Here is a 72,089-nt window from a genome sequence, read left to right as displayed (position 1 = left end):
TTCAATAACTACTTGATGCGCTATATTAATCCTTACGTTTTTAGTTGCTTTTATATTAGGCACTCCATCTGCATGTGTAAGGGGGAAATTCTCAATTTTTCCCTTGTCTCTAAATCTTGCTTTGGAAATCATTTTAGTCTATATTCTGTGATCTTGACATTTTTCGGCCAGAGTCATATTATTTCATTGGTAACAAGTAGAACAACATAATCTTTCCTGATACTCTCTTTAAGAGCAGTTGTTACATTCAGATCTACCTCATTTTCCCTTTTGTATCTCTCTATCCTGGACTTGCAGATCATTTTCCAGCTTATATCTGTCTAATTTCTTTCTAAGATTCAACTTTTCCCCTGAGGAAATTTCTCTTTCCCATGTTGACTGAAAGAAAAATTCACAATGTAAAAGTTGTGAGTTAAGTTTTATTCTGGGGACTTACTGAGGACTATAGCCCGGGAGACAGCCTCAGGGAGAGCTGTGATGAACTGCTCTGAAGAAGTAAGGGAGGAGCCAGGATATGTATGAACTTTTTCACTGGGAAAAACATGTAGCTAAGCATAAAATAATTACTGACAGTCACAAAAAACAGACATCTCAAGTAATGATTTTAGTGTTTTTTCTTTATGGGAAAATGCAAGCACCTGGGGTCATAAAAATTATCCTCAGATATGTATCTTGACTATCTGGGGGCCATTATATCCAAAGCACAGAATGCTTCCTGTTTTTCTCCATCCTCAATACTGCTCAGGATGCACTGTTTGTGGACAACTGAAGTGGCTAATGGCTTAATCTTGTACAACTGGAATGGCAGGCAGCATTTTTTTCTTTACACCCAGAATAATCAGCATTTCTTTTAATTATTTTGCTATCTTTTATCTGATGAGAGAATTGAACCATGTTTTTCCAATCACCCCAGTTTCTCCTTGATTCTCTGAGCAAGTATTATTCTTAGAGGCATACGTTCCAAGCATAGGTTTTGTAAGAAACTCTTCAGCCTTTGGAATTCCAATCATTTCACTGAGTTGTTTATCTGGTTAAATACAAGTAGATAGGATATTTTCATAGGTCTCCTTCTTTATTGCTATATTTGTTTATTAGGAAAATCTACCACTTGTGAAGGAAGCTACATTTTACTACTAGAAAATTAAAGCCATGGTAAGTGTTACATTGAATTAAATTTAATGATCAACTTGAGACCAAGAAGAGGGTAGGACTTCTGCTGCCTGGCATATCCCCCATACGGAGAAGCTAGGTATCATAGATCTATCTCATTCTGCTAAGCCCCATAATCAGATACATCAAGTATTTGCTGGGGAAACGTGTGTGAATAGGTGGTGAGAGAGTACAAGAGCTTTTCTAATGGAAAATTCTGTTATGTAGAAAGAAACTTTAGGAGAGAAACACATACGTTCTTCTCTAGTGTTTAGTGCTAGGTCTAATGGTGTCTCTGAATGAATGGGATGTGGAGTACAGAAGTGGGGGGCAGAGCACCGTAATATTAAGTGCCTCAGAGTCATTCTGAAAATGATCTAGAAAGATTGTTTTGCCAGAGATTAATGACAAGAGAGATCATAGCATATAACTGTTGGTTAATTAGATTTTTCTTCAGTCCTACAGTTGAGAATTTTCTCAGTTGTAGTGATAAGGAAGAATGCTAACAGAATTCAACTATATGTAGAATATGATAACATTTACAAATATAACACATTCTTTCATATTTTATGTTATTTCAAATTATAAAACAATATATTTACTATAGAAAATGTGAATAATCTAAAAAATAATTTCATCAAACTATTAGAAATAACAATTCATTGTTGCTATATACAAGATATATGTACAAAAATTGATTGCATGTACATACTATAGCAAAAACTGACAAGAGATTATAATAAATAAAAAGACACCACTAACATAAACACTCATAAAAATAATACTGGACTTTACAAATAAAATCTAACTTTTATGGAAAAATATTAAAAATAAACCAAAAGACCTAAAGATTTAAATAATAAGAAGTAACATTATCATAAATTAATCTAAATTAATTACAAAAATTAATTTGTAAATATGTCACTCCAAAATTCTGGTTGTATTTATTTTAGATATTGAAAGAACTTATTTTAAATTTTTATGGGACAATAAAGGGCTAAAACAGAGTGAATTAACTCCAAAACGTGTTGGTAGAATATGGGGATATGGGAATCCATGTGCACCTGATAGAGCAAAGAGTTTACACAAAGCAACATGTCTAGATTTTCAAAGCATGTTGCTGAGTGAAAAATGCAAAACTTATTTCTATAGCACAGCATTAGGCATACAAATGAATATAAATATACGTGAAATAATTATACATAAAATAAGAGAATACACTTTAGAAGATGTATTATATGCCAGAATAAAATGATGTAAATAAATAAGTAAATAGACCAAAAGACAATTCTTGAACTCACAATAGAGGATAGTGGACAAAGGTGTATACTTAATGCAATTTCCTTGACAAAGTCCCAAATATATAAAACATAGTTTAACTATGCATTTCCATTTATATCTATCTTAGTTTTCTCCTGGTTATAAAAGTACTAAGTTCTTTTAGTTGAAAATCAATAGAAGTATTGAGAATCAGTACACAAAACTATAACCACCCCACTCTTCCCACATCCTTGCAAAGGGAAAGGCTATTAAATTTTAGCTATATTTTTAATTCAGGCTTTCCTATAGATGTTATTCTATGTTTTCCTCATAATATTATTGCTTAAATATTCTCCAATATTAAAAAAAAATTCCCTGGAAACATTTCAATGGCTGTATAATATCTTAGTCTCAATTACTAGGCTCAGACTAAATGCTACATAGGCTAAGTAGAAGTTACTCATTAATTATGAATCACAATAATTAATGTGATTAATCACATTAATTAATCACATTAATCAAAATTAATTATTTTCTTAGAATAATTTGGAGTTTTTTGTTCCACATGATAGTATATCTGTGGCAGAGGAGAATAGAATTTTATAACGTAAGGTATATTTATATAGAGATAAATACAGATAGCTCTGTATCTATCTTATATACAGATACTGTAGAAATAGAATTTTCCTGTTCTTTTCAAGATGGTTAGCATGTGAGAACCACTGGAACCTCAAGGTTGCAAGTCCTACTCCATAGCTCCATCTCCACCAGAAATGCCCACTTCTTTTGAATCAAAAGTAAAAAAAAAAATATAGGAGCTCAAGCACAGATTATCGGTATTAATTTTTACTTTGTACTTTTAAGTTTGCAACTGGGTTATACCAAATACCTAAATTTATGGAAAAATTGCTGTCTACTGACAGGAATGTGATTACCTGGAAAGGAATTCAATTTGTGTGGGTAGGAAATAGCAGGGGGAAGTGGAAAGAGATTTTTTAAAAGATGATTTGTGAATCACCTACTTAGTAGTAACCACCGAGAGGACAGAGTCAGTGACTCACAGAGAGAGTCCTGAGAAAGAAAAGATACTAGAGACTGGGTAACAGCTTTGGAGAGAAGTAGGTGCTCTTCTAGTTAAATTTCAGAATGAGATAAAGGAAAGGAAGCATTTAAAAACAAGACCTACTAACCTGGAGGAGATACAGTAATGTGCAGTAGCACATTACATGCTGTCAAGGCTGTCACATATCAAGGAGAAATCAAAGAGAAGGAGAACTTAAGAAATGTCACCTGTATTTTAAGATCAATTTTGGAAATGCATAGAATGTGATGCTAAACCTTATAGGAAAGAAGAAAATACATTATGCAGGGAATTGATACCTTAATTCCACATTTGAAACTCCCAGATTTTTGAGACTTGGGAAAAAAAGTTCCATATTTTGCTACATATCTTAGCTTTTCCATTTAAAAAAATGAAGGATTTAATTTATTGATTCCCAAGACTCATGTTAGTTGTAAAATGTTAGACTTCTGTGACAAAATGCAAGAGATTAAATTATATATAGTAATGTAAATGAAATAATTTTGACTCATCACGCACATTAGATTGACAAGCATACATAATGGTTTTAATCAGATTATTTATCCATTTTCTTATATAAATTATGAGCTATACATATTCTATAAAATTATTTTTTATACCTTTGTATCTTCTACCTGTAATAAAAGAATATTTTAGAACTTAGATCAAACATAAAGGGAGAGAAAAACAAGACTTTGAGTCACATTAGCTGCATACTTTACCTATTTGGAAGTAGCCAAGGGACAGACTGGGGACATAGTCCTGGGGTGAAGCCACAGGACATGACAACGAAAGTCGCTGAGACTTTCCTCTGGCCAGACATGTACAGAAGGCACATTCTTCCTTTGTATATTTGTACCCAACCCTAGGGAGGATCCAGGGAAAGAGGTACATGCCTGAGATACTTGAGTGACTGAGCAATTTTTCTAGTAAGACTGATCATTATCTAAATGGAGTCTTTAAATCATGGACTTGGATTTAAATTATTCAGTAGACTCTTTAAAGTATTTAATTGTATTAAGTTTTAAACTAAAAGTATCCAAAGTGAAAGTGTTTTCTCTAACCCATGAGTGGAAACGTGGGGAGTAATGGTCATTGTTTATAGGCAAACTAAATTAGGCATATTTCTCTTAGTATATATGAAGTATTGTGAGTTAAATTTTGACACCCACATATGCCATTTTATACATCAGAAATCTCAGGCTCTATTCTGTCCCTGCTGTGTTCAGGTATATTGCTGCCTTCTAGAATACAGCTTATATAAATAGAAATAGATTCTCATATTTGTCCAAGCTGTGAAGTCCAAGGCAAGGGACCTCAGTGAGATGAATCAAAGATGCATTATTTGACAGTCACAAACAGGCAGTTTGAACAACATGGCAGTATACTCTAATAGCTTATGTAGCTGCTTCATTTTATGCTGAGGAAATTCCTTCTTAAACTCTTTCTTTAATTTATTCTTGATGAGATGCCTACCTTTCCTAAGAACAGTCTTGTTAATAGAGGATAAGAATCTAAGGAAGTTAAGATGGAGCAGACAGCAAGATATAAGGAGGTCATGTATGGCCCTTTATTTATTAAATAAACAACTATTTATCACCTAGCACATGTCAGACACTGTTTTGTGTGGTGGGGATAAAAGGATGATTAAGACTGACATGAAGTTTACATTACAATGAGGGGGGATAGAGACAATAAAATAATAAATAGGATGATTTCAGATTGCAATCAGTACTATAAAGAAAATAAACTTTTATAGCCAAGAGTCTGAGGGGCGTGGAAATTTCTATGGAAGGACTCTGTTAAAAGAAACAATTTCAACTTAAGTTAGAATCAGACACACGACAAGGGGGTCAGTGAGTTCAGGCAAAGGGAATAAAGCCACATGGATCAAACTTGGTTGGCTAAAGCAAGAGAATGTACATTGGTTAGTTTGGGTATGGTGAGGGATGGGGTGGGAGAGTGATACAAGATGAGGCTGCAGAAGAGTCAGGGCTAAATCTCATACAGCCATAGTAAGTAGTTTAGACTCTTTCTCAGTGAGATTATATAATGAATAATATTGGTGCCCAAATTCTCTCGGAGCTCTATGACCATTTTTGTGCATATTTCAGCTTCAGTGTGTTTTTCCAAGAACTAGCGCCTGTGACTCTTTTTTTAGATGATTGCTTTTCAGTGGCAGTGGCCTGCCTTATCCACATTTCAGAAAAGCATCTGAAAATTTATGTCTGTGACCTCCTTACCAGTAATTAGATGATTCATGGGTGCAGCCTCTGGTTGAGAAAATACTGAGGGTTAATTTTCTCTTCAGAGTTCTTCTCTGGGATTAGGCTGAAAGGACCCTCTCTGGGACTTTGCCTGTGATAGAACCTTGCTTGGATTTCTCCCTTTCTCTGTTCTGTTCTCCCAGTTTCCCCTGGGAACAGTTCCTTACCAGTTTCCCTGGGAACATTTCCTTATAAAACCACTTGCATACCAAACCTCATCTCACAGTCTACATCTGGGAAACTCAAACTCTGACAGTTGGAAGATTTGGAGGAATCTAAAGAGAAGGACAAAAACTGACTAATGTTTTAAAAATATCACTGTGGCTGCTGTATGAAGAATGTTAGTAGGGGCTGGGGGAGGCCAGAAAAGAAGAGACAAAGGCAGAAGGCTGTTTCAATAATCTGGACTAGATAGCAAGTTATATGTTACCTGAATTTCTCCAAGAGGTATGTGCATTGGAGAGATTGTCATAAATAATGCACTGAGGTATAACAAGAAAATAATAAATACTATTTCTTTGTATAATAAATTCTATTTCTAGAAATTGAGAAATAGATTGTGCTTCACTACTCTAATTTGTCAGTACACACACTTATACTTTGAAATAAATTTTTATATTGGGGAATGCACTCAAGATTTTGTACTGAGGAGATAGGCCATCAAAAATTTTTGAAGGACACTGGTTTTAGACATCAGCCAACTTTATGTTTTCTTTTTTTTCATGCAGTCTATTCTCGGTAGTCTTTTTTTTTTCCTTTTCTTTTTTTTTTTTGCAGTACGCGGGCCTCTCACTGTTGTGGCCCCTCTTGTTGTGGAGCACAGGCTCCGGATGCGCAGGCTCAGCGGTCATGGCTCACGGGCCCAGCCGCTCCGCGGCATGTGGGATGCTCCCGGACCGGGGCACAAACCTGTGTCCCCTGCATTGGCAGGCGGACTCCCAACCACTGCGCCACCAGGGAAGCCCTCTTGGTAGTCTTATGGAATGTTTTTCTTGCATATGTGTCTCTAGTAAGATGTCTTTGCTTTTAATCCTTCATTTTGAGGAAAGGGATTTAATTATTTGGGTGCTCCTCTAGGTTAGCTATTTTGAAGAATGAGTCTATTCAATTTCTTATGAAGAAATGCATAACTAGTTACAGGGGCAAGTCTGATAATTCTCTATTATTTTCTGAGGATAAGAAAATTAAAAGTGCTCCAGATGCTTTACGTGTAATATTCCATCTACTATAAATTGACTTTAGAATGCTTTCCTTACACAAGGTTAGGGCATGAGTGCTCATTAAGGACTATATACATTCATGGCTTGAGAATTCATCAGAAAACCAATTAAACTCAAAGAAAGTCTCCAAAAAAAAATTTGTAAGCTGACATTTTTCTCTTACTCAGCAGTCCTTTGCCACCTTTCACATCAGATATTAATATTTTAAAATGTGGATTTTATTATTCGGGTACAGTCAGGCCAACAGATCTGGTGGCAATTGCCATTGAAGAGATAGCTTGCTTCTCACAGTTCCCAAGAAAAGGGACTCGCCATGCCATGCAGGGCCACATGGAGAAACATTGGAGTCAAGCAGGAGGCAGAAGGAGCAGGAAGAAGCAGTGGTAGGAGCCTTTATTGTGGTTTCCACAGGAAAGACAAGGCAGGGTGAGCAGGTTTGGGATTGGCAAGTTTGAATAATTTCAGTAGGCTCTGGGGTATAAGGGCTATCTCTAGATGTTTGTTTCCTGGCTCTGGGGTGATTAGGATAGAAAGTGACGAGAGATCTGGACAAAAGAGAGCGTTTATAGTATAGGCTTTGGATTGGCTGATTTGCATGTGAAAGGCACACCTGCATGCTAGTCCATTCCTATCTCTATAAATTGGCTAGCCCTGGGAATGTCAGTCTCTTCCATGTCAAAGCATCAGAAAATTAAAAGCATCATCACTGCATTCACAATGAAAGAAAGAAAATGGTTCTAGAATAGAATGAAAGAGGAAAGTGAGAAAGAAATGGAAAGTAACAAAGAGAGTGAATGAAGAAAGGAAAAGAAAAGGGGTAACTGAAGATAAAGACACAAAAAAAATCAAGGAAAAAGAATGGAGAAAACAAAGAAAAACTGTTTCCTTTGGACCAATTCTTAAGTTGGGATGATTTTAATAAGATATTGTAATAATAGTTTTAAAAGTTGTTTTAACTACTTTTATTCCTGTGTGGACTGACTCAATTCTGTGAAGAAAAATGTAGCTAAGTAGATGTGAGACAACTAAATGACTACATAATTCATAAAAATAACTCTACATTGAAATATACTGAATGGATTTCAACGTAGGATTTTGCATAATTTCTTTTTGTAAATTGGGTATGCTTGAATGATTTCTTCCTTAAATGAATAATGGAGATTTCTGGTAGTCAATAATTGAGAACTTGACAGGTATTTGAGAGAAGCTAGAACTCTTGTTTCTGATAAAATATGGAGAAATTATAATATATATATATATATATATATACACACACACATATATATATATCTATATATATTGTTAGTTTTTCCTTTTTCTTCTCTCTTGTTGCACCAGGATTATGTACATTAGCTTGAATAAACACCATTTAATGACTGTAAATTTTCTAGGTTTTACATGTGTCACAATTTGCTTTTGAGGTCACCTTGGGTTTTGACTCCTATTGAAACGTTTGCCACTACATGAAAAACTTCCAGTGTACTTGCTTTTTCTCATTTATTACTAATCTGATATTTCTAAACATTTCTCATGTGCCTGAGAGAATGAATATACAATAGACAATACACGACAATTGAACTTGGACCTGTAAAGCAAACAGCCCAAGAAGACAAACCACAATCTCTGAAGCATTCAGCACAGAACAGTCAGGACTTGGTCAATGACTGCTAGCTTCCCTAATTTTTGTTCCTCAGGACCAACCAGAGAAAGCCAAGTACAGTCCCCAAGCCAATCACATAGGAAGATAGGATGTTCTATTTCTAGGTAGCCCGCCGCTAGCCTTCTATGCCATCAATCCCCAATCAGAGCACACCATAAGCCTTCTCTATTTCCTTTTACTATAAAGCTTTCCCACTCCCCTCCCTGACTTAGAGTCTTTGCCAAGGCAGATGATGGTAGTTGACTCCCTTGGCCAGCAAGCTCTGAGTAAATAGTCTTTGAATGGTCTTCACTATTTCCACATGTTTTTTCTTTTCCTGAGACTAATTTGTTTTTCTCTCACTATTCTTCATAATTCTTACTTATACTAAGGTGAGTGATGTTATCTTTCTTTAGTACTAGGTATTTCTTGAAAAATGGAATGATATTATACCAGGCAGGGAGGAACACAGGTAAAAGTGTGACTGGAGGTAGGTGGATTTTTTCCCCCTTTAAATATCTTACAATTTTATTTGGAAATTATTCTTAATAAAGCTGAAAAAAAAGCAAAAAATACCATATAAAAATAAAATACATGTTCTTTGAATATTACAATTGTGTACAACACCTTTACTCAAAGAAAGAACATAAAAAGCATAAGAATTTACTGTTAGGGCTTTGAGACTTTTTACAATTATTTGTTCTTATGGACTTTTGACATACACTTTCTAACATTTACTCAATGGTAAAATCTTTTCCTTCTTGTAGTACCAAAATATGTTTTCAAAACATTTTTGGAGTAGTATAAAAAATATGGGATTACATATCAAAGGTTCTGAATTCATAAGTTTTCCCATTTACAAATCTATTTAACCTGTGGCAATTCATTTAACTGCTCTGAGTTTCCAGTATTTTAATCTGCTAATAAAACTAACATTGCTTTCTTGGTATAGATCACATTTAAAGAACAATGCAAAGTGTTTCATAAACAGTTAAATGACTCACAAATATGCCCCCCCCTTTTTTTTACTTAAAAATTTTTTAATTGTGGTAAAGTACACATAAGATTTATCATCTTAACTATTTTTAAGTGTACAGTTCAACAGTGTTAAGTATATTCACATTGTTTTGCAACCAATCTCCAGAATTCTTTTCATCTTGCAAAACTAAAACTCTATACCCATTAAGCAACAATTCATACCATATCATTTCTAAGGATATTTGTAAATTAATATGTGATAAAGGCTGTAAGGTCAAAGGATGTTGTCCTGACTGTAGATTCAGGATTCATTCTGAAGGACGATTTGATGGGCATGGAACAACTTTACCCTGCTCCCTAAAATGGCCCAATTCTCGTTTCATTTACCATTTATTCATTTTGACAACTGTTGTCTCACATTTTTCTTATCCTATTCCATTTCAGCCAAAATGACATTTCCAAAATTGAAGTGAGATCATATTTCTCTCAGTTTGAAATCCTTGGGTGGCTTCCTGGTATTCTGAGAATAAGACCAAAATCTTTAATACACCCTATTAGACCTTGAAAGCTCTGGGTTTAGCTTATATCTTTGGTTTCATTTTCTAATAATTTCTGTCATATACTGGTTCTGCCTTACTGAATTTTGGTTCCTGGGGAGGGTTCATCTGTTTTCACAGGTCCTTCTTTTGTATATATACATACTATGAAAGCTTTTTGTCAGCCCCCTTCACTTAGGGTCATTTCCAGAAAGCTTGAGAGAAGGTTTAGAGCATTTCATAAGATCAACTTGAGATCATCTTGTAATAACAAGTTTCCACTATTCTATGTTATATTACCAGTTGGGTCCAGAAAAGCAAATACAACTTCCATGGAGTGAGGTGTTAATGGAGTACAGAGAGACATTGCATTACAATGTTTACATCTATCAATGGCAACAAGAATGAAAATCACACCTAAATAACTTTACATTAGAACATAGACCAAGAACTCAAACTCTACTAGAATTACTGTGGCTACATGTCAGTGGTACTGTTCTAAAATGCTAGGGATATAGAGGTCAGCTGAGGAAAACATTTTTAGGTACAACAGAAAAATGACCAATTGTTTAACTCACTCTCTGGTTTAGAGATTTGATCTTTTAATGTTAATAAGTATTCCTGGAGCCAAGAGTTTTTAATGGTGAATAATGCCATTTATTTTGTAATTCCCTTTTCTAAGTATGGATGATCAACCAAACCAAAGCAAACGATACTAAAGTATTTTCATAAAGTGTAATACACAGGTTGAAATCGAGGTTACTGTTTACCAACCTGTGACATGGAAGGCAAGTTTTTTTTTTTTTCCACATAAAAGAGAAAGTGGTATGAAGTGTTAATACCATGAGAAAGGTAAAGTATTTCTTTATACTCTGGAAAACCAGCTGTGCTGAGGCTTAGCAACAATCTTAAAATAGAATGGAATGTGTGGAAATCTGGTTATTGTCAACTATTTTTTTACGTTCTTTACTGTGATTTTCTTATTGAAGAGGTATCCACTGCAAAGTAATCATGTGGTGCTTGTCAGAACAATTTAAAGTCATGGAGATACAGAGGCAGACAGAAGACAGTCAGGAATATTTTCTTCAGGCAACTAGCTATATCTTTTTGATTTATATTAACAGACTTGGTGGCCAGTTACCATGGTGGTTAAACCACATCCAGAATTTTGACAGATTCCTGGAAAGTGAAACCGTATTGTTCTAATTAAACATAAAAAGATGAAACTGGTAGGCTTTTAAGTACTTTATCATTTATGTATTAGTGCACAGTAATTAATTATTGACCTTTAAAATAAAGAAACTAGAGGTGATTTTTCTTCAGTAAGTTATTATTTCAATTCAAGGAATAAAAATTACTAAATTGTGTAGGAAATGACAATTTACAATAGTTATGATTCATTTTTGTCAATTCTAGTGATTTTTTGGCTGAAAGTATATACTTACCTTTAAAGAGTTAGCTCTTTTGCTGTGATTTCCCATAGTCTGTCAAGAGATTAGTAATTTCAAGGCTTTAGACATAAAAATCCACCATTAAATATTTTGGTTTTGAGAGAATAACTGGTTCAAAAGTCAAGTCCACGTTACTCAATATGGTGGACAAATTTCTCCCAGAAACCCCAGCCCATATGTCCCTCACCCTTTATACCCCAGAAACAACAAAGTGCTATCATTTTCTGCCCATATTTTATGCTTCTTGAGTCTAAATTTCTCTTGATAATCTCACCTGTGTTTGAGTTTCTTACTGCCTTCTCATTACATCACTGAGAATAAATTGGGATTGAAAATAGTATCAGCAAAGTAAATGAAAAAAAATGTAAAATATATTAACAATTGTATAATTCCTCACAATATCAAAAATTTAGAGTAAAATTAAAACATAATGAAATAAAATTTATACTTTGTGTGATGCACAGAAACTAAAATTCTCTGAAATCTCCTAATTTGTAAAATAGCATAATGTCACTGAACTTGAATTTTAAGATTAAAAGAGAAAGTATGTGAATAAAATCCACTGTTTGTTATATTATAAAACTTGGTGTTATCCTGGATTTGTCACATTTTTTTCAACCCTACCTCTTATCTATCAACAAAGCAAATTGATTATGGTTTCAAAACATATCTTTGAAATTACCATTTCTCAACACCTGTACCAATATTCCTTTTGTCAAATGAACAGCCAATGCAAATGACTCCTACCTACATGCTTTGTATTCAGTCTTGCCCCCTACACCACTCTCCAAGATCCTTTAAGATAAAGCTGGTTTACATCATTATACTTTTTAAATATCTAAAATGTTTCTTTTTCAACCTTAAAATAAAAAGTAGTCTATGTTGTACTTTGTAAGACTACATTGTTAGGCCCCTGGTTCACTAGCTAATCTCTCAAAAAAAAAAAAAAAAAAAAAAAAAACCTAAAACCAAAGCCAAAACCAGCCAAACAAAAAAATAACAGAAATAACACTAACCTCAGGTCTTTTTTCTTTGTTACCTCTGAATGGAACATTCTGTTCAGATATTCCAGTGGTATATTTCATCATTTCATTGGATCTTTATATAAATATTACCTCATCAAGAGTTCTTTGATTATCCAAATTAAAAAAGTATGCCCTCTTAATTTTTATTTCCATTATTTGTTTTTCATAATGTCACTTAATGCAACCTGACATTAGGTTATCTATCAATCTATTTATTTACTTACAGGTTTTTCCACCCCCAGTATCTAGGCTCTAGGAAGGCATTTAAACTTATTTTTGTTTTCTAATTAATCACCAGCATCTGGCATATACTAAAGGCTCAATAAGTACCTATTTAATTAATAGAAAAAGAGATGAATTAATGAATAGAATATAGCTAGGATGTACTATTATAACAAAAACCCCCACCTTATATGCATTACCACATATATTCTTTCAAATAATAATGTGAGGTGGGCATTCATTATATTTCAGGTTTTATACATAAAAAGTGAGAACAAGAAATCTTAAATTACTTGCTCACTACCTTGTATCAAATAGCTTTTCTACATTTAACTTTTTTTTTTGGTCTCTAGAAAAACATCTTTTCTTAACAGGGATACCAGTTTCCTCCAGAGAAATAAAGGTAAAGCAGGAGCTAGTCAATGATTCTCAGATCAGGCTGTACATTAGAATTATCTGAGGAAATTAAAACAAAAACTACTGAGTGTTAAACAGGATTATAAGACAACTAAATCAGAAAATCTAAGAGTAGGGAGTGGGCATTTACCTGGTTTATATGCAGTGAACATAGGCGTGCATATCTCTTTTTTGCATTAGTATTTTTGTTTCCTTTGGATAAATACCAAGAAGTGGAATTGCTGGATCATATGATAGTTCTTTTTTTAAATGTTTGAGGAAACTCCAAAATGCTTTTTATAGTGTTAAACAAATTTACATTCCCATCAATAGTGCACAAAAGTTCTCTTCTCTCAACATCCTCACCAACTCTTTTTATATCTTGTCTTCTTGATAGCTATTCTAACAAATGTGAGGTTTTAGTTTTGGTTATAATAGACCTTTCATTTACTTGGCTGTATTTATTCCTAGGTATTTTTATGCTGTTGTAAATGGGACAGTTCTGTTTCTTTTTCAGATGTTTTATTATTAATATGTAGAAATGCAACTAATTGTTACATGTTGATCTTATATCCTGCAACTTTACTGAATTTGGTGATCAGATCCAAAAGTTTTTTGGTGGAGTGTTTAGGATTTTCTATAAAAAAAAATATCATCTGTAAAAGAGTAAACAGTTTTACTTTTTCTTTTCCAGTTTGGATGCCTTTTATTTCTTTGTCTTGCCTAAGTATTCCAGCTAGGACTTCCAGTACTATAGTGTATTGTATAAGAGTGATAATAATGGGCATCCTTATATTTTTCCTGATCTTCAAGGAAAAGATTTCAATTTTTCAATATTGAATATAAGGTTAGCTGTGGGATTGTTGTCCATGGCCTTTATTATTTTGAAGTATGTTCTTTCTATACCCAAATTGTTGAGGGTTTTATCATGAAAGAATGTTGTGTTTTGTCAAATGCTTTCTCTACAACTATTGAGATGATCATATGATTTTTAGCTTTCATTCTATTAATGTAAGGTATTACATTTATTGATTTGTGTATGTTGAACCTTCCTTTCATCTCAGGGAAAAATCCACTTGGTTACTGTACATAATCATTTTAATGTGGTCCTAAATTTGGTTTGCAAATATTTTGTTGAAAAATTTTACATCTATATTCATTAGGGGTATTGATTTATAGTTTTCTTTCTGTGTTTCTTTTGATCTTATGTATTTCTTTAATACCAGCTGGAATGTCTCCCCTTTCATTTCTTATTTTAGATTTTCACTCCTTTCTTCTTAGTCTAGCTAAAGGTTTGTCAATTTCTTTTCAGAAAACTAGTTTTTAGTTTCACTGATTTTTTTTTTCTGGTCTCTATTTCTTTGTTTCCACCCTGATCTTTATTATTTCCTTCTTCTGCCAAATTTGTGCTTAATTTGTTCTTCTTTTTCTAGTTGCTTGTGGGGTGTAAAGTGAAGTTGTTTATTTGAGATCTTTCCACTTTCTTAATATATGGATTTGTCACTATAGACTTTCCTCTCAGAACTATGTTTACGGCATCCTATAGGTTTTGATATGTTATGTGTCCATTTTCATTTGTTTTGCAACATATAAGAATTTCTCTTTTGATTTCTTCTTTGACCCATATGTTGTTCAGAAGTGTTGTTTAGTTTCCACACATTTCAGATTTTCTAGCTTTTCTCTTGTTCATTTCTAGTTTCATACCTTTGTGGTCAGAAAGGATAGTTGGTATAATTTCAGTCTTAAATTTGCTAAGACTTGTTTTGTGTCCTATCACATGATCTACCCTGGAGAATGTTCTGAGTGCATTGAAAAGAGTGTATATTCTGCTGCTGTCACGTGGAATGTTCTGTAGTTGTCTATTAAGTCCATTTAGTTTAATGTATGGTTCAATTCCAATGTTTCCTTGTTGATTTTCTGTCTGGATGATCTATCTATTGGTGAAAGTAGAGGTACTGAACACCCCTACTATTATTGTAATGTCTATTTCTCCCTTCAGATTTGTTAATATTTGCTTGATATATTTAGGTGCTTCAATTTTGGATGCATACATATTTACAATGATTTTTATATCTTCTTGATAGCATTTTCCAATATATAATGACTTCTTGGTCTCTTATTACCATTTTTGGCTTAAAGTCTATTTTGTCTGGTAGATGTTTGGCTATCCCAGCTTTCTTTTGGTTTCCACTTGTGTGGAATATCATCTTCCACTCCTTTACTTTGAGCCTATTTTGTCTTTAAAGCTGCAATGAGTCTGTTGTACACAGCATATAGTTGGGTCTTATTTTTTTAATCCATCCAGGCACTCTGTGCCTTTTGATTGGTGAATTCAATTCATTTACATTGAGTGATTATTGATATGTAGGGACTTACTAAAATGATCTTATTAATCATTTTCTGGTTGTTTTGTATTTCCACTGTTTCTTTTTCCCTCTGTCTCTGCCTACTTTTGTAAATTGGTTATTTTCCATGGTGATATGCTCTGTTTCCACTTTCTTTGTCTTTTGTAGATTTACTCTCATTTTTTGCTATGTGGTTAACTTGATTATATAAATCATCTTTCAGATAAAACAGTCCATTTTAGGCTGATTGCAACTTCTCTTCAAAACCTCTAAAGGCTCCCCCCTTTACTATTCCTTTTTTTAATTATTATTATTTTTTTTTTTGCGGTACGCGGGCCTCTCACTGTTGTGGCCTCTCCCATTGTGGAGCACAGTCTCCGGACGTCCAGGCTTAGCGGCCATGGCTCACAGGCCCAGCCGCTCCACGGCATGTGGGATCTTCCCAGAACGGGGCACGAACCCATGTCCCCTGCATCGGCAAGTGGACTCTCAACCACTGAGCCATCAGGGAAGCCCTACTATTCCCTTTTATATCACTGATGTTACATTTTACCTATTTTTAATGTCATGTATTCGTTAACAATTTATAGTATCTATAGTTATTTTTACTACTCTTTTCCTTTAAGTTTTTACTGTAGTTGAGTGGTTAACTCTCATTCTAAAAGAGAGTTACTGTTTTCTAAATCTGACAGTCTGTTTTTTACCTTTACAACTGTATTGAACACTTTCATATGTTTTCATGTCACTGATTAGCATCATTTCATTTCCTCCTGAAGAGCTCCTTTCAGCATTTCTCTCAAGACAGGTGTAGCGTTGGTAAACTCCTTCAGCTTTTGTTTTTCTGGGAAAGCCTTTATTTCTTTTTTATATCTAAAAGATAACTTTTATGGATAAAGCATTCTTGGCTGGTAAATTTTTCTTTCAACACTTTGAATACATTATTATACCTTTTTCCTAGCCTGTAGAATTTCTGCTGAGAAATTGCTGATACCCTAGTGGTGGTTGCTTTGTAGATTACTTTCTATTTTTTATGCCTTTAAGATTCTTTCTTTATTATTGATTTTTGACAGTTTCATTATAATATGTCTTGGAGAAGGTCTTTATGTATTTAGATAATAGTGTGTTCTATTAGCTTCATGAATGTGTATGTCCAAGTCCAGCCCCAAGTATGGGTAGTTCTCAGCTGTTATTTCTTTATATATACTCTCCTTATCCCTCTCTTCTCTTTCTGGAACCCCAGTTATTTGATTATTTGCCTTTCTGATCATAATCTGACAGCTCTCTAGGTTTTCTTCACTCTTTTAAAATCTTGGTTCCCTCTCTTCTATTATTTATATATTCTTATCCTCCAAGTCATTTGTTCTTTCTTCCATGTGACTTGCCCTGACACAGATGTTCTCTATAGCATTCTTCATCTCATTTGTTGAATTCTTCAACTACAGAATTCCTATTTGGTACTTTTGTTTTGTTTTTTATATATAATTTCAGTCTCTTAGGTAAAAAAAACTCCTTCTGTTCATTGCTTTTATTCCTGATATCATTGAATTGTTTTTTTGAGTTTTCTTGTAGTGTGTTGAATTTCTTCATAACAGCTATTTTAAATTCTTCACTAGTTAGTTCACAATATTCTGTGCACTTGAGTTTGGTTGCTGTAGAATTATTATTTTCTTTTTGTGATACCATTTTCCCTTGGTTTTTCATATTGTTTTTTCCTATGTGCTTCTGCTTTTACATTTGAAGTAGCACATATCTTCTTAACTAAACTTTTCTCTTTTGTATTCAAGAATGCATGCTATAGTTTAATTTTGCTGTTCTCCCTTGTCCACCAAGCTTGGCCTATTTCCTGAGCAAGGTCCCTGTCTACCAGAGCTTACTCTCATGGGTACACTTGGCATCATGCACAAGAAGCCAGCAGTAGAGTGGAGGGAGGTGTGGGTTTAGCACTCACAGCTCAGGGGGTCCTCAGGAATCCAGTGGGAGATGCTCTAATGGGGCATTCCTAGAGGTTTGTGAGTGGACTTCCTGTTGAAGTCCTGAAGTAGACAGTAGGAACCATGTTTCTTTAATGCGCTTTGATATTCTTATCTGCCTCCTTCCTTTTCTCCTCCTTTCCCCCAGTCATGGAGGTTGTTCCTCAGAAATCAGGGTGGTTCTGGGGAGAAACAGCTTTCTCCAGCCACAGCCTGTGCAACTGGGGTAGCCAGAGTGACTCATCACTTTCACTTTTCACCTACTATGTGGGAAAGGTCTCTGCTTTCCACCTCCCTTGTGGGAAAGGTCGCTACTGCCACTGCCAAATATCTAAGCCCTTTGAAGTGTCACCCTAGGGATGGGGGCAACTCTGGTAATTTCTTTTTCTTCCTCTGCATCCAAATTCTCTCTATCCAGTTCCAGTGGTATGCTGGAATCTCCCCTCAGGCAGGTTGCACTTCTACAATTTGTCTCTCATCTGTGAGTATCTGCTCAAGTTTGCTCTCTCCAGGTATTTTTCTGATCATGGTGAGTGGGGATGGGGTAGGTTCACTGAGTTTTTTGCATCCAAAGCCCCTTCTGAAGTCTTGTTTGTTTATTTTTGGATGCATACATAGGCAAGACTATTACTTGGTCCCTTGCTGTAAGGTATGAGGCACTTTTGTTCAGTTATGAATATCTGTAATTGTTTTAAAAAAATGGGGGAAGAGAAAATAAGAATGACTTAAAGCTCCATAATGCTGACATCACTCTTCCTGAGGTGTCATGATTAACAGTCTCACTTTGGTGATGTTGTCATCACACTTCTAGCCTGGAAACAGTATTGATGAAGCAAGGCTGAAAGCAGTATTTTGAAAAATTATGGATTCCAAACCAGAGGCTGAAAGCCTATATTTATATAAATATAAATTTACTTATAAATTTATTTTTAAATTTAAACTATAAATTTAAAATTTAGGCTTCTCTTTAGACTGACCCTAAAGAGAAGATCTAATGTTTTTAGAAAAATTAAAAAAAAAAAAAAAAGGTTCATGCAAATGGTCATGAACCTGCTACTGGAAATTTTCAGCTGCTATAGCCAGAAACTAGAAATATAAAGAACAGCACTTTCAGAATTCTGTGAAAATTATTACATAACCAAAATATCAATCAATATTTCCATAGTCAAAAAATGTAAATATTAACAAGTTAAAATAATTTTATCCTATACATATATAAATATTTATATATTTATATTGTTCAGTTACAGGTGTCTATCCTGAATAGTTTGGGTTAGAAAGAAGAGAATTCTAAGTACAAAGAAAAAAAGAGAAAAAAATAGATATTGTGATCTCTACTTAAGAGACAATGTCTAAACATCTTTCTGAGGTCTGACTTAAAAGCAGTGTTGTGTTTGTTTCTGTGTTTGTGGGTAGGCTAGTAAATGGATGTTTAAATCAACAGTGAATTGAGTATTTAAAATAAAGGTAAAGGAGTTGAAAGAAAAGACTATTCAGGGTAAAATGAGAAACACATAAGATAAGTGAAAATGGAAAGCTGAAAGGAACATAGTCAATAAGAAGGCAAATATTCATGCCCAAAGCAGCAGGGTCAACATTAGTATCTGATAAATAAAGTATTTGAGAAGGAAAGAAATATGCAATAAGAAAAGGGTTATTTTACAGTAATAAGTAGAATTGTTCATACTGAAGATATTACAGTATCCAGTGTACTGGATAACATAACAAAATATATAAAGTGAAAACACTTAAAATTACAGAAGAGAAATGACAGATATATAATAAGAGTAAGACCTTGACCACCACCATCCCTGCAACATAAAATGCATAGACAAAAAATAAAAGATTATAGTTTAAAAATGTATCTAGTAAGCTTTAGTTAAGTGTGACTTGACTGTCTGAAATGGGAGTTATTCTACCGCAACTTTGCGTTGTTTCACATTCTTGTCAACTCTTGTTATTGTCAACCTTTAATTTTAGTCACTTGGAAGTATGTATAGGAGTAGCACATTGAAGTTTTACTTTGCATTTCCCTCTTGACTGATGACACTGAACACTATATGATTATTACCTATTTAGATATACTTTTTTAAAGTTCTTGTTAAATAATTTCATCCATTTTTAATTTGGTGTTTCTCTTATCTTACTGATTTGTAAGAGTTCTTTATGTATTCTCAGACATGAGTTATTTGAAAAAAAACATACAAATTAAAGGAACTGGCTTCCCTGGTGGCACAGTGGTTAGGAGTCCGCCTACCAATGCAGGGGACATGGGTTTGAGCCCTGGTCCAGGAAGATCCCACATGCCATGGAACAACTAAACTCGCGAGCCACAACTGCTGAGCCTGTGCTCTGGAGCCCGTGAGCCACAACTACTGGCACCCGCATGCCTAGAGCCTGTGCTCCACAAAAAGAGAAGCCACCACAGTGAGAAGCCCATGCACTGCAACAAAAAGTAGCCCCCACTTGTCGCAACTAGAGAAAGCCTGCGCACAGCAACAAAGACCCAACACAGCCAAAAATAAATAAAATAAATTAATTTAAAAAATAAAATAAAAAATAAATTGTAAGTTTAAATTAAATAAATAAATAAAAAATTAAGGAACCAAGAGGAAAAACAGACAATAGAGAAGAAGAGAACTTCAAAATCTGAATAATCCATGTGAAGAGATGAAGACTTAGACATTCACTAATAAAATAATTGCAAGCTGATATAAAATAGAATTACAACAGGTAAGAACAATTTGAAAAAAAAGTAAGTGAAAATTAAGCATTTATTAGTAGCTTTGAATAAAGATTCAAGGAAGTTCTAGAAAACAGAATTAAAATGCAATAGGAAAAATAGAAATAAATGCAGGAAAAGATACAAAAATTCAATGAAAATTTCAAGATGTTAAAGATTCAAATTTAGAAAAACTGATTCAAATTTTAAGAGTTCTAGGAAGTGAAGTTATAGAAAATTGGTGATACATTACACATTGCAGGAGACTGGGCCTAAAGAGAAGATCTAATGTTTTTAGGAAATTTTTAAAAAAATGGTTCATGCAAATGATCATGAACCTGTTATTGGAAACTGTCAGCTGCTATAGCTGGAAACTAGAAATATAGAGAGCATTTTCAGAATTATGTGAAAAATATTACATAACCAAAATATCAATCAATATTTCCATAGTCAAAAATGTAAATATTAACTAAAAATTTAAAACAATTTTGTCCTATATTTATATGAATATTTATATATACGCATTTGAGGAATGTTGGGAGGAGGAGTGAGAGGAAGATGTTTTTAAGCGAGCTAAATCATCATCTGTCATAAAGGAAGAAAATGAAGTTTTAAAATTAAGCAACATCATCATATTGTTTAAATTTTGGAGTTAAATATGAGGCACTAGGAACAGCTAAGAGTTGAAAATGGTTGTTGAACTAAGTAGGACTAGGTTCCAGGGAAATTATTTTTTATTATAATCTCTTTAGGTCAAAATGATGTATATATATATATATATATATATATATATATATATATATATATATATATATATATATATCAGCCACCAAAATATCAATAGGGAAATATTTACTAGACCCTTGATATAGCAGGTTCTCATTAACTTGAAGGTATTTGCACATTTTTGTAGCTAAATCTAATTATAATTTATACAAAGAGTGACTGGTACCAGTGACCAAGACTGAGAAAATAGAAATGACTGATGGGAGTATTAATATTTGGAACATCATTCTGGTTAATATACTTTTGCAATACTTAAGGGAATTGGAAAGAGTGAAGAACGTGAGTAATTGAAGTCATTTCTTATATGAATCTGGAAGTTTGCAGAACTCATGTAACTAGAGAGATTCCTTTGAGTTTGCTGTTATAAGGCGAGAAGTAGCACTAATTATTAGAAATAAGGGAGACTGTGAGGAGATAATATAATTATTTATGAGCTTTCTTTATAATTTGGTAGAAACATGACCCAAATGCAGAAACATTGATAGGCATTAGACAAATGAGATTTGGTCATTTTTTGTTACTGAAGAGTTAATTGGATAAACTTCAAGAAACTTCTCAGAAAATATCTGATGTTTGTAACATATCCCTGATCTATTCTGTACTTTTTAAAAAGTTTGTTATTTTAATGGAGGATTACTATTTTTTTCATTTCAGTAAATTCAGTTCAGTAAATTAGATCCTTAAATATGTGCTTATATGCTGGGAACCAAATAGTTCTTTAATCAGTGCAAACATTAACTCACTTCATTTCTTTTTTCCTTCCTTCCTATTAGTCACTATATTGAGCACCTATTAGATGGCAAGCATTGTGCTCTTGTTTTAAAATACACCAATACATATCACAGCAACACAGCGAGTTTCAGGAATATTCTACAGATGAGGAAATTTATGTTCAGAGATGTTAATTAAATTGCCCAATATAACAGTGCTAGCAAATGGAAAAGCATATCTTTCTAAATGCAAATGCAAATCTTCTCCATTACATCATGGTGTATTATTTTGAACACAATTATTTTTTAATCTGCAAGTGTTCATTGAGTGCCTAGTATCTGTCATGCTCTATTCTTGACACTGAGAGAAATAAAAGTCAGTCCCTTTTCTTATGATTCTTATAGTCTGGTGGAGAGAGTACTCACATAATATTTTGGGGAGCATGTAAATTTGGCTTTGACCTTAGTATTCCTTTTTGGGAACACTGTACAAGTTGAGAAAGTGATTTAAGAGCAGAATGCCGTTACAAAATTTCATGAGAAAGAAAGTCCCACAATACCTATGATAAATAATATTTAATTATGACATTAAAACAGTGGGTAAGAAGAGAATTTCTAAAATTAGAGAAAAACGGTGTCCTAAAAATCATATTTTGTTTTCATTTATCAAACTTCAAAACAGATTCATCATGAATGATTTAGTGATAGATCTTCTGATGATTTTAAGCCTATAGAGGCAAAAATTTTGAGCAAAGCCTTATTGAAATGACTGCAATAGAATAGCAAGCATTTTCTGTGGATGAATATCAAAGAATTTTTAGTTTAACCCAAGCTGTAAATTCTAAGTAATAGAATTCTATCTATAAGACATATCGCTGAAACACTAGTTCTTGACTTATATCCTGCTGTGCATACCAACAAAAATGTTAGCAATGTTACTGAATCAATGTTTTTCTTTTTTTTATAATCACACATTTAGACATAGATACAACCATATTTATTTTTAAAATTTTTACTGTGTTGAGTTAATGAAGAATTTAATCATTCTTCTGCTTTACTTTTTAAGAAATTTCTTGGTCTCACATAGCTAATGACTGAGTGGATCTGACTGATGTACTATTTATGGAATGGAAAATCAGTAAAGCAAATGTCTTATAACTGTGACTGACAATGAAACACAAATGTGGTGAAAGCTAAGAATGACATGTAAATAAGCAGATGATGGATTTTTTTTCACATCTTTCAGTTATATGTTAGAAAAGTAATTATAACACAGAAAAATGTAATAGAATTACTGCCCTTAGACAGGAAAATAGTGAGCTAATGTTCTCACTGTACTTAATTCAGAAACATCTACATGACATAAAAGAGACGATGGAACTGCTTTGTCAGATATCAGATATTCAAACAAGATGGAATAGAAGCTATTACATTTTTAAAAAACATTGAATTAAAGATTTAACACTGCACTCTGCCAATAACAATGCCAGCTTTCAAGACAGCTTGCTTGTAAAGAACATGGTTTATTTGTTAGAATTGGGTAAAAAAATAATCGAACTGGTGTGACTTGAGAGCAGAAGTATTTCTTATATAGTGCCTGCTATAAGGAGTCTCCTAACATTTTGCTTCACAGAAAGTGCTGCAATTAATGTGCATGAAATAAAAGTTGAGATGCAGGTGGAAATTTGGAGATTTGTCATATTGAAACCAAATTTCTCCATGGCTATATTTCAAGATCCAAGGTTAAGGGAGATTTTATCTCAGGCAAGTAAGTGTAAAACAGCAACTAAGCAAAAATATTCCTGATAAAATATTATGTGAAGACATTTTTAAATCTTCTGAAAATATGCAGAATCTTCTTCAAGCAGTGCAACAGTGCAAACAACTCTAATTTGAGCGATTGATTAGATGAAGTTACAGGAATTGAAGAGCTGATAAATCTTTACTTAGATGATGGAAAACTTTCAAACTTAGTGGCAATGTTACCATCAACAGTAGCCTATATTGCCAGTATAGGCACACCCACTGACCCCATTTGGAAGTGAGTGGACAAATCATTTTTTTCTAACTAAATGTTCAAACTATTAGAATTGGCTTTTAACAATTTTAGTAGTGAAAATATAATCATAATTACCTTTTTGGAAATATATTCAGATTTTTCTTCAAGTCCTGAAAGTTTATTCTGTGATGGTGTTAGTTGGCTTCCCCTAATATTGATTTTAACATTCGATTATTTGGCTTTCATCCAAAGAGTGTATTGAGGGCAAATCTCTGATTAAACCGTGGTGTAATAATTTAAGCAATAGAGACTTTAGTGCAAGGTTTTCAGGTAGTAGATATAATAGGTAGTGGATTCTGTGGTAGAGCATCAAAATAAGCTCTACACAGTGTTTTATGATAGTATTTAGAAAGAAACAAAGAACCCATGATGATAACCAACTTGACAGAAAAAGTTAATATAATTGTAAATTATATTTACAGTTTCTAGTGAAACCGTATTCCTTTTGGATAGTTATCACTATGTCTTCTATGTTGTCTGTACAAACAATCAAATATATATTATAAAAATAAAATTCACATATGTAGTACATGTAATATATTACATCCAAATATTTACATGAATATTTGGTCTTACCATTAAAGGAAGCAGGACAGTTCCATTTGTGTCTGTTGTGAATAACCAAAGATTGTACATTTACTTGCATATTCCAGAAAATACTATTTTTTATTTTTTTTAGGCTCAAAGAAATAAGCTTGTTTCTCCTGTGATCCTTGGAATTTATGGGAATTGTCAGGGTCTACAAATAAAATCTAGATAAAATGGTAGTACTATATTTTCTCTTCATTAAGTTAAAGGAGAAGTTTCTATCTGCTGTCCTCTACAAGGAGCAGGACAGATTAAGGGAGGAAAAAAAGAAAGACAAATATGTTTTTGAGCAGTTAATTTTCAGCTCTAATCCCACAGCCATCTCTAGTGTGAAAACAGACAGGGAGAAGACTGGAAGTAGCAGGATCCCCCATCACGCCATCCCAAGAATAAGTGAGCTTCTGCTCTTGGCTAGCCCAAGGTCCTCTTCAGACACTAGTGACACTGGTGAAACCATGTAAAGATCAATTATGTCCTTTGCTACCTAAAGTCACTTCACAATGCTCAGGAGGAGAAATAACTTGCATGGATCTAACCCAGTTCTTTCAGTGTGAGGATTTACATTAATATTTTGTATATAGCCCAATTTGTTTTCCTCTTGACCTGAGATTTTGAATACAATAAAATTCTTTCCAAACCCTTCCAGACTTCATACAAAGTAGAGCCAATTGGAACACTAAAGTAAGCTCCATTTCTAACTCTTCTTTACTAATTTGTATGTGATTATTCTTTAGCAGTGAGAGAGAGACAGGACCCCATAATTAGGGCTTCTGGAAGTGAGCGATCCAGTATTTGGTTAAACTCCGTGTTCTTGGTTTGCTTCACTTTTGTGGTCACAAGAATGTAATTGTTTTACAGTTCCCCTCCCCTTTTATTTTGGCTATTTTTCTCAAGGTCTTGTGAACTCTATGTGTTTCCAGAATGCACTGAATCCTCACATTATATTTCTAATAAGCAAACTCTGATAGCTTGCCCTCCAGCAAAACAACAGATTTCTAGGTTGTCACCACTACCTATTCTACACTAATTATAATGAGATTTGCAGAATCTCTCTGTATATCAATAAGATCAGTAACCCCCTGTAACATGACAAGCTTCATTAGAAATCATTCTCCTTATCCATTATGCATATTTTATTAAGAAACAACAAAGTTTTTGTGGTAAATTAAAACAGATAATAAATAGTAGTAATAAATAAGTTACTCTAGACTTCCCAAATGGTTTATCATATTATTTTGTTTCTTCATTTCTAAAGCTCTCCCTCCCCCCATATATTCTCCTATATTTTGTCTCTTTTCAAGCATGTTAAGATGACTTAACATGAAACAGACTAATGTACTGATATTTAGCCAACAAAGGCCTCCATTGTTTAGAACAGATTTTTGAAAAAGGAAGCAACGGTGCATTAGTTCAAATGCAAAAGTTTTATCATCAAAAAAGTGTGATATTTAATTTAAAAATATACACTATTCCAAAAGTCCTCTACAGCATGAATGCTTTTCTCTAAATCACTGTGCCATTGTTTTTCAGACAGCCTGGCCTGAGGTAATTAGTTTTGCTTCTCTTTGTGAAATCCATTGAGAACAGGTCAGTGGATAATGAATGTGAATCAGAAAACCTTCAGCACATTAATTTTTAAACAATTCTCCACAGTGACTAGTTGTTTTGGTGTGGTGGTCCCCACTGAACAAGAGCAGCCCAGTGGGCCAGGATGCCTGACGGGGCTCCCCAGAGCTGTATGATGTGAAATCAGTTTTCAGCAGGTTGTTTTAATATTTCAGCTTTTTCTCTAGTTAGCCACACATAGACATTTTCTCTTCATTAATTTAATTTAAATCTTATGGAAACAAGATGAGATTGAAATCAAGTAATTTAAGAAGTTTGTTGGAAACATAACTCCTTGCAATCATTTGGGGACCAGGAGACTTGAATATTGCATTTAAATTGAATAGTATGGAAAATGGTCTTAAAGGGAAAATGAGGGAGTAAAGTGGGTTATGTAGCACGATTCATGCCTTAAAATAATATTAATTTTATTTATGGGCTCCTTTGAGTGAAAAGAGTAGTAAAGATCATTTACAAAAAGACTCCATAGTGATCTGGTTATTTTCTCAAAATAATTTTCAGGATTTCTTAGGAGGAATCTTTCATACAAAGCAAATATGAGAAATTTTAGATGATCTACAAATGCTGATGGATGATTTCAGAAATTTTAGTATAATTGTATTAAATATAATTTCAGTAATTATAGTTAAGTAACTAGTAACTTATATTTTGTTTGTGGCTACTTAATGAGAAACTTTATTTTATTTATTTTTCACTTAGTTGATTTAAAATATTCTGTTAGTTTCAGGTGTACAGCAAAGTGATTCATATAGATAGATAGATAGATAGATAGATAGATAGATATAGATATACAATTTTTCAGATTTTCCATTATAGGTTATTAGATATTGAATATTGTTCTCTGTGTTATACAGTACATCCTTATTGCTTATCTATTTTATGTATAGTAAAATTGTATGTATTGTAACTCCTAATTTTTCCCTCCCCTGCCCTTTCCCCTTTGGTAGCCGTAAGTTTGTTTTCTATGTCTGTGAGTCTGTTTCTGTCTGTTTCTCTTTTGTAAATAAGTTCATATGTATCATTTTTTAGATCCCACATATAAGTGATATTTGTCTTCATCTTACTTCACTTAGTCTGATAATCTCTAGGTCCATCCATGTTGCTGGAAATGGCAATATTTCATTCTTTTTTATGGCTAAGTAACATTCCATTGTATGTGTGTGTGTGTGTGTGTATCACATCTTTTTTGTCCCATTCATCTGTCAGTGGACACTTAGGTTGCTTCCATATCTTGGCTGTTGTAAATAGTGCTTCTGTGAACATTGGGGTGCATGTATCTTTCAAATTAGAGTTTTCATCTTTTCCAGATATATGCCCAGGAGTGTGATTGCTGGATCATATGGTAGCTCTATTTTTAGTTTCTTAAGGAACATTCATCTGTTTTCCATAGTGGTTTTACCAATTTACATTCCCACCAAACACTGTAAGAAAGTTCCCTTTTCTCCACACCTCTCCAGCATTTATTATTTGTAGACTTTTTGATGATAGCTATTCTGACCAGTGTGAGGTGATATCTCAATATGGTTTAGACTTGCATTTCTCTGATAATTAATGATGTTGAGCATCTTTTCATGTGTGTGTTGGCCATCTGTATGTTTTCTTTAGAGAAATGTCTATTTTTTTTAAAAAAAATATTAACTTGTATGAGCTGTTTGTATATTTTGGAAATTAAGCCCTTGTTGGTTGCATCATTTGCAAATATTTTCTTCCATTATGTAAGCTGTCATTTCCTTTTGTTGATGGCTTCCTTTGCTGTGCAAAAGTTTTTAAGTTTGATTAGGTTTATTTTTGCTTTTACCTCTTTTGCCTTGGGAGCTTTATCTAAGAAAGTATTGCTACAATTTATGTCAGAGAATGTTTTGCCTATATTCTTTTCTAGGAGTTTTGTGGTGCCAGGTCTTATATTTAGGTCTTTAAGACATTTGAGTTTATATACAATGTGAGGGAGTATTCAAATTTAACTGATTTATATGAAGCAGTCAGCTTTCCCAGCAACACTTGATAAAGAAACTGTCTTTTCTCCGTTGTGTATACTTGCCTCCTTTGTCAAAGATTAATTGACCATAGGTGTGTGGGTTTATTTCTGGTCTCTCTATTCTGTTCCATTGATCTATATGTCTGTTTTTGTGCTAACACCATGCTGTTTTGATTACTGTAGCTTTGCAGTATTATCTGAAATCTGGGAGGGTTATGACTGCAGGTTTGTTCTTTTTTTCCCTAGGGTTGCTTTGGCAATTCTGGGTCTTTTATGGTTCCACACAAATTTTAGGATTATTTATTCTCATTCTGTGAAAAATGTCATGGGTAATTTGATAGGGATATTAAATCTGTAGATTGCTTTGGGTAGTATAACCATTTTAACATTAATTCTTCCAATCCAAGAGTATGGTATATCCTTCCATTTCTTTGACTCAACTTCAGTTTCCTTTGTCATTATTTTATAGTTCTCAGTATACATGTCTTTCACCTACTTGGTTAGGCTTATTCCTAGGTAATATTTTTTCAATGCTATTTTAAATGGGATTTTTTTTTTAACTTTGTCTGATGTTTCATTGTTAGTGTAAGGAAATGTAACACACTTCTGTATATTAATCTTGGGTCTTGCTACCTTGCTGAATTTGTCTATTTCTTCTAATAGTTTTTGTGTAGAGTCTTTAGGGTTTTCTATATAAAGTATCATGTCATCTGCATACAATGACAAATTTACCTCTTCCATTCTTAATGGGAAACATTTTAAATAAGGAAATTAATAAATGTAAATAGTATAAGTAATAAATAATAATTAACTTTCTGATTCTAGGAAGCCAAAAGAAATATATTAAATACTCCCATTTTACTATACACCTGTGTTTATGTTTTAGAATTATGTGATGGCAAGGCGTTTTCTTTTCAAAATGGGGTTTCCCATTCTCTTTCTTGCCTCCATCTTAACTCAGAAGTGTGGCTATGGGAGTCATTTTGTGATCTAGGCAAAGATGGTTTGCAGGTGAGGGTCTATCAGAGCAGGAATTAAGATTGGACCTGGTGAGGGAAGCTTGGTATTTATGCCAATTACTAATGCCAGGAGATCGCTTGGAGGCTGGCATACCTAAATTTGCTTCCAGGTGAAGACAACATCTATGCTGAGGAAGCTATTACCCACAATAGATACATCCAATGACATGAGTCATGGACAAAGAGTAATAATATCTATGCCCCCAGATTCTCATTGAAGGTGTATTAGTCAGCCAACTGGGCAATACCAAAGAGAGTCTGAAGGGTATAAGCTTATCCCTAGACAGTATGGAAACTCTACTGTGCAGAAGAATCAGCTGAGGTGTGCATTAAAATGCACTTTCCCTGGTGCCACTTCAAGAAATTATGATTTAGCAGATGTAGTTTGGAACTTAGGGTGCTTCATTTAAAACATTTACTTTTAGTTTTAGAAAAAGCTTAGATTTATGGAAAACTTGTGAAGATAGTACAGAGAGTTCTCCCAAGGGGACTGTGTTTTTACTACATAAACATAATTCTGATGCATATGTTTTGAAACTCTCATATTGAGAAGTATTGGGTTAGACTATTGAGGAAGCAGAGTGGGGTGTGTTTAGATTTCAGGCACAGCTTGCTCTTTCTGGGCAAATAATAACCTGGATTGTTGGAACAAAAGTCCATGGGGTGATCAGGCTGCTGTGATGGGAATTATAAAGAACCTAATAGTCATTGCCCATGAAATACCAGGGCTAGAAATGTAAATAAATTGTAGGTCCTTCAAGATTTTTCAGAGGGAGGTAGCTGATATATTTCCCTCTTCACATAGGAACAGTACTGGCCTGAGCCTACGGTGGGAGAGTTCTGTAGATCCAAGTAATAGTAACCAGGAGAAGCCAAAGGAGTAAGGTTTTCTTTAAATATATTGGGCTAGTTACTAGATATGCCTCACTAAAAGATCTCATTTATAAAATTCTTTGATGTAATGGTATCACTTACTCATAGGGTACTCTAATTAGCCAGGAAGCTTCTGTTATTATAAAATGAAAAGAAGTCTTCAAACTATAAATTGTGTTCCAATTTTATTGCTTTCAGAATACTATTTGTGTATCATTCTGTATACTTTGTTTTGGACTACAGGTAAAACACCCCTTAAAAAGTGAGAGTTGGGGATCAGAATAACCTAAAAGGGAGCTAAGAAGTATAATCTATAGTTATGTTTATAATTTTTAAAGGAATGCTGAACAGGTGCTTCTGAACATGTTTATTTTTTTAATAAAATAATTTCATACTTTATGTGCCAGTCTAATGCTTTAATGGATATATCATAGAAATGAATGTAAATTCATCATAATGAGAGAACTGATAGATTGCTGACAATGCTGTGACAGCTGAATTAATGTGTGAAGTGTCAGTAATAATGATAACCATTAATAAATACTGCATATGATTGAATTAACAACGATGTAAAACAATCTTTTGCTTCTATGAAATCCCATTTAACCAGTCAGAGATATTATTTTCTTATGCTTAGTATGAACACTTAATTTCAAAGTAGAGCACCTCATAGAAGTTTCTCAAAAAGGATTTATATTGCCTAAGCTTACATTTATAAGAACTAATTTTTTATGTGACATTTTCAGAATCAAAACTTTAGTGATAGAAGTTCATATTTACACACTTTTATTTTTGAAAATAAATTAAGTAATCATAAAGTACTGAAAGTGTATAAAATCTATAATACCTAGCAGTCTTTGACTCCCTTTTTAAAATAGTAGGTTAATAACAGCCACTCTGCCAGCAAAGTCTACATTTCAGTAAGGGGTTACATCATATATTAGTTTTGAGTTGTTTCAAACCAAAAGTACTTTGGATTATTCCAGTATTATATTATTTTTGTGACAAATGAAAGGAGGATAATGTTAAAAATAAAGCATACCTACCATTCCCATTAATCCCCGGTGAATTATGTAGCATCAAAAGCAGATGGTGAAGCTGAAACACTATCTAATTTGGAATAGCTGAGTCTTGCCCATGAATGTAAGGTGAAGTGAACTTGATATAATTTTTTGAAAATTTGAAAGAATCATATGGTAACAGTTTACCCCCTCCCATATTGTTTGAAGATAGATATGTCTAAAAAGACCAAATTATGACTGGAATCCAATGCTGTGCAGGATTTTGGATTAACATTGTTTGTAGATTTTGCTAGAGTTAAAACTCCAGCCTCTGCTGAAGTACACATTCTTTTAAAATGAGTCAGCCATTGCTTTTGCCATAGGGTTGAGTTTGTCTGATCTTGTTTTTTACCCCAGCATTCCATAGCTATGCTTCATGACTTACACTAGGTATTATACAAAATATTTGGGAAAATCATACAGTATTGTTAAATTCAATGGAAAATAATTTTCATGTACATATAAATTTGAGGCAAATATGCATACAGGTGAGAAGTTTAGGCCTACCCAACATCTACTGAAAAAAAATTAAATCTTGGGCTTCCCTGGTGGCGCAGTGGTTGAGAGTCCGCCTGCTGATGCAGGGACACGGGTTCGTGCCCCGATCCGGGAAAATCCCACATGCTGTGGAGAGGCTGGGCCCGTGAGCCATGGCCACTGAGCCCACGCGTCCGGAGCCTGTGCTCTGCAACGGGAGGGGCCACAGCAGTGAGAGGCCCACGTACCGCAAAAAAAAAAAAAAAAAAAAATTATATCTTATGAACTTAATTTATCTCCTCCATTAGAATCTAAATATCATTTTTTCTTAGATATAAAGCGATTTTAAGTGTAACTTTTTCCAGCATTCTAATTCTCATAATAATTTGTCCTAAATGATACTTCTATTATGGAAATTTTAAACCATACACTGAGAAAGAATAGAATAATGCATATAACCATGATTTAGAATTCACCTGTGACTAAGTTTTAGAAAGAAAAGATTGATTAGTTTCAGACTGATCGCTTTTTTTCTAGGAGTTTTTATATATCCTTTTGCATTTAAATTCTCCAAATCCTATATGGTTAATATTATTATATGTGTTTTTAATGGGGAAGGTGAAAAGTAAGTAAAGAGAAGTGAGCCACTAATGGATACACACTGAATCTTTCAGAATCAGAATCTGGTGCCTGACCCTGTAGTTTCAGGTCTAATTTTCCTTCTGTGGCACCTGGGAGAGAGAGTCAGATCTTCAAGAATGATCAAGGGATGGAACACGAGGGCGAGGACAGAAATTAAGGGAATGCTGGGAGACCAAGAAAGAGAGAATAAGTCTGTTTTGCCAATCTTGATCTCGTTTGAGAGAGGATTAATATTCTTGAGGTCCAGGATTCTAAGCTATCACCTCCAACAGTAGTTGAGGAGGATGGTGACAGGGGTGGGTGGTTTCATGAGATTTTGTTATTCATCTGATTGGGAAAACAGAGCAGGGTGATTTTTTTCCTAGACATAGATGCTTCTTAAAAATGTCTGAATCGTAAATTATCTTACATATTACTAAAATAGATATCTGTGTAGCTAAGAGTGTCAGGTGTCAGTGAGTTGGATTTTGTTCTTTAATGACTATATGTTTATACATTAATATTTAATGGCGAAAATGACTTTCTATTAAGTTGGAAAATTTCAAATAACATAGTAATAGGTTTTAATGAGAGACCAAGGGAATTGTGAAAAGTGCTTTGCATATTCCACTACTTCATTGGGGCCATTTTTTCTTCTTTTTCTCATGAGGTTAAAAGCTCAAATACTTGACTTCTTGGATATTTAGCTTGTCTTCTAATTATGAAATAACTAAACTTTATTGTGTCATAAGACTATCAAACAGTGGATCTTATTGAAATTAAAGAAGTTGATTTTTTTTGCATTACTCTCTGTTTATCTGGGTATGACAAATTCATAGAATTTTACTGTGGAAACTGACCTTAAGAGTCTCCTCTTTTCTGACAATCTGGCAAGTTTTCATTCAGCAAGTTGAACATTTCTAATGGTGAGAAATATCATGTACAGGAGTTTGCAAAGACTGAAGTCAGCTTCTTTTGTTTGAATCCCAGTTCTGCCACTTACTATATCTCATAAAATTATTGTGATGATTTAATGAAATAGCATGCCAAAATTACTCAGAATAGAGTGCCACATGGTAAATACTATATAAGTATTATTATTACATCACAAGGCCACTCATTTCATTTCTGAATTGATATACTTTTAAGTACTCACAATATATCTTTAATTTAGGATATGGGTTGGCAAACTTCTCTTGTAAAAGGCCAGGTAGTAAATATTTTCAGCTTTGCAAGCCATAGGATCTCTGTTGCAACTACTCAACATCTGCCATTAAAGCATAAAAGCAGTCTTTGAAAATAAATAAATGAATGGGTGAGGTTGTATTCCAAAAAAATTTTATTGACAAATACAAGTGATGGGTGAAATATGGCCCACAGGCCATAGTTTGCTGACCTCTTATTTAGGAGAGTATTTCAGTTCTTTTATGAAGATGTCATTCAGACAAAAAGTGCACCTTAAACCCGTGTTGAGAAGAATATTCCCTATGGAAGGAAATCATGAACTCCATGCTGCCTTGACAATTCTTTAGGGCCACCCACGTGATCATGATTGCCTACACAGTGGCAGCATAGTGGCATTTAGAAGGTCACGATCAATTAGACTGAAAACTTGAAAAAGGAATATCAAGTTTGAGTTCATAACTAAAATATTAGAGTCTATCAAAAGAATGTTGAAAAAAATGTAAGCTAGCTTTTAAATGAAGATGTGACACCTGCTGTATTATCATTTTGAATAGCAAAACCCATACATATTTATATGGTGTATGAAGACCTTGTCTGCCAGTTTATTAGAAGAACTCATTAGTATAGATTCATAGCACTTTAATTAAGATAATAATATTTTATATAAATAGAGGCTTAAACACAGCATACAATGATTTGCAATTTAAATTAAAACTGTAAAATATTTAGACAATTTTTAAAAGCTCAATAGCAATTAGATGTCCTATTTCAAAATTATACACAAAGCAGCAGAAAACAAAAGGAATTCATTAATAATTTAAAATAGTATTCTATTAAAAATAAGTGGTCAAATGAATTTTGAGACTGAACATTAGGAATAGCACAAAATATTAAGATTTGAAAGTAACTGGTTCAACATGTACAAGAATAGTATTCTGAGAAACTTCTAGTCTTAATAAGTAGATCTTGAAAGTGCTTTCAATAGCTGATATTGTATTTATAAACTTAAATAAGCTTTGGAAGTTCTGTATATACACGAAGGAACTTAAATCTAAAAGATAGCAGGCTGCATTGAAATTATAGTCATTTTCCTAAGTATTAACTGATCTGTTATAATATTTAATGCAAATTATTAATAGAATTGGGAGTGATATTAAATATATTGTACTCTACTTTTCTTACCTTTTCTCTGTAAAATGTACTGGGCTTTTTATTAGGCTATTCGGCAGCAATCTGTGGGGATGGATGGAAGGAATAAGAGATCAGAACTTGGAACACAGGGAATGTTCCAAGAGAGAAATAGGTATATTATTAATAGTAATATTCAGCTCCTGGCATTCAAAATAAGGATCATGAAATTGGACAATAATATTTCAAGCTAGATATTCTTTCAAGAGAGGGTTTCTCAAATTTCTTTTACCCCCATTTATTCAGTACGTCAATTATCACCTAGCTTGGAGTATTAAGTGCACAGAGATCAGTAGTATAGGGGAACACTCCAGTATGCTCTTAGAGCTTAGCTAGGGTATGGAGAGAGGAGATGGTTTAGGCATTTAAGGAAAGCTCAATTATTAATGCCTCTGGGGAGTGCTATGAAGGAGAAGAAAAGAGAAGTAGGAGATTGGATCAACCAGGCCAATGTTCAGTTTCCACCCTTCTAACTCTGCATTGAAAGAAACAAAGTGTATAAAGTGAAATTAAGAGGAGAGTAAGGGGCAAAGGTGGTTGGGCACTCACCTCTGGCTCTTCTTTGGAACTCTGGAAAGAATCCGAATTTCAAGCTTCTCTATGTTAATCTGGGATGTAGCCCCAGAAGTCAGACAAAAGGATTTCAGAGTCTGCCTACTGAGCCAAACCAAGTTAATGTTTATCAGTGACACTGAGAACTGAGCTAAGAGCTACTGGGTCTGCTGTGATGCTACGTGGGCAGACTCGGTGACCTCTAGACTGTTAGGCTGGTTAGGAGACGTGGTTATAGATTTAGGTATCTGAAACCAAAGGTTTCACTTCTGAAAGGGAATATCTCAGGAGCATTTCCTGGTTCAAAAAAAATGACTTTAAGTTCATCATTTTCAGATTTTAGCATCAGAAAATGGCAGGAAAAAGGACATGTGGCATTGTCTAGCAGACGAGCTGATGCAGGCAGCATATGACCAAAGTCCAGCATAAAGTTTACCTTAACTCACAGTGATGCATAGCTACACACCAGTACACCACACCCTTACTCCCAGAGGCCATTTTGGGGAGGAAACAGACTTAAGGGTAAATTATATGACAGGCTGAATATTCTTTTATTTAAGAAGATTGAGTACTAGTTGAAGAGCCTTATGTAGTTATCACATTGATTTAACTTTAAGCAGAATTAGATACTCAGGAAATGTTCCCCATCTCAGCCATAGGCACATGCTTTGATGGAAGACCAGGTTGATTACAGATTAAATAAGAAACTGCACAACTGATATGTAGTAAAGTTATATATTGTGACCCTACTTCAAGGTCACAGTTGCAATTTATAAATGTCTTCTTGATAGAATCTCATAAAAACCTCAATAGTGTTTATACACTACAGATAGAAAAACGTACAATTTGTTAATTATGGTAACCAAAGATAAAGAACATGGGACTTATTTAACAAATACATAAGTGAAACTCATATTAACATAATGCTTTAAAATCCTGTCAAATATTAATTTATCCAATGAAAGTAGTTATTTTAAAGGCCTATTAGTATCTCATGACTGCCCTGTTCTATCATGGGCATTAAAATTTTATAATAATAAAGTCCCCACACTCGGGAAACTTATTTTAGAAGCCAAAATTTGAGTGCTTGTGAACTTAGATGTTAACTCTTAGAAATATCAGCAGATAATATAAAATTAGAAACTCAGGAGGAAAATCACCATCAGTTGACAGAAATTCATAGGTGATTTGTAAATACACATAGGAAAAAAATTAGATTGAGGTAGATATGCGGGGAAAACAAATATGGAGATTGACAAAAATGTAGCACTTAGGAAAGGCATGGGAATGAGCTTGGTTAAGTAAAAATCTATGGAATGAATACTAAGTTCAAAATTAATAGCAATATTTGCAGTGTACATATTTAATATTAGTGGTTCTATTATTGAATTATTTTCTTGTATGTAACTTGTCATAGAGCTAGTAAATAGAAGATTCATGTTTAAACTAAAATATTTTAGATCCTTGTTTCAAGCATTTTCCAAAACTGAAAGACTGTGTCAAATAAGAGTGGCATTGTATGTCAGGTTGAAGAGTTTGGAATTAATGAAATAGGAAATGTGGTAACAAACATGTTTGCATAACAGTAACTTCTATTGGAGTTTATACTTAAAAGGTATGACAAGAAAAAGATAAGTAATGAAAGCTTTTGGGATATCAGACCTGGCTCTGAGTCTTGGTTTGCTGTTTGCAAGCTTTTTTTATATTGATGTCACTTTCCTAATCTATAAAGTGACCATGATAATATCTACACCATAATATTATGAGAATCCCAACACATCAGTATCAAATAAATGTGAAAATGTTATATACATTTGAAGAAATATTAGCATAGTTTTCTCAAATGCAGAATAATATTATTTTATAAAGTCTTAAATGTGTGATTAAATGTGACAGTCCTAAAAGAAAGGAGAGGGACTCAGGGTGGCCAAGGCTGTGTACTCAAGATTATGATTCTCTCCACTCCAAGAATAAGAATAAGTGATGGTGCAATTTTAACCAGATGCCCTATTATTTGGTAAATAAAGAATTAGGATTTTAGCAGGTGATATATTAAGAATAATGCTTTTGATTCCAGGTAGGATAGGATTAATTGGGATCATGTATAAACCACTCACCTTAACATCTGAGGCATGGCCCTAGAATTGTAATGCGTGTATTAATTATAACTCTGACTGAGTTTATCCCAATCATCCATAATGGAGGAGTTTTAGAATTTCAGTATTTAACCTTTGGTGGGAGGGCAATGATGAGATCCAAAAATAAAGAGGTGTGGAATGTTAAGGATATTACTGAAGACAAAACCCCAGGACCCACTTTGCTCTTCTTAAGAAATAGCTAAGACTATCTGAACAATATAGTGAAAGGGGAGTAGAATAAATTAGGAGTTGAGATTGAGGGAACACTGTCAGACACCAATGACAGTGATTTTCAGCAACACAGTACACAGATATAGGCATTTGATGGAAGCACTGAAGCAGTCGCGTCTTTGGGTCACTGCTTTGAGTATAATTTGAAGGCAAAGAGGAATTTCAGCAAGCTTAGCAACGCTAATTTGAGACATAGAAAAAATGTGAAAACATGATTCTTTTTTCTGGTATCCCCTTGTTTATCAGTGCTGGGGGAGGGGAATATTTATTAACAATTTTAAACAATGAACATAATCTTTATGAACCAAAGAGGAAGCTCTTTCCCATACTTTTCTCTCTGATGTAATTATTTAAGGTAACTTTTTTTTTTTTAAAGATTTATTATTTATTTATTTTATTTATCTTTGGCTGCATTGGGTCTTAGTTACCACATGCTGGATCTTTGTTGGGGCATGCAGGATCTCTTGTTGCGGCATGGGCTCTTCCTTGTGGTGCGCAGGCTTCTTTCTAGTTATGGCATGCGGGTTGTCTCTTCTCCAGCTGTGACACGCAGGCTCCAGAGCGCATGGGCTCTGTAGTTTGCGGCACGTGGGCTCTAGTTGACGCATGCAAGTTCAGTAGTTGTGGCGCGTGGGCTTAGCTGCCCTGTGGTATGAGGGACCTTAGTTCCCTGAACAGGGATTGAACCTGAGTCCCCTGCATTGTAAGGCAGATTCTTTACCACTGGACCACCAGGGAAGTCCCCTTAAGAGAACTTTTTTTGAATAAAAGAATCTGGTGTGAGTCTAAGGCATTTGGAAAATAGTATGGCATATTTTGCAGTACACAGCACACGTTTCCACTGTGTTAGGAATATTAAGAATCCTTCTATAGGGAGTGGCTTTAGAAAATATCTTTGGAGCTCCTAGAAAAGAAATGAAATGACACAAAACTGAAATTCTCAAATGGTTGGGTATTTACAGATTAACAACACTGGCAGAGAGGTTCCTATGTCTTGAAAATATTATTTGTAAATTTGATAATGTTACTCTTTATGAACTACTTATCACCAGGCCTTATTAATGGTATCTCATGAAGGATTCATCTAATAGCTAGACAGGCACTGAATTCCCTAGATCTGAGAATCAGCCTGGGTTATGGTAAAAAGACAGTCATTCAAAATATATTTGTTATTTTCCAAGTATATATTAAACAAATACATATAATATTTGGTATAATATACTGCTGGGTATTGTGAGAGATGGTATAATATTAGAAAATTCCATTATCATATTTTTAGGGTTTATCTCTATATGCCAACATTTCCAATTTTATGGTTTTTTTTTTTTTTAGCTTAGCATTTGAGGCAACATTCAATAATTTAAATCCTTTGTGAGAATATATAGTTAACCTGAACGTACCCTTAAGCAGAATTAATCTAAAGGAGAAAGAGTAAAGGAAGTGGACATGAAGTTAGATCAAGAAAGAATAGTTTTGGAAAAAAAATGATGAAATACCAAATACATTTGCATCCACCAGACACTTAGAGTCACGAACATGATCTCAGTAATGCTTTAATCATTCAACATCAATATTAACATTTCTAAAACACTTGATCGTCACCATTTTTCTATTCCCCATATCAGCACTTTAAAAATGGACTTTAATTAAATGTACTTGAATAAGCAAATACCATTTTCTTACTCTATTTACCTCGAATCCTAAGACCTTGCTGTGATTCACTTAATATTTTTAGGATGGTTTGGAATTTTTAATATAAACAATCATATCCTCTATGAATAAAGACAGTGTTACTTCTTCCTAATTTTTATGACAGATTTCTTTTTCTTGATTGTGAAGCTGAATAGAGGTGATGGAGGTGGATATTCTTGCCTGGTTAAACAATCTTGCATTCCTTGAATAAATAAAATTTTGTTATAATGGATTCTTGTACTTTAAAAAATTGCTGGATTGAGTTTGTTAAAAATTCATTTATGATTTTACGTGTATGTTTGTGAGAAATGTTGGCCTGTAATTTTCTTTTTTGGTAACATCACTTTGCTTTGAGATCACTCTTATGCTGGCTTTATACAATAAAATAATACTTACATAAATTTTGTACAAATTTTATATAAAATTTCATTAAATGTAAGGATTTACTGGTGAAGCCGTCTGGACATGGAGTTTACCTTTTGGGAAGAGATTAAATTACTCAATTTCTTTAATAGGTAAGGGGCTATTCAGACTTTTTAAATTTCCTATTAGTTTTGGTAATTTGTATATTTTTTCTAGAAGTTTTTTCATCTTATTCAAATTTACAGATTTATTGAAAGAAATTTATTCATAATATTCTCATTAATTTCACTGTCTGGCACTCTCTATTCAAAATATTGTATTCTCTTTCCTTTTCTTCTTTTCTTGGTTCTGTCTAGTGACTTTAAAATTCTATTGTTTCAGTAAATTAACTTTTGGCATGATTTCTATTAGATATTTCTTACTTCATTATTTTCTAGTCTTATTTCTTTCTAACATATGTTTTTTAAAGGTATATATGTCTTTTAAATCACAGATTCAGCTGAATCCCACAAATTTTGATTATTCTAATAATTAAAAAAAAATCACTGTGAGTTCTTCTTTGAGCATGAGTTTGAACAGTATTGCTTATTTTCATAATATTTGGAGGTTTTTTAGTTATCTTTTTATTGTTTTATTGCTTAATTTCAGAGTGCAATACATGATACTGAAATTTGCTAAATAACACTATTTGAGCATACAAATTGCCAATGAATATAAATGTTCCAAGAACCCTAAAAATCAATTTTCATTCTGAAATTCTTCAGTGCAGCATTCCATATGTCAGATTAATTTGGTTATACTTTTTCAAACCTTTTACATCCATGTCTCTGGTCAGTTTTTGGAAAAAAATATGTTAACCCTCACTTTTGCTGTACTTTTAAATGTATCTTCTTTGTATTCTCTTAATTTGTGTATTTTGAAGTTACGATATTAGATGCTTATAAAGTTAGAATTTTTGTGTCTTCCTGGTAGATTGGCTCCTGTATCATTAAAAAACTCTTTGTTTTTATTTCTAGCAATGACTGTTGCTTCAAAATCAACTTTCTATTAGTTATTTATACCTTTTTCCTCTGCTTACTCTTTGCCAATTTGTATCCTGATAATTAGGGATGTCTCTTAAAACAAAAATAAAACTAGGTATTGTTTTTAAATCCAGTGTGAAAATGTTTGTCTTTTAATTGGCATGTTTAGTCCTTTTATAGGTGTTTGGATTTAAACCTACAATCTTATTATTCCTTATCTATTGGTGCCACTTATTCTATACTTTCTCTCCTTCCTTGACATTTTTGGGATTACTTAGGATTTATGTTAATATATTTTCCTCTTTATTACCTTGTTACTTATACATTCTGTAACTACTATTTTGAGAGTACCGTGGAGATTACAATATGCATTGATAACAAATTTTAACCATTGTATGTAATAGTATATTAACACATTCCAGATTGTGCTAGAACATTAGACTCTTGCTCTGCAAAGTGTGGTCTATGGACCAACAACATTGGCATCTTCCAGGTCCTTGCCTAGAAATGCAGAATTCTCAGGCCCCATCCCAGACCTACTGAATTAGAGCCTGTGGTTTTTTTTTTGTTGTTGTTGTTGTTTTTGCTGTACGCGGGCCTCTGACTGTTGTGGCCTCTCCCGTTGTGGAGCACAGGCTCCGGACGCGCAGGCTCAGTGGCCATGGCTCACGGGCCCAGCCGCTCCGCGGCATGTGGGATCTTCCCGGACTGGGGCACGAACCCGTGTCCCCTGCATCAGCAGGCGGACTCTCAACCACTGCGCCACCAGGGAAGCCCGAGCCTGTGGTTTTATAAGAATCTCAAATGTAAATTATGCTCAGTAAATTCGAGGGGTATTACCTTGGAACACATTTAATTCTAGTTACTCTCCTTCCCACCTTTTTCTGTTATTATGGTTATGTATTTTAATTCTAAAATACTTTTAAACCCCAGAAGCTATTATTTAATTAGCAAATAGATACACCCACCTATTTACCCTCATATTAGATTGAATCACATATGTACTCTTTTGCTGCTCTCCCTCCCTCCCTCCCTCCTTCGTGGTTTTATATGGAATAATTTTCTATATGCTAGAAGAACTCCTTTAATACTTCCATTAGTGTGGATCAGCTGGTGTGTAATTCTCTCATTATTTGTTTTCAAAAATGGGTTTATAACCTTTAATTTGGAAAGATACAGTCACTAAGTATAAAATTCTAGTTAATGTTGCTACGAGTGTCTAACACAATGTTTATGCTATAGTAGTTGTTCTATATATTTGGTAAATTAATTGTTTATTATTAACAATACAATTGCTTAATTGACGTGTTTGCACACAACAGAGAAACGGAATGTTTTTCTTATTAGAAAAAAATAAGTTTTTGCTGAACATGATAAAGCAATGAATTCTACTTTTTTTTTTTAACCTCTTTCTGATTGTGGAAATAATCTCTATAAAACCTCATACTGATTACAAGCATCTCAAGATCTGTATGGAATCATAAAAGTTAAACAATTGACTATATTTAATTTCAAAGCTTTACAAAAGCAAATGAGTATGTAAAAGTATACTTCTATGAAGGAAGATTTAAGTTAAGGCTGGAATACTAAAATACAATGTTGTAAATTTTGTGATGAGCTCAGATTTAATTATAGTTGATCGTGAATAGCCCTCAGCAAATAAGGACCAAAGTATAATATATACAAGGAATTACGGTTTCCCATGACATGTGCACACCTTATTTGGAAAAAAGTGGTTGAGCCCTGTAGCTACATAGCAGAATTGTTAAATACAAAATGCACTAAAAACTTAAGCTACTGCTGCAACTCTTACTGCATAGTAAAGGGAACATCTAGATTTGGCAATATCTAGTTTTTTGTTTCGAGCATGTGTTATTTATATCATCTTATGACCTTTTCTTTTCACAAGTGACAGCTGTCAGTGCTCAACAAACAAACAAAAACCCTTAACATGTGTCCTTGTTAAGCTAATAATGTTCTAATATATTGTATTTTATATCCTTTATAATGGGAAGAACAAGAAAAGGCAAATTAATATTTTTCCCTGAAGCTAATTTTTATTACTATTTTTAGTCTGAGTAACTAAAGCGATCACAAATAAGCACACATTGTTTAACAAACATATTGAACATCTATTTTGTCATAGATAGGTAGAATTTTGGATAATTGTCTGATAAAGCTTAATTTCCACCAATTTAGATTCTGTTTTGTAAGACAGCCAAAAATTTTTGTCATTCTAAAGTTTGACTACTATTATAAGAAATAAATTCTTTATTCAACCTAATTGTTACATGGTGTAATTTAAGGTCTTTTTCCTTGATGTGAAAAATATTTGAAGTTAATAAGAATATGAATGACTATTATCACTTATTTTTACATACATTTTTACAGTTTTACCAGATGACTGAGATGGCTTTCCTCAGAACCATTTAGGTCATTGATATCAGGAATAGGAATATAGTTCTCTCAAACAACATGGGGTTTGAACTGTAGGGTCCACTTATATGCCAATTTTTTTTATCCAAAGTGGGTTGAATCCACTGATGTAGAACCATGGATATGGAGGAACTGTGGATACAGAGAGATGACTATATATTATGCAGAGATTTTTGACTGCATAAAGGATCAGTTCCTCTAACCCCTTCATTGTTCAAGGGTCAACTGTAGCTTTGAAATTTTTACTCCTACTCAAGAACCATCTACAACACCACTGGTATCTGTCATCTCAATGGAGCTAATGAAGATGTGGTTAACTTTTATATATGATCCATTTTGGGTGAAAAGATATGGCTTCTTCTTTGTCAGCAAGCTACTATGCAGTACCAGTATGTAGAAACATTTTGGAATTATATAATTACAGAACAAGAAAGCATAAGTAAGAAGATACTAGAAGTGAAAAAAAAAAACAAAAACAAACAATGAGGAATAGTATCATTAAATATTATCCCTTGGTTTTCTCTTATTTTGTTATGGTGTTTTTAATGTTTTCAATGTTTATTCTCTAATCATGCTTAAAAATGATCTGTGAGCACTCCCCAACTCCTTCCCATGTTAAATTAAAAATCTCTTAATTAGGTTCTATTTTAAATAGTGTTAATAAGAACTTAGTCATGAATTGATGTCTAATTTTCCTAATTATTGGTAGTTATATTTAGTAATAACAGCTTCTATTTTCTTGAATCACCTATGTGTCAGGGACTTTATATGCATTTCTTACCAAAAACAGAAACAAAACAAAATAAAAACAAAACAAAAAACCCCACAAAATACAAAGAGTATTTTATTCTTGACTTAAGGAGGAAACATCCTCCAAGAAGTTGTGATACATCTCTAATCACTAGATAGCTATGAAGGCATCTCATTGACTCCAAAACATTGAAATTCAGCTACATTAATTTTTTTTCCATTGCATCATATTTCTGAGGAGGAAATAACATCAATCTGAATCAATTAAATTTGCCATAGTAACATTATTGAGAAGATCAGGTAGAAAATTGGACTCAAACACATTCTTTCCATTGAAACTTGAAATTTAATAGCAAATTATAAGGACTCAGCTTATGTTTGAAGATTTATTCAATCTTTCTGGAAATAATATAGAAGTATTACTTTTGCATTCAATGCTGAATTTAAACAATAAAAAAACCACTTGCTTATACTTTAGAAAAATATGTCTAAGAAATGCTGATATAAACAAAAATATAGTGGCGTCTGTCTTTTCATCCAAACTGCCAAAATTTTAATAGGAAGAGTAAAGATGATTTATAAAGCCATTGGTTGGCAACATACATAAGAAAGATTTATGTTTTATACCTACTCATAGATGAATCCTTTTATTACTTAAAACTTCTGCTCTTTAGTTTTTATTAGTTTGTTTTTAGTTATTATTGGCAACAAATTAGTAGTGATGGTAGTGGAATAAAAGTTACAAATAATGAAAAAGGACATAATTATTCTCCCACCACTAAATTATTGGCTCTACAATTTTCAAAGTTTGACATTAGGTGATTTATACAATTTAAGATAAAGCCATTGTAAAAAGAACATTTATATTGTTCTTCCATTTTATTTAATAAAGGAATATAGATGTGTATAAGATATACTATTACTAATAGTGATACTACCAACATTAATAATAAACTTAATATTCATTAAGGATTTATGTTTTATACATGATATCCAATTTAATCCTTAAAGAAAAGCCTGAATATAATTACTGTTATTCTCCCCAATTTACAAATGAGGAAACTGAGCCACAGAGAAGGTAAGAAATTAGTGGGACCAAGACTCAAATATAGGTAGATTTCAGAATACATGATTTTAAGCATAACAGCACTGAATTATGATACTATGTTTATATTTTCTTTATAGTTGTTGGATCATGGTGAAGGTTATGGTGATATTACTCTTAGGCAAGATTCTATACTGCATCATTATTATTTTTTAAAACAGTTCTGATTGATTAGCAGAGTTAATGGGAAACATCAAGATAAATTATGTTTGGAAAATTCAAACAATTCATGTCCAAATAAGCCACAGAGCTGAAAATGCCAACATAAGCCCTGTATTAGTTATCTTTTGCTGGGTAAAAGTGTATCACAAATTTAGTGGCTTAAAACAAGACACATTTATTATCTCATAGTTTCTATGAGTCAGTAGTCCAGTCACAACTTAGCTGGGTATTCTGTCCAGAGTCTCCCAAGGCTGCAATCAAGGAATCAATGGAACTGTTCTCATCTGGAGGCTCAGCTGGGAATATTCTACTTCCAAGCTCGTTCAGCTGAGCTTCAGTTGCTGGCAGAACTGAGCTTTGTTTGGTTTTTGGCAGAATTTCTTTCTTTGTGGTTTTATGACTGAGGGCCCTGGCTTTTTACTGGCTATTGGCTGGAGGCCACCCTCAGATCCTAGAGCTTACTTGCAGTTCTTAAAAGCCACCTGTAGTTCCTTACTACATAGGCTTCTCCTACATGTTTACTTACTTCACCAAGAAAATGTGAGATTATGATTCAAACTATAATATTGTACACTCATGACATAACTGGAAAATCATAGAAAACACACTGAGAACCTACTACTTAATTCCCAAGGGCAGTGGGTCTCAACCTGGGATATCACATGGAATCATCTGGGGATATATTTCTTATTGAATGTAATTGAGTTACTGTGTAAGTTTAAGGTGTACAACCTGTTGATTTGATAAATTTATATCTTGCAATATGATTACCACCAAAGCTAACACCTCTATCATATCACATAATTATCATTTCTTTTTTGTGGTGAGAACATTTAAGATCTAATCTCTTGGCAACTTTGAAGTATATGACAGTATTGTTGACTACAATCACTATGCTGTGCATTAGATCTTCAGAATTTATTCATCTTCTGGTTGCACATTTGTAACCTTTAACAGCATCGACTCAATTCTCCCACTCCTCCAGCCCCTGGTAAACATCATTCTATTGTTTCTATGAGTTAGGTTTTTTAGATTCCACATATAGGTTATATTATTCCATGTCTGTCTTTCTCTATCTGACTTATATCACTTAGCATAATGCCCTCAGGTTCCATCCACCTTGTCACAAAAGGCCAGATTTCCTTCTTTCTCATGGCTGAACATTATTCCATTGTATATATATACCACATCTTCCTTTGCCATCCATACATCCAATAATGCTGCAATAGACATGGAGGTACAGCTATCTGTTTGATATTATATTATCATTCCCTTTGGCTATATACCTAGAAGTGGGATTGCTGGATCATACCATGATATAGATCATTATAGTGCTGTAATTTTAATTTTTTGAGGAACCTCCATATTGTTTTCCATAGTGGCTAACTATTCCCATTGACAGTGTAAAAGTGTTCCCTTTTCTCCACATATTCAACACTTGTTATCTCTTGTCTTCTTGATGATAGTCATTTGACAGAGTGAAATATTTGCATTTTCCTGATTAGTGATTTTAAGCATCTTTTCATGTACCTGATGTCCATCTGCATGTCCTCTTTGGAAGAAATATCTATTCAGTTTATCCACCCGTTTCTTAATCAGATAGTTTATCTTCTGTTATTCAGTTGTATGGGTTCTTTATATAATTTGAATATTAACCCCTTATGTAATTTATAGTTTGCAAATATTTCCTCCTATTCTGTAGGTTGCCTTCTCATTTTGTCAATTGTTTCTTTTGCTGTGCAGATTATTTTTTAGTTTGATATATTCACACTTGTTCATTTTTGATTTTGTTGCTTGTGCTTTAGGTGTCATATCCAAAAAATCATTGCCAAGACCACTGTCAAGAAGATTTTCTCTATGTTTTCTTCTAGGAATTTTATAGTATCAGGTTATGTTTAAGCCTTTAATTCATTTGAATTAATTTTTGTGAGTGATATAAGGGCCCAGTTTAATTTTTATGCATGTGTTTATCCAGTTTTCCCAGAACCATTTGTTTAAAAGACTATCCTTTCTGCATTAAGTGTTCTTGATTCCCTTGTTAAATGTTAGTTGACTGTACATGTAAGAGGTTGTTTCCAGGCTCCCTATTCTGTTTCATTGGTCTATGTTTCTATTTCTATGCCAGTACACAATGTTTTATCTACTATAGCTTTGTAGTATAGTTAGAGATCAAGACGTGTGATGCCTCAGGCTTGTTCTACTTTCCCATGGTTGCTCTGGCTATTCTGAATCTTTTATGGTTCCATATCAATTTTAAGATTAAAAATTTTTTTTTTTGTAAAAAATGTCATTGGAATTTTTATATGGATGCAATGAATATATAGATGGCTTTGGGTAATATGGATTTTAACAGTACTAATATGATCCAGGAAAATGGGATATTTTTCTCTTTGTATCTTTTTCAAATTCCTTCATCAAAATGTTTCATTGGACAATTCTTTCACTTCCTTGATTAAATTTATTCCTAAGGAGTGTATTCTTTTTGATGCTACTGTAAAGGGGATGGCTTTCCTCATTTCTTTTTCAAATATTGTTGAATATTTGAACAATCTTTTTCAAAAATTGTGTCTAGATTCACAATTGACTTGTGTATATTGATTTTATATCCTGTGACTTTACTGAATTCACTGATTAGTGCCAACATTTTTTTGGTTGAGTCTTTAGGATTTCCTACGTATAAGATCATATCATCTGCAAATAATGACAATTTTACTTTCTCCCTTTCTGATTTGATTCCTTTTACTTCTTTATCTTGCCTGATTGCTCTAGCAAGGACTCCCAATACTATGTTGAATAAGAGTGGACATCCTTGTCTGGTTCCTGTACTTGAGGAAATTCTTTCACTGTTGGGTATGTTAACCATGGGTTTGTTTTATATGAACTTTATTATGTTGAAGTGTGTTTTTTACACTTAAATTCTTGAGAATTAGTATTATGAAAAGATGTTGTACTTTGGCAAATAATTTTTCTGCATCTACTGAGATGATCATGTGCTTTTTTACCTTTCATACATTAAAAAAAATTATTTTCTATTGGAGTATAGTTGATTAACGATGTTCTGTTAGCTTCAGGTGCACAGCAAAGTGATTCAGTTATACATATACATATATTTGTTCTTTTTCAAAATTTTTTCCCATTTACATTATTACAAAATATTAAGGAGAATTCCCTGTGCTTTACAGTAGGTGGTGTTGGTTATCCATTTAAAATATACCAGTGAGTACACGTCAATCTCAAAGTCCCAGTCTATCCCTCCCCACAGCCATTCCCCCCTGGAAACCATAAGTTCATTCTCTAAGTCTGAGTCTGTTTCTGTTTTGTAAATAAGTTCATTTGTGTCAATATTTTTAGAATCCACATCTAAGCAATATCATATGATATTTGTCTTTCTCTGTCTGACTTACTTCATTTAGTGTGATAATCTCCAGGTCCATCCATGTTGCTACAAATGGCATCATTTCATTCTTCTTAATGGCTGAGTAATATTCCTTTGTATATATGTACCACATCTTCTTTATCCATTCATTTTGTCAGTGGTCACTTAGGTTGCTTCCATGTCTTGGCTATTGTAAACAGTGCTGCAATGAACATTGGGGTGCAAGTATCCTTTTTTTTTCCTTTTAACATCTTTATTGGAATATAATTGCTTTACAGTGGTGTGCTAGTTTTTGCTTTATAACAAAGTGATTCAGTTATACATATATATGTTCCCATATCTCATCCCTCTTGCATCTCCCTCCCTCACACCCTCCCTATCCCACCCCTCTGGGTGGTCACAAAGCACCGAGCTGATCTCCCTGTGCTATGCAGCTGCTTCCCGCTAGCTACCTATTTTACGTTTGGTAGTGTATATTTGACCAAACCACTCTCTAGCATTGTCACAGCTTACCATTCCCCCTCCACATATCCTCAAGTCCATTCTCTAGTAGGTCTGTGTCTTTATGCCTGTCTTACCCCTAGGTTCTTCATGACATTTTTTTCCCTTAAATTCCATATACATGTGTTTGCATATGGTATTTGTCTTTCTCTTTCTGACATACTTCACTCTGTATGACAGACTCTAGGTCCATCCACCTCATTAAAAATGGCTCAATTTCGTTTCTTTTTATGACTGAGTAATATTCCATTATATATATGTGCCACATCTTCTTTATCCATTCATCCGATGATAGACACTTAGGTTGTTTCCATCTCCGGGCTATTGTAAATAGAGCTGCAATGAACATTTTGGTACATGACTCTTTTTAAATTATGGTTTTCTCAGGGTATATGCCCCATAGAGGGATTGCTGGGTCATATGCTAGTTCTATTTGTAATTTTTTAAGGAACCTCCATACTGTTCTCCATAGTGGCTGTACCAATTCACATTCCCACCAGCAGTGCAAGAGTGTTCCCTTTTCTCCACATACTCTCCAGCATTTACTGTTTCCATATTTTTTGATGATGGCCATTCTGACCAGTATGAGATGATATCTCATTGTGGTTTTGATTTGCATTTCTCTAATAGTTAATGATGTTGAGCATTCTTTCATGTGTTTGTTGGCAATCTGTATATCTTCTTTGGAGAAATGTCTATTTAGGTCTTCTGCCCATTTTTGGATTGGCTTGTTTTCTTGATATTGAGCTGCATGAGCTGATTGTAAATTTTGGAGATTAACCCTTTGTCAGTTGCTTCATTTGCAAATATTTTCTCCCATTTTGAGGGTTGTCTTTTCTTCTTGTTTATGGTTTCCTTTGCTGTACAAAAGCTTTGAAGTCTCATTAGGTCCCATTTGTTTATTTTTGTTTTTATTTCCATTTCTCTAGGAGGTGTGACAAAAAGGATTTTGCTGTGATTTATGTCACAGAGTGTTCTGCCTATGATTTCCCCTAAGAGTTTGATAGTGTCTGGCCTTACATTTAGGTCTTTAAGCCATTTTGAGTTTACTTTTGTGTATGGTGTCAGGGAGTGTTCGAATTGCATACTTTTACATGTACCTGCCCAGTTTTCCCAGCACCACTTATTGAAGAGGCTGTCTTTTCTCCACTGTAAATTCTTGCCTCCTTTATCAAAGATACGGTGACCAAATTTGCATGGGTTTATCTCCGGGCTTTCTATCCTGTTCCATTGATCAATATTTCTGTTTTTGTACAAGTACTATACTGTTTGATTACTGTAGCTTTGTAGTATAGTCTGATGTCAGGGAGCCAGATTCCTCCAGCTCCGTTTTTCATTCTCAAGATTTCTTTGGCTATTTGGGGTCTTTTGTGTTTCCATACAGATTGTGAAATATTTTCTTCTAGTTCTGGGAAAAATGCCAGTGGTAGTTTCATAGGGATTGCATTGAATCTGTAGACTGCTTTGGGTAGTAGAGTCATTTTCACAAAGTTGATTCTTCCAATCCAAGAACATGGTATATCTCTCCATCTATTTGTATCATCTTTAATTTCTTTCATCAGTGTCTTATAATTTTCTGCATACAGGTCTTTTGTCTCCTTAGGTAGGTTTATTCCTAGATATTTTATTCTTTTTGTTGCAATGGTAAATGGGAGTGTTTTCTTGATTTCACTTTCAGATTTTTCATCATTAGTGCATAGGAGTGCCAGAGATTTCTGTGCATTAATTTTGTATCCTGCTACTTTACCAAATCCATTGATTAGCTCTAGTAGTTTTCTGGTAGCATCTTTAGGATTCTCTATGTAGAGTATCATGTCATCTGCAAACAGTGACAGCTTTACTTCTTCTTTTCTGATTTGGATTCCTTTTATTTCCTTTTCTTCTCTGATTCCTGTGGCTAAAACTTCCAAAACTATGTTGAATATGAGTGGTGAGAGTGGGCAACCTTGACTTGTTCCTGATTTTAGTGGAAATGGTTTCAGTTTTTCAACATTGAGGACGATGTTGGCTGTGGGTTTGTCATATATGGCCTTTATTATGTTGAGGAAAGTTCCCTCTATGCCTACTTTCTGCAGGGTTTTTATCATAAATGGGTGTTGAATTTTGTCAAAAGCTTTCTCTGCATCTATTAAGATGACCATATGGTTTTTCACCTTCAACTTGTTAATATGGTGTATCTCATTAATTGATTTGCGTATATTGAAGAATCCTTGCATTCCTGGAATAAACCCCACTTGATCATGTTGTATGATCCTTTTAATGTGCTATTGGATTATGTTTGCTAGTATTCTGTTGAGGATTTTTGCATCAATGTTCATCAGTGATATTGGCCTGTAGTTTTCTTTCTTTGTGACATGCGTGTCTGGTTTTGGTATCAGGGTGATGGTGGCCTCATAGAATGAGCTTGGGACTGTTACTCCCTCTGCTATATTTTGGAAGAGTTTGAGAAGGATAGGTGTTAGCTCTTTTCTAAATGTTTGATAGAATTCGCATGTGAAGCCATCTGGCCCTGGGACTTGTTGGAAGATTTTTAATCACAGTATCAATTTCAGTGCTTGTGATTGGTCTGTTCATAGTTTCTACTTCTTCCTGATTCAGTCTTGGCAGGTTGTGCCTTTCTAGGAATTGGTCCATTTCTTCCAGGTTGTCCAGTTTATTGGCATAGAGTTGCTTGTAGTAATCTCTCATGATCCTTTGTATTTCTGCATTGTCAGTTGTTACTTCTACTTTTTCATTTCTATTTCTATTGATTTGAGTCTTCTCCCTTTTTTTCTTGATGAGTCTGGTTAATGGTTTAACAATTTTGTTTATCTTCTTAAAGAACCAGCTTTTAGTTTTATTCATCTTTGCTATCAATTCCTTCATTTCTTTTTCATTTATTTCTGATCTGATCTTTATGATTTCTTTCCTTCTGCTAACTTTGGGGTTTTTTTTTTTTCTTCTTTCTCTAATTGCTTTAGGTTCAAGGTTAGGTTGTTTATTCGAGATGTTTCCTGTTTCTTCAGGTATGGTTGTATTGCTATAAACTTCCCTGTTAGAACTGCTTTTGCTGCATCCCATAGGTTTTGTTTTGTGTTTCCATTGTCATTTGTTTTTAGGTATTTTTTGATTTCCTCTTTGATGTCTTCAGTGATCACTTTGTTATTAAGTAGTGTATTGTTTAGCCTCCATGTGTTTGTATTTTTTACAGATCTTTTCCTGAAATTGATATCTAGTCTGATAGCGTTGTGGTCAGAAAAGATACTTGATACAATTTCAATTTTCTTAAATTTACCAAGGCTTGATTTGTGACCCAAGATATGATCCTGGAGAATGTTCCATGAGCACTTGAGAAAAATGTGTATTCTGTTGTTTTTGGATGGATTGTCCTATAAATATCAATTAAGTCCATCTTGTTTAATGTATCATTTAAAGCTTGTGTTTCCTTATTTAGTTTCATTTTGGATGTTCTGTCCATTGGTGAAAGTTGGGTGTTAAATCCCCCACTATGAATGTATTACTGTCGATTTCCCCTTTTATGGCTCTTGGTATTTGCCTTATTTATTGAGGTGCTCCTAAGTTGTGTTCATAAATCTTTACAATTGTTATATATTCTTCTTGGATTGATCCGTTGATCATTATGTAGTGTCCTTCTTTGCCTCTTCTAATAGTCTTTAAAGTCTATTTTGTCAGATATGAGAATTGCTACTCCAGCTTTCTTTTCGTTTCCATTTGCATGGAATATGTTTTTCCATCCCCTCACCTTCAGTCTGTAGGTGTCTCTATGTCTGAAGTGGGGCTCTTGTAGACAGCATATATATGGGTCTTGTTTTTGTATCTATTCAGCCAGTCTGTGTCTTTGGTGGAAGCATTTAATCCATTTACATTTAAGGTAATTATCGATATGTATGTTCCTATTTCCATTTTCTTAATTATTTTGGGTTATTATAGGTCTTTTCCTTGTCTTGTGTTTCTTACCTAGAAAAGATCCTTTAGCATTTGTTGTAAAGCTGGTTTGGTGGTGCTGAACTCTCTCAACTGTTGTTTGTCTGTAAAGGTTTTAATTTCTCCATCCAATCTGAATGAGATCCATGCTGGGTAGAGTAATCTTAGATGTAGGTTTTTCTCCTTCATCATTTTAAGTATGTCCTGCCACTCCCTTCTGGCTTGCAGTTTCTGCTGAAAGATCAGCTGTTAACCTTATGGGGATTCCCTTGTGTGTTATTTTTCCCTTGCTGCTTTTAATATGTTTTCTTTGTATTTAATTTTTGACAGTTTGATTAATATGTGTCTTGGCTTGTTTCTCCTTGGATTTATCCTATATGGGACTCTTTGTGCTTCCTGGACTTGATTAACTATTTCCTTTCCCATATTAGTGAATTTTTCAACTATAAGCTCTTCAAATATTTTATCAGTCCGTTTCTTTCTCTCTTCTTCTTCTGGAACCCCTATAATTCAAATGTTGGTGCATTTAATGTTGTCCCAGAGGTCTTGAGACTGTTCTCAGTTCTTTCATTCTTTTTTCTTTATTGTGCTCTGCAGTAGTTATTTCCACTATTTTATCTTCCAGGTCACTTATCCGTTTTTCTGCCTCAGTTATTCTGCTACTGATCCCTTCTAGAGTATTTTTAATTTCATTTATGTATTGTTCATCTTCGCTTCTTTCCTCTTTAGTTCTTCTAGGTGCTTGTTAAATGTTTCTTGTATTTTCTCTATTCTACTTCCAAGATTTTGGATATCTTTACTATCATTATTCTGAATTCTTTTTCAGGTAGACTGCCTATTTCCTATTCATTTGTTAGGTCTGGTGGGTTTTTATCTTGCTCCTTCATCTGCTGTGTGTTTCACTGTCTTCTCATTTTGCTTAATTTACTGTGTTTTGAGTCTCCTTTTTGCAGGCTGCAGGTGTGTAGTTCCCGTTGTTTTTGGTGTCTGCCCCCAGTGGGTAAGGTTGGTTCAGTGGCTTGTGTAGGCTTCCTGGTGGAGGGGACTAGTGCCTGTGTCCTGGTGGATGAGGCTGGATCTTGTCATTCTGCTGGGAAGGTCCACGTTTGGTGGTGTGTTTTGGGGTGTCTGTGGACTTATTATGATTTTAGGTAGCCTCTCTGGTAATGGGTGTGGTTGTGTTCCTGTCTTGCTAGTTCTTTGGCATAGGGTTGTCCAGCACTGTAGCTTGCTGGTTGTTTAGTGAAGTTGGGTGTTGGTGTTGAGATGGAGATCTCTGGGAGATTTTTGCCATTTGATATTATGTGGAGCTGGGAGGTCTCTTGTGGACCAGTGTCCTGAAGTTGGCTCTCCTACCTCAGAGGCACAGCAGTGACTCCTGGGTGAAGCACCAAGAGCCTTTCATTCAGACGGCTCAGAATAAAAGGGAGAAAAAATAGAAAGAAAGAGAGAGGATAAAATAAAATAAATAAGATAAAATAAAATAATTAAAATAAAAAATAATTATTAAGAAAAAAACTTTTTTTAAGGAAAAAAATATGGATGGATAGAACCCTAGGACAAATGTTGAAAGCGAAGCTATACAGAGAAAATCTCACACAGAAGCATACACATACACACTTACAAAAATAGGAAAAGGGGAAATAATAATAAATCTTGCTATGTCCACCTCCTCAATTTGGGATGATTTGTTGTCTATTCAGGTGTTCCACAGATGCATGGTACATCAAGTTGATTGTGGAGATTTAATCCATTTCTCCTGAGGCTGCTGGGAGAGATTTCCCTTTCTCTTGTTTGCACAGGTCTCAGGGTTCAGCTTTGGATTTGGCCCCACCTCTGTGTGTAGGTCACGGGAGGGCATCTGTTCTTCGCTCAGACAGGATGGAGTTAAAGGAGCCGCTGATTCCGGGGCTCTGGCTAGTTCAGGCCAAGGGTATGGAGTGGTACGGAGTGAGGGGTGAGCCTGCGGTGGCGGAGGCCAGCGTGACGTTGCACCTGACTGAGGTGTGCCGTGCGTTCTCCCGGGGAAGTTGTCCCTGGATCATGGGACCCTGGAAGTGGCAGGCTGCACAGGCTCCCGGGAGGGGAGGTGTGGACAGTGACCTATGCTTGCACACAGGCTTCTTCGTGGTGGCAGCAGCAGCCTTAGCGTCTCATCCCCGTCTCTGGGGTCTGCCCTGTTAGCCGCGGCTTGCGCCCGTCTCTGGGGCTCCTTTAAGCAGCCCTCTTCATCCCCTCTCCTCGTGCACCAGGAAACAAAGAGGGAAGAAAAAAGTCTCTTGCCTCTTCAGCAGGTGCAGACTTTTCCCCGGACTCCCTTCCGGCTAGTTGTGGTGCACTAACTCCTTTAGGCTGTGTTCATGCCACCAGTCCTCTCCCTGCGCTCCGACTGAATCCCAAGCCTCAGCTCCCAGCCCCGCCCACCCTGGCAGGTAAGAAGACAAGCCTCTTGGGCTAGTGAGTGCCGGTCGGCTCCCATCCTCTGTGCGGGAATCTCTCTGCTTTGCCCTCTGCACCCCTGTTGCTCTGCTCTCCTCCGTGGCTCTGAAGGTTCCCCCTTCTGCCACCTGCAGTCTCTGCCCGCGAAGTGGCTCCTAATGTGTGGAAACCTTTCCTCCTTAACAGCTCCCTCACACTGGCACAGGTCCCGTCCCTATTCTTTTGTCTCTGTTTATTCTTTTTTCTTTCGCCCTACCCAGGTACGTGGGGAGTTTCTTGCCTTTTTGGAGGTCTGAGGTCTTCTGCAAGAGTTCAGTGGGTGTTCTGTAGTAGTTGTTCCATGTGTAGATGTATTTGTGATATATCTGTGGTGAGGAAGGTGATCTCCACGTCTTACTCTTCCGTCATCTTCCCCCTCTACCCTCGCAAGTATCCTTTTGAGCCATGTATTTCTCTGGATATATGCCCAGGAATGGGATTGCAGGATCATATGATTGCTCTATTTTTAGTTTTGAAAGGAATCTGCATACTGTTCTCCATACTGTCTGTACAAATTTACAATTCCCACCAATAGTGTGGGAGGGTTCCTTTTTCTCCACACTCTCTCCAGCATTTATTGTTTGTAGACTTTTTGATGATGCCCATTCTGACTGGTATGAGATGATATCTCATTGCAGTTTAGACTTGCATTTCTCTAAAATTAGACAGGTTGAGCATCTTTTCATGTGCCTCTTGACCGTCCATATGTATGTCTTTTTTGGAGAAATGTCTATTTAGGTCTTCTTCCTATTTTTTGATTGGGTTTATTTATTTATTTATTTTTATTGAGCCTCACGATCTGTTTGAAAAATTTGGAGATTAATCCCTCGTTGGTATCATATTTGCAAGTATTTTCTCCCATTCTGCGGGTTGTCTTTTTGTTGGTTTATGGTTTCCTTTGCTGTGAAAAAGATTTTGAGTTCAAATAGGTCTCATTTGTTTATATTTCTAATTACTGTAGGAGACACATCAAAAAAGATATTGCTGCAATTTATGTCAAAGAGTGTTCAGCCTATGTTTTCCTCTAAGAATTTTATAGTATCCAGTCTTACCTTTAGGTCTTTAATCCATTTTGAGTTTACTTTTGTGTATGGTACTAAAGAATGTTCTAATTTCATTTTTTTACATGTAGCTGTCCAGTTTTCCCAGCACCATTTATTGAAGAGACTGTCTTTCCTCCATCATATAGTCTTGCCTCATTTATCACAGATTAACTGACCATAGGTGTGTGTGTTTGTTTCTGGGCTTTCTATCCTCTTCCATGGATCTATATTTCTGTTATTGTGCAAGGAACATACTGTTTTGATGACTGTAGTTTTGCAGTATAGTCTGAAGTCAGGGAGTGTGACTCCTCCAGCTCTGTTTTTCTTTCTCAAATTGCTTTGGCTATTTGGGGTCTTTTGTGTCTTCATACAAATTTTAAGATTTTTTTGTCCTAGTTCTGTGAAGAATGTCTTTGGTAATTTGATAGGGATTACACTGAATCTGTAGATTTCCTTGGGTAGTATAGTCATTTTGACAATATTGATTCTTCCAATTCAAGAAGATTGTGTTTCTTTCCAACTGTTTGTGTCACCTTTAATTTCTTTCATCAGTGTCTTATAGTTTTCTGAGTACAGGACTTTTGCCTTCTTAGGTAGGCTTATTCCTAGGTATTTTTTTCTTTCTGATATGATGGCAAATGGAATTGTTTCTTTAATTTCTCTTTGTGATATTTATTAGTGTATAGAAATGGAACAGATTTCTGTGTATTAATTTTGTATCCTGCAACGTTACTGAATTCATTGATGAGCTCTAGTAGTTTCTGGTAGCATCTTTAGGATTTTCTATGTATAGTATCATACCATCTACAAACAATTACAGTTTTATTTCTTCCTTTCCATTTTGGATTCCTTTTATTTCTTTATTTCTCTGATTGCTGTGGCTAGGACTTACAAATCTACATTGAAAAAAAGTTGTGAGAATGGGCATCCTTGTCTTGTTCCTGATCTTAGAGGAAATGCTTTCAGCTTTTCACTGTTGAGTATGATGATAGATGTAGGTTTGTCATATATGGCCTTTATTATCTTGAGGTATACCCCCTCTATGCCCACTTTCTGGAGATTTTTTGTCATAAATGGGCATTGATGTTTGTCAAAATCTTTTTCTGCATCTATTAAAATGATCATATGGATTTTATTCTTCAGCTTGTTAATGTGGTGTATCACAATGATTGATTTGCAGATATTGAAAAATCCTTGCATCACTGGGATAAATTACACTTGATCATGTATTTTTCGATTTGGTTTGCTAGTATTTTGTTGAGGAATTTTGCATTTATGTTTATCAATGGTGTTGGCCTGTTATTTTCTTTGTTCATAATATCTTCGGTTTTGGTATCAACGTGATGGTGGTCTCATAGAATGAGCTTGGGGGTGTTCCTTCCTCTACAATTTTTCCGAATAGTTTCCAAAAGATAGGTGTTAACCCTTCTCTAAATGTTCTCTAGAATTCACCTTTTAAGTCTTCTGGTCCTGGACTTTGTTTCTGGAAGTTTTAAAATCCCTGTTTCAATTTCGGTACTTGAGATTAATATGTTCATATTTTCTATTTCTTCCTAGTTCAGTCTTGTAAGGTTGTATATTTCTAAGAAGTTGTCCATTTCTTCTAGGTTGTCCATTTTATTGGCATATCGTTTTTTGTAGTAGTCTCATGATCTTTTGTATTTCTGTGGTGTCAGTTGTAACTTCTTTTTCACTTCTAATTTTATTGATTTGTGTTCTCTCCCTTTTTTTCTTGATGAGTCTGGCTAAAGGTTTATCAAATTTGTTCATCATTTCAAAGGACCAGATTTTAGTTTCATTCATTTTTGCTATTGTTTCCTTTGTCTCTATTTCATTTATTTCTGCTCTGATCTTTATGATTTCTTTCCTTCTACTAATTTTGGATTTTGTTTGTACTTCTTTCTCTAGTTGCTTTAGGTGTAAGTTTAAGTAGTTTGAGATTTTTCTTATTTTGTGAGGTAAGATTTTATTGCTATAAACTCCCCTCTTAGAACTGCTTTTGCTATGTCCCATAGGCTTTGGATCATCTTGTTTTCAATGTCATTTGTCTCTAAATATTTTTAAATTTCCGCTTTGATATCTTTAGTGATCCATGGGTTGTTTAGTAGCATACTGTTTAGCCTCCATGTGTTTGGGTGTTTTACAGTTTTTTTTTTTTCCTTGTACTTGATTTCTAATCTCATAGCCTTGTGGTCTGAAAAGATGTTGACGTGATTTCAATTTTCTTAAATTTACTGAAGCTCGCTTCATGACCCAGCATGTGTTCAGTCCTGGAGAATGTTGTGTGTACTTGAGAAGAATGTGTATTCTGCTGCTTTTGGGTGGAATGCTCTATAAATATCAATTAAGTCCCTCTGGTATAATGTGTCATTTAAGGCCTGTGTTTCCTTATTGATCTTCTATCTGGATGATCTGTCCATTGATTAAAGTGGGATGTTAAAGTCCTCCACTGTTATTGTGTATAAGTCCCCCACTATTATTGTGTTACTGCTGAATTCTCTTCTTATGGCTGTTAGCATTTGCCTTATATATTGAGGTGCTCCTATGCTGGATGCATATATATTTACAATTATATCTTCTTCTTCATCTTTTTTTTTTCTTAACATCTTTATTGTAGTATAATTGCTTTACAGTGGTGTGTTAGTTTCTTCTGTATAACAAAGTGAATCAGCTATACATATACATATATCCCTATATATCCTCCCTCTTGCGTCTGCCTCCCACCCTCCCTATCCTACCCCTCTAGGTGGACACAATGCACTGAGCTGATCTCCCTATGCTTTGAAAGTTTGCATCTTTGAAAGTTCACAACTTGAAGGTTCATATGTAGGAGACTTACTGTATTACTACTCCAGCTTTCTTTTGATTTCCATTTGCATGGAATACCTTCTTCCATCCCCTCACTCTCAGTCTGTATGTGTCCCTAGATCTGAAGTGGGTCTCTTGTAGACAGCATATATATGGGTCTTGTTTTTGTATCCTTTCAGCCAGTCTATGCCTTTTGGTTGCAGCATTTATTCCATTTATGTTTAAGGTAAGTATCACTATATATGTTCTATTACAATTTTCTTAATTGTTTTGGATTTTTTTGTAGGTCTTTGTTCTTCCCTTCCTCTTTTGTTTTCTTCTTTTGTGATTCGATGACTATCTTTAGTGTTGTGTTTGGATTGCTTTTTCTTTTTTGTTTTTGTATCTATTGTAGATTTTCAGTTTGACGTTACCATGAGGTTTTGATATAACAGTTTATATATAAACAAGATTTTTTTAAGCTGTTGGTCTTTTAATCTCAAATGCATTTCCAATATCCTGCATTTGTGCTCTCTTCTCATAATTGCTGGTTTTGATATTATATTTGTGTGTAGATGATTTCCTACCTTTATGTTATGTTTCTAGTTGTGGCCTTTTCTTTTCCACATAGAGAAGCTCCTTTAGAATTTGTTGCAAAGCTGATCTGGTCGTATTGAATTCTGTTAGTTTTTGTTTGTCTGTAAAGCTTTTGATTTCACTTTTGAATCTGAATGAGAGCCTTCCTGGGTATTCTTGGTTGTAGGTTCTTCCCTTTTATCACTTTAGATATATCATGCCACTCCCTTCTTACCTGCAGAGTTTCTGCTGAGAAATCAGCTGATAACCTTATGGGAGCTCCATTGTATGTTATTTGTTGCTTTTAATATTTTTTCTTTGTCTTTGATTTTTGTCAATTTGATTACTATGTGTTTTGGTCTCTTCCTCCTTGGGTTTATCCTGCCTGGGACTCTGCATTTCCTGGACTTGGGTGACTGTTTCCTTTCCCATGTTAAGGAAGTTTTAAGCTATTACCTCTTCAAATATTTTGTCAGGTCCTTTCTCTCTTCTCCTTCTGGGACCCCTATAATGTGAATGTTGGTGTGTTTAATCTTGTCCCAGAGGTCTCTTAGACTGTCTTCATTTCTTTTCATTCTTTTTTCTTTATTCTGTGGCAGTGATTTCTACCATTCTGTCTTTCAGCTCACTTATCCGTTCTTCCTCCTCAGTTATTCTGCTATTGATTCCTTCTAGTGTATTTTTCATTTCATTTATTGTATTGTTCATCTCTTTCAGTTTGTTCTTCTTCTAGGTCTTTGTTAAACATTTCTTGTGTCTTCTTGATCTGTGCCTCCATTCTTTTTCTGAGATCCTGGATCATCTTCCCTATCGTTACTCTGAATTTTTTTTCCAGTAGATTGCCTATCTCTTCTTTACTTATTTCTGGGGTTTTATCTTGTTCCTTCATCTGGGACACATTACTCTGCTGTCTCATTTTGTTTAATTTCCTTGATGGTGGTTTCTGTTCTGCAGGCTGCAGGATTGTAGTTCTTCTTGTTCTCCTGTCTGTCCTCTTGTGGATGAAGCTAAGAGGCTTGTGCAGGTTCCTGGTGGGAGGGACCGGTTCCTGACCACTGGTATGTGGTGCTAGGTCTTGTCCCTCTGGAATGGCAGCCTCCATGATGGCTCACCAATGAGTACTCCCAAGAACTGCTGCTGCCAGTGTCTTTGTTCTCACAGTGAGCCACAGCCACCCCCACTGTCACAGGACACCCTCCAATACTAGCAGGTTGGTCTGGTCCAGTCCCTTATGAGGTCAGTGTTTTTTTCTCTGGGTCCTGGTGCATACGAGACCTTGTGTGCACCCTCCAAGAGTGGAGTTTCTCTTTCCTACAGTCATGTGGAATTCCTGCAATCACACCCCACTGGCCTTCAAAGTCAGATTCTCTGGGGGTTCCTTCACCTGGTGCCAGACGCCCAGACTGGGAGGCCTGATGGAGGCTCAGGACTTTCACTCATTTGGGATAATTTCTGTGACTTATTTTTCAATTTGTGGGTCACCCATCCAGTGGGTATGGGATTTTATTTTATCGTGATTGTGCCCCTCCTTCCATCTTATTGTGGCTTCTTCTTTGTCTTTGGATGCAGTGTATCCTTTTTGGTAGGTTCCAGCGTTTTTGTTTTTGTTTTTTTCAATGATTGTTTAGCAGTTAGTTGTTATTTTGGTGTTTTTGCAAGGAGTGAGCTCACATTCTTCGACTCTGCCATCTTGCAACTTCCCAGACAGCTTCTTCTCTTTCATTCTTTAATGTGATGTTTCACATTTATTGATTTGTATATGTTTAACCATCCTTGCATCTGATGGGTAATTCCATGATGTTTGATCAGTTTAATGTGTTATTGAATTGTGCTAATATTTTAAGAACTTTTGCATCTATATTAATCAGGGATATTGGTCTATATATTTCTTGTAGTGTCTTTATCTGACTTTGTTGTCTAGATAATGCTGGCTTTGTCAAATGAGTATTCCCTCCTTTTCCATTTTTTTGGGAAGACTTTGATAAGGGTTGAAATTAATTCTTCTTTAAATGTGTTATAGAATTCACCAGTGAAGCCTTCTGGTCTTGGGGTTTTCTGTGTTGGGAGGGTTTTGATTACTGACTTAATCTCCTTACTAGTTATTGATCTGTTCAGATTTTCTACTTTATCATGATTCAGTCTTTGTAAATTACATGTATCTATGAATTTATCCATTTCTTTGGTTATCCCTTTTGTTGGCATATAATTGTTCATAGTAATTTCCTATGATTCTGTATATTTTTATGGTGTCAGTTACGTCTCCTTTTTCATTTTTTATTTTGAGTCTTCTCTCTTTCATTTTCTAAGTTAGTCTAGCTAAAGGTTTGCCAATGTAACCAGCTCTTAGTTCTGTTGAACTTTTGATTTTTTTCTATTCTTTTCCTTATCTCTGCTTAATTTATTTCCACTCTCATCTTTGCTTTCTTCTTTCTTCTGCTAACTTGGACTTAGTTTGTTTTTCTTTTTTTAGTTTCTTAAGGTGTAAAATTAGATTGTTTATTTGAAAAGTATTTTCTTGATATGCACATTTATTACTCTAACTTCTGTCTCAGAACTGCTTTTTGGCCTCCTAAATGTTTTGGTGTGTTATGTTTCCAATTTTACTTGTTTTGATATCTTCTTTTATTTTCCTTTTGATTTCTTCTTCAACCCATTGATTGTTCACAGGTGAGTTGTTTGGTTTCCATATGTTTGTAAATTTTCCAGTTTCCTCTTTGGTTGATTTACAGTTTTATACCATTGTGGTCAGAAAGGTATCTGGTATGATTTCAGTCTATTGAAATTTTCTATGACTTGTAAGAGCCTTAGTCACTTACAGTTCAAGGATTTTTTTCTTCCCTCTTCTTTCTCTCAAGGGAATCTTAGTTGTCAAATATAAGTTAACTTTTTAAAGCAGCATTCAGTCCATTCTCCTAGCCACTTCTCAGCTATAGACTATTTTTACTTGATCTTGGGCATTCGTCTCTCCTCTGAGCATCTGCTGCTGTTTTACAAACTTCTGTCTTGATTTTAGGTTCACTCAGCCTAAGGTACATCCCATGAAAATGTCTTTCTTTTCCAAACTTGAGAGTTTTTCCATTCTACTGGTCCTTTCAGACACTCACACACCACTATTTAAGGAAAGAGCATAGAAACTCTCAGCAAGGGATGGCAGGATTCTTTAAATTGCCCTCAAGATTATTTTACCCATTACTTCACTCATTAATACTCCATTGTTGTTACTGGTACCTAGAGAGAGAAATTAATTGTGAGTCTGTCCCTTATATCTAAATATTTGAAGACATGCTATCTAGAAGAGATCATGTATTATTTCAGACAGTAGGGCTAGGACGGGTATGTGGTACTTTATCTGCCTTCACTCTCTAAGCTTCAAACTCACAGCTTTGTTTCTGATAGTTAAGCATGACACAGTATTTGCTATATTGGGTCTTAATTCTAGCTTTTCCTCAGTCTGGGAAACTCTCCTGTAAGACTGTCTTCTATTTATTATGCAAATCTTAGCTCAAATGTTCCTTCTTCCAAAAACCCCTCCCTAAACATCTTATCACAGAAGCCCCCCCAGTCACTCCCTATCATTTCACCCTGCTTTCCTTTCATTAAAGAATATACATTCTATTTGTAAATTATTTTGTCTTGCTCCACTTCATTGTGAGATTAGGGGCTTTTTCCTGTGTCTCATTTGTCTCTCAAATACAGACCAGGGTCAGGCATATAGTTGATAAATGGTTGCTCAATGAAAGAATGACATATGAATAAACATATGTGGATATTATCTCTTGTTTAATTGTAACAAAGGCATGAGAAACACAAACAGTTTGGAAAATATTTTGTACTGACTGCTGTTCAACTGTATATAATAGTTTATATTATTATGTATTTTGGATAACAAACACAACTAAATCTAGTATACAAAATAGGTTGCTAAATTTACGATTATAGAAGCCTGATTGCAAATTTTAAAATAGGCTTTGCACCAGAAATTACTTCGTTTTAACACAGTAGAACATTAATTTTAAATATCAAAGGAAATAATATTTGACTTCAATTAGAGAAAGTTAGGGGAATTAAGGTATTTATAATGTGTAACAAAGTAAAGTACCAAAATCTAGGAAATTAGAAAGATATTACATTATAAAATATACTATATTATGAGTAGATTAAATTATAATTTCACTTTTAAAAAAGTGACTTATCAAAAAGCTGTTGTAGAAGGAACGGGGAATAGATATTCTGAAAATGGAGGAAAGAGATGAAAAGAAACAGAATATAAAGAGTTAGAGTGTAAGAAAGCACAGTGAAGTAAAAATCTAAATATAGAATTACTTTATTGTTCATAAATGGCTTTTAAGATTATAATAAAAAGCTTTTACACATACTCAGGGGAAATATTCTAACAGAGAAATACTCCAGAAAGTAAGAACATTAATGATGATGTTAAAAGGGAACAGTACTGTCACGTTGTCAATTTTCTCATTAAACTGTAGACAAGTGAGAAATAAAGAGTTTGAAAAATTGTCAGCTGAAAAAGTAAATAAGAGTAGTAATTAGAAAAATTTGCTATATGCAGATCAGTGGGACCTGTTGACCACATTTTCTATGATTTTTCAAAGGATTGTTTGTTTTATGCATTTATCATTTCTGAAAAGTCCTCAAGACATGAGGCTGTATTGGCCTGTATATGAAAAGTAATTTAGTATTGAAAAGCTCCTGAAATCTACAAACAGCCAAAGTGAATCTAATTAGAAGGAGAAGTCTAATGGGGTACCACAGATTTGTTGCTACATTGTCATGGTTAAAGTATGCAACAGTTTGGAAGAAGCAAAAGCTAAGTATTCAAATGATATTTGTAAATGTTAGTAAATAAGCAGGAACTAAAAAAAACTCGTGGAAATAGAAATACTATAAAAAAGCTTTAAGCTATTAGTTCAATTTGTCAAATTTTAACATGCTGTAAATAGCAACAAATCTAAATCTCACAAAGATTTCTGAATCTTCACTTTGACTTTAACTGAACTGATGATTGAATGTGTTCTTAAATTTTACATCTTATCTCCATTATCCCCACTGGAGGTGAAAGACAGTTAAAAAGATAATAAAAGATAGTATAAATGAAATTTGAGCAAATAAGGTGATAGGGTATCACATGCTACATGAGAAGCAGTTTCTGTTTTTAATTGCTCAACTCTTTGGTTGGATTTTCACCAATTTTATTGTTCCTAAAGAGAAAAGTATATTGTAATAATCTAAAGGATAGAAGCAAAATTCTCCATCATACCACCTTCCATGAAAGGTTGGAATGCACATCTACCAACTTTATAACAAAACAAGCTTGAAAGGGAAATAAATAGATGAATAATGAAGTCATCAAGCTTGTGAAAGACATCTGCCAAATGGAATCAAGATTTATTTGGTCTGCACTGAAGCCCTAATCCCCAGTGTGATTATATTTGAAAGTGGAGCTTTTGGGAGGTAGTTAGGTTTAGATGAAGTCATGAGGGTGGAGCCCCTATGATGTGATTAGTGTACTTATAACAAAAAGTTGACATGCTCTCTCACTCTCAGTCATATGAGGATACCACAAGATGCATCTGTCTGCAAACCAGAAGGAGGGTCCATACTAGACACTGAATCAGGTGGAACTTTGATTTTGAACATTTCAGGCTCCAGAACTGTGAGTAATAAATGTTGTTTAAACCACCAAGTCCATGGTAATTTGTTATAGCAGCTCGAACTGACTACGATAGCCTGAATATAAAATGGTAACACATAGTCTCAGTAAATTTAAGAAGACCAAAATCATATCAATGATCATTTCCAAACACAATGGCATACCATTAGAAATCAACTACAAGAAAAAAACTGCAAAAACCCCAAAACACATGGAGACTAAACAATATGATACTAACAACCAATGGGTTACTGAAGAACTCAAAGAGGAAACAAAAAAAATACCTGGAGAAAAAAGAAAACAAAAACACAACAATCCAAAAATCTACAGGATGCAGGAAAAGCAGTTCTATGAGGGAATTTTACGGAGATAGAAGCCTATATTAGAAAACAAGGAAAATCTAAAAAAAACAACCTAAACATACCTAAAGGAACTAGAGAAAAAGAACAACAAACAAAACCCAAAATTAGTAGAAGTAAATCAATCATAAAGATCAGAGTAGAAAGAAATGAAATAGAGACTAAAAACAGTAGAAAAGATCAATAAAATTAAGACCTAATTTTTTGAAAAGATGAAACTGACAAACCTTTAGCTAGACTCATCAAGAAAAAAGAAAGGCACCAAATAAATAAAATCAGAAATGAAAAAGAAGTTACAACTCATACCACAGAAATACAAAGGATCTTAAGAGATTATTACAAACAATTATAGGCCAATAAAATGGACAAACTATAAGAAATGGACAAATTCTTAGAAAGGTACAATCTCCCTAGACTAAACCAGAAAGAAATAGAAAGTATGACCAGACCAATTACCAGTAATAAACTTGAATCAGTAATAAAATAAACCATCAATAAACAAAAGTCTAGGACTAGACAGCTTCAGGAGTGAATTCTACCCATCACTTAAAGAAGAATTAACACTTATCTTTCTCAAACCATTGCAAATATTTACAGAGGAAGGAATGCTTTCAAACTCGTTCTATGAGGCCAGCATCACCCTGATACAAAAACCAGACAAAGATACCACAAAAAAAAAAATTGTACACTAATATCACTGATGAACATATATGAAAAACCCTGAATAATATATTAGCAAACCAAATTCAACAATACATTAAAAGGGTCATATACCATGATCAAATTGGCTTTACCCCAGGGAAACAAGGATGGTTCAATATCTGCAAATTAATCAATGTGATACACTACATTCACAAATTGAAGACTAAGAATCATATGATCATCTCACTAGATACAGAAAAAAACCTTTCAACAAAATTCAACATCCGTTTATGATAAAAACTCTCTGGAATATGGGTATAAAGGGAACATACAGCAACATAAAATAAAGGCTATATATGACAAGCCCACAACTAATATCATTCTCATCAGTGAAAAGCTGAAAGCATTTCTGCTAAGATCAGGAAAATGCCAGGATGCTCACTCTCACCACTTTTATTCAACACAGTAATGGAAATACTAGACACAGGAACCAAACAAAGAGAGATAAAAGGAATCCAAACTGTAAAGAAAGAAGTAAAACTATTACTGTTTGCAGATGACATGATATTATAAATAGAAAATCCTAAAGACATCACCATAAAACTATTAGAATGCAACAACAATGAATCCTGTAAAGTTGCAGGATACAAAATTAATATACAGAAATTAATTGCATATGTATACACTAGCAACAAACTATCAGAAAGAGAAATTAAGAAGAGAATCCCATTTATAATCCTATTAGAATGAAAAAAAATACCTAGGAATAAGTCTAACTAAGGAGGTAAGATATGTGTATTCAGAAAACTGAGATACTAAAGAAAGCAATTGAAGACAACAGTAACAAATGGAAAGCTATACTGTGTTCATGGGTTGGAAAAATGAGTATTATTCAAATGGCAATATTACCCAAGGAAATCTACAGATTCAATGCAATCCCTATTAAAATACCAATGGCCTTTCCATAGAACAAAGAATTATAAAATTTGTATGGCAACATAAAAGGCCACAAATAGCCAAAACAATTTTGAGAAAGAAGAACACAGCTGGAGATATCATGCACTCTCATTTCAAACTCTATAATATAAAGCTACAGCAAGCAAAACAGTATGGTGCTAGTACAAAAACACACACATGTATCAGTGGAATAGACCAGAGAGACCAGAACTGAACCCACACTTATATAGTCAATGTACAACAAAGGAGGCAAGAATATATAATGGAGAAAAGATAGCCTCTTCAACCAATGGTGTTGGGAAACTGGTCAGCTACATGCACAAGAAAAAAACTGCACTTCTTTCTCATACCATATAAAAAAATAAACTCAAAATGGATTAGAGACTTAAATGTAAATACTGAAACCATAAAACTTCTAGAAGAAAACAGGTTGTTACTCTTTGAGATAGGTCTTAGAAATATTTTGTTGGATATGTCTTCTCAGGCAAGGTAACAAATGCAAAAATAAACAAATGGGATTATATCAAACTAAAAAGCTCTTGCACAGTGAAAGAAACTATTAACAAGATGAAAAGGCAGCCTACTGAATGGGTGAAGATTTGTTAACAATATATGCAATAAGGGGTTAATATAAAAAATATATGAAGAACTCATACAACTCAACATCAAAATACCAAACAACCCAACTAAAAATTCAGCAGAGGGCCAGAATAGACATTTTCCAAAGATATACAGATGGCCAACAGGCACATGAAAAGATGCTTAACATCACTAATAAGCATGGAAATACAAGTCAAAACCACAGTGAGATATCACCTCACATCTTCAGAAAGGCTATTATAAAAAAGACAATAAAAAACAAGTGCTGTCAAGGATATGGAGGAAAAGGAACCCTTGTGCACTATTTGTGGGAGTATAATTTAGTGCAGCCACTATAGAAAATAATATGGAGGTACCTAAAAATTTAAAAATGGAACTATAATATGATTCAGCAATTCTGATTCAGCAATTCCAATTATGTGTATTTATCTGAAGAAAATGAACACCATAATTCAAAAAGATATATGCACCCCTTTGTTATTTGCAGCATTACTTAAAATACACAAAATATAAAAGCAACTGAAGTACCACTGGATAGATTAATGGATAAAGATATGGCATATAAACAATGGAATATTACCGAGCCATGAAAAAGAATGAAATCTTGCCATTTATGACAACATGGATGGACCTAGAGGTATTATGCTAAGTGAAATAAGTCAGAAAGAGAAAGAGAAATACTGTATGAATCCATCTATATGTGGAATTAAAAAAAATAAATACAACAAAACAGAAACAGAGTCATAGATACAGAGAACAAACAGGTGGTTTCCAGAGAGGAGTCAGGTGGAGGGATGAGAGAAATAGGTGAGTGAGATTAAGAGGTACAAAATTCCAGTTGCAAAATAAATTAATGACAGGTATGAAATGTATTGTGTGGGGAATATAGTCAATAATGTAATATCTTTTTATGGTGACAGATGGTAATTAGACATTTTGTGGTGATAATTTTGAAATGTATAGAAATACTGAATCATTGTGTTGTACACCAGGAACTAACATACAGCTGTAGGTCAATTATATTTCAGAAACAAATTCACTAACTCAGAAAAAGAGGTCAGAATTGTGGTTATCAGAAACATGATTTAAAAAACTCCCAACAAGCAAAATTCCATGATCAGATGGCTTCACAGGTGAATTCTATCAAACATTTAGAGAAGAGTTAACACCTATGCTTCTGAAACTATTCCAAAAAATTTCAGAGGAAGGAACACTGCCAAACTCATTCTATAAGGCCACCATCAACCTGATATTAAAAACAGACAAAGATATGACAAAAGAAGACAATTACAGGCCAATGTCACTGATGAACATAAACACAGAATTCCTCAACAAAATACTAGCATACTGAATCCAACAATACATAAAAAGGATCATACACCATGATCAAGTGGGATTTATCCCAGGGATGCAAGGATTTTTGAATATTCACAAATCAATCATGTAATACACCACATCAACAAATTAAAGAATAAAAACCATATGATCATCTCCATAGATGCAGAAAAATTTTTTGATAAAATTCAGCACCCATTTATGATAAAAACTCTCCAGAAAGTGGGCACAGAGGGAATATACCTCAACATAATAAAGGCTATATATGGCAAACCTACATCTAGCATCATACTCAATGGTGAAAAGCTGAAAGCATTTCCTCTAAGATCAGGAACAAGACAAGGATGTCCACTCTCACCACTTTTGTTCAACATAGTTTTGGAAGTCCTAGCCATGGCAATCAGAGAAAAAGAAAAAGAAATAAAATGAATCCAAATTGGAAAAGAAAAAGTTAAACTCTCACTGTTTGCAGATGACATGACACTATACATAGAAAATCCTAAAGTTGCTACCAGAAACTACTAGACTCATCAATGAATTCAGTAATGTTGCAGAATTCAAAATTATACACAGAAATCTGAAAGAGAAAGAAACAATCCCATTTATTATAGCATCAGAAAGAATAAAATACCTAGGAATAAGCCTATCTAAGGAGACAAAAGACCTGCACTCTGAAAACTATAAGACACTATTAAAATACTAATGGCAATGTTTTCAAAAGAAATTTAAGATGACACAAACAGTTGGAAAAATATACAATGTTCTTGGATTGGAAGAATCAATATTGCCAAAATGACTCTTCTACCCAAGGTGATCTATAGATTCAATGCAATGTCTATCAAGTTATCAAAGACATTTTTCACAGTACTAGAACAAAAAAATCTTAAAATTTGTATGGAGACACAAAAGATGCCAAATAGCCAAAGCAATCTTGAGAAAGAAAAACGGAGCTGGAGGAATCAGGCTCTCTGACTTCAAACTATACTACAAAGCTACAGTCATCAAGACAGTATGTTACTGGCACAAAAACAGAAATGTAGGTCAACAGAACAGGACAGAAAGCCCAGAAATAAACCTATGCACTGTGGTCAATTAATCTATGACAAAGGTGGCAAGACTATACAATGGAGGAAAGACAGTCTCTTCAATAAATGGGGCTGGGAGAACTGGACAGCTACATGTAAAAAAGTGAAATTAGAACACTTTCTAACACCATACACAAAAGTAAACTCAAAATGGATTAAAGCCTAAATGTAAGACTGGATACTATAAAACTCTTAAAGGAAAACAGAGGCTGAATACTCTATGACATAAATTACAGCAATATCATTTTTGATCTGTCTCCTACAGTAATTGGAAATGAAAACAAAATCAAACAAATGGGACTGAAAAACTTCTGCACAACAAAGGAAACCATAAACCAAATGAAAAGACAACCCACAGAATGGGAGAAAATGTTTTCAAACGATGTTACCAACAAGGGATTAATCTCCAAAACTTACAAACAGCTCATGAGGCTCAATATTAAAAAAACAAACAACCCAATTTAAAAATGGGGAAAGACCAAAATAGACATTTCTCCAAAGAAGACATACAGATGGTCAAGAGGCACATGAAAAGATGCTTAACATGGCTAATTATTAGAGAAATGCAAATCAAAACTACAATGACGTATCACCTCACACCAGTCAGAATGCCATCATCAGAAAGTCTACAAAAAATAAATGCTGGAGAGGATGTGGAGAAAAGGGAACTCTCATGCACTGTTGGTGGGAATGTAAATTGATACAGCCACTACGGAAAACTGTATGGAGGTTCCTTAAAAAACTAAAAATAGAGCTTCCATATGATCCAGCAATCCCACTCCTGGGCATATATCCAGAAAAAAACATGTTTCAAAAGGATACATGCACCTCAATGTTCATTGCAGTGCTGTTTACAATAGCCAAGAAAAGGAAGCAACCTAAATGTCCATTGACAAATTAATGGATAAAGAAGATGTTGCATATATACAATGGAATATTACTCAGCCATTAAAAAGAATGAAAGAATGCCACTTGCAGCAACATGGATAGACCTGGAAATTATCATACTAAGTGAAGTAAGTCAGACAGAGAAGGACAAATATCATATGATATTGCTTATATGTGGAATCTAAAAAAAATGGATACAAATGAACATATTTACAAACAGAAACAGACTCACAGACTTACAGAGTGAACTTATGATTACCAGGGGGAAAGTGATAGGTTGGAAGTTTGGGATTGGTTATCTATTTTACATATGTTTGATATATACACACTGCTATATGTAAAATAGATAACCAACAAGGAATTACTGTATTACACAGGAACTCTTCTCAATATTCTGTATTAACCTAAATGAAAAAAAACTTGAAAATGGATAAATGCATATGTATAACTGTATCAGTTTACTATACACCTGAAACTAACGCAACATTGTTAATCAGTAATACTCCAATATGAAATAAAAATTTAAAACAAAAAGAATGGGGGTGGGAGGAGTATGAAGTGGATCAAGTTAATCAAAAGGTACAAATTTCCAGTTGTAATATTAATAAGTACAATATGAGAGATGTGATGTACAACATGATAAATATAATTAATGCTGCTGTGTATTATATATGAAAATTGTTGAGAGAAAATCCTGTGTTCTCATCACAAGCAAAAATTATTTTTTCTTATCTGTATGAGATGATGGTTGTTCACTAAACGTATTGTAGTGATCATTTCATGATGTATTGATGTCAAATCATTATGCTGCATACCTTAAACTTTTATAATACTGTATATCAATTTATCCTAAAAAAACTAAAAGGAAAAATGGTAACACATCACTACAGGTATGTAAAATTGCTCTTTGCATAGTGTTATTACTTGCACACCTATCTTAAGCTATCATGGAAAGCTGAATAAAAAGTTAGAGAAGAATGTCCTTTAAGC

The sequence above is a fragment of the Hyperoodon ampullatus genome (genome assembly GCF_949752795.1).
Source record: "Hyperoodon ampullatus genome assembly, chromosome: 1".
NCBI lineage: Eukaryota > Metazoa > Chordata > Mammalia > Artiodactyla > Ziphiidae > Hyperoodon > Hyperoodon ampullatus.
This window is presented reverse-complemented; position numbering follows the sequence as displayed.